Source organism: Phodopus roborovskii, unplaced genomic scaffold, assembly GCF_943737965.1.
Source record: "Phodopus roborovskii unplaced genomic scaffold, PHOROB, whole genome shotgun sequence".
Lineage (NCBI taxonomy): Eukaryota > Metazoa > Chordata > Mammalia > Rodentia > Cricetidae > Phodopus > Phodopus roborovskii.
This window is the reverse complement of record NW_026126619.1, coordinates 827,310-899,398: the sequence shown is the minus strand read 5'-3', so window position 1 is coordinate 899,398 and position 72,089 is coordinate 827,310. Positions and strand designations below refer to the sequence as shown.

The 72,089-nt window shown below is 34.5% G+C and overlaps 1 protein-coding gene across 1 annotated transcript; it reads right to left on the bottom strand.

The window, feature by feature from the left end:
- Window positions 1-36,575: 36,575 nt before the first annotated feature.
- On the bottom strand, window positions 36,576-69,393 carry Mgat4c (MGAT4 family member C). Its single transcript, XM_051206419.1, has 4 exons — window positions 69,341-69,393; window positions 46,820-46,972; window positions 40,126-40,273; window positions 36,576-37,747 (listed from the first exon to the last, which is right to left on the bottom strand). Exons 2-4 carry the CDS (start codon window positions 46,964-46,966, stop codon window positions 36,606-36,608), a joined length of 1,437 nt encoding a protein of 478 aa, XP_051062376.1. The 5' UTR covers window positions 46,967-46,972; window positions 69,341-69,393; the 3' UTR covers window positions 36,576-36,605.
- Window positions 69,394-72,089: the final 2,696 nt, after the last annotated feature.

Here is a 72,089-nt window from a genome sequence, read left to right as displayed (position 1 = left end):
AGAGTCAGCACTTCGATATAGAAAAACTGCATAGTGAATAGCATGTATTAAAGCCTTAAAGGTAAGATCCGAAGCAATGAAAACTCTTGAAGAGGCAGGGCGTTATGTTACACGGTAAGGTATTTTGGACAACATTGTGAAGCACTGCAATAAAACTTCCGCGCAGAATAATGGGATTGCATTAGCCTAGAGCTCCTACACCTGAATGGAAACAATCAGCAGAGTGAACAGACAAAATAGAAAGTAAAAAGAAAAACGATAACAATTACAAACTATGGACCTAAGAACAACTTAATGTCCAGAATGTCCGAAGAGCCAAATAAAGAGGGCGACAATACAAGCAAAACAAAAAGCTAAACATTCCAGTTAAAAACGGGTCAGCAGGTCTGGTGGTCTCAACCAGAGTGATCACTTCCAGTTTCATTAACTTTCTTGAACACTTTATATTCCACTTATCTTTACAGGTGAGTGAAATTCCATTGTGTGGGCTGCTGAGATTGCTCAGCATTTAGCTCTTCCAGAGGTTTTGAATCAGTTCCCAGAATCCACACTGTTCACTGTTAGGAGTTGTTTTCCCGACAACCTGTTCCCAGAGTTGCACTAACCCCAAATAACACACAGAGATGCCATATTAGATATAAAGCTGTTGGCCTGTTACTAGTGTTTCTTACTGGCTAGCTCTGTCTTAAATATTAACCCATTTCTATCAATCTAAGTGTTTCCACGTGGTCTTATCTTACGGGAGAGAGGGTCCGGAGTTCTGCTCTCTTGGTGCTACATTTTGAATCTCCTCCTACCTCTTCCTAAATCCCCCTTGTTCCTAATCCCACCTATCTTGCTTTCCTATTGGCCAGCAGTGTTGGGCTCCATTTGGTTACGAGTTGTTTTCTTGCCAGCCTGGTCCCACAGTTCACTCTTATTCTTCTGTAACTGCAACTCCAGGGAATCTGATTTCTCTAGCCTCTACAAGAACCTGCTCTCCGCTACTGTCCTAGCACATTCCTGGAATGATTATGAAACTTTAAGCCATCCTCCATAAAACAGCTTCTTCATCAAACTGGCGTTGGGCATGATGTCACTTTACAGCAATAAAACAGAAACTAAGACACAAGGTCAGGAAATTAGTAGGGGGATATAGAAAGGGGAACTTCAAGGATGAGAGATAGATGTAGTGGAGGAAAGAAATAATAGGCATGGAAGAGTGATGTAGAGGAGGGTCTATGGAGAGCTTTGAAAATGTTTTATGAATATTTACTATTGTAGAAGCATGCTGAAACACACAAACACACATAAGAGTATTATGTAATGGCACTACTCTATAACATAGGCTAACCTCTCAGATAAGATGTTACAAGTAAAAAGCCCATAATTACATCTGTGCCCAAAAAAGGCTGACGGAGCAAGGAACGCTGGTTGCTTTTTTCTATTTGAACACAGTCAAGGACCGCTGAGCATGAAGTGTGCCGCCCGTATTCCATGCAGATCTTTATATTTCAGTTAACTTGGTTTACAAAACGCCTCACAGACATCCGAAGCGATGCAAGGTGATTCTAGATGCTATAAAATAGACACTGAACATAAGCCATATCAAACACAGTTTTCTACCTTTTTAATATTTATACCTGTGAATATGCTTTTTTTGTGTTAGGATAGTTCATTTTACTTTAGAAACTGTAGAACAGTAAGGAAAGACGGGGTATGCTCATGGGGAAACAAAATTAACCTGAGCAGGCCTAAGTCATTTACAATGAAGAAAATGAAATGCTGCATTAATATTTGTGAACACTAGGTGGTAGTCCTAATACATAGATATGCAATGAGACACTTGTTTCCAAATAAAATTACTTATTATTTCTGGATGAATTTTTAATGTAAAATTTAAACTCGTGAGTTTCTGACTCAAAAAATGTCTTGATACTGAATGCCTACATGATATATTTTATTCACATTTTAATAATACTGGAATATAAAAGATTATATAAAATATTTACTCATGGCTTATTTTTTAAATACATTTTCTGTTTAAAAGAACCGTACAGCTAATATGAACTTATTGCTGGATGTGTATATTATTCCTCTAAATATTACAACTAGCACTATATTACAACATTATCACGGTTTTAAAGAATAATTCTTACATGTTCAGATGTTAACACAATCGGATCTATATAGTTTTGTACAGTATCTATTTGTTTTGCTGTCTGTCATGCCAGCTTTAAGTCTCAAGTTGTAAACCACAAAACACATTTCTACGATAATGCAGAACCATTAAATCGACACAGAACCATTACATATGTATATACATGTGTTACTTATCCAAGGTCTCTATGTAAATGAGAGGACATTAATTATCACAAGTTTACATGGTCCCTCGAGGCATTTATTTAATTATTCTTTATCAATAAAAGAGTAGGAATCGATTTTGGGTAAGAACCTGAAAGAGCAGAGAAGCAGAGGAGAAGCCAACAGTTGCCTCCTATCTCTTCTGTTCCTTTCCCCAAAGGGCTGAGATCTTCCTTCAGCCCCACCTTACTATTTCCTGTCTCCTATCCGTCTTCAGTCCTCCAAACCTCTATGGTTAATTTTGGTCAGCTAGTGGCTAGCTCTGCCCTCTGACTCTAAGCAAGCTTTATTTGTCAGAACACAATCAAAACCTCACACAACAGCCCATTTTTCAGTTCCTGTATCCAGGTCCCTGCCTGGAACTCCCGTTACACCTTTTCTGGAAAACAGTAGATTATAACCTATAAAGCGAAACAACCTGGTTACTATGCAAGTTGAGACTTTGGCAAGTGTTTTGCCGAAGCAGAAGAGAAAAAATTAGAACAGGAAGTTGTTGATGTCAGTAAAGACATACATTAGAGCAGAGGACAAAAAAATCCTCAGAAAATTTGTCCAGCAACGTTCCTGATTCATTTTGATCATTCAATGATAATGGGATGTTCCTAATTAACCTGAGACAAACTAGATGATTATGATTAGAAACAAGCCCAAGTAAAAACCGAATATAGAGATGAGCTAATATTTGAGCACACAGAACAATCATCCTCCTGCTCCCCAAATAAGTCTTTGGACCCCTTTTACCTCTACCCAGCTGATTTCACATCTTTTAAAAGTTGATTTTCTTGACATTAGTTCCAGTTACTGATTAATATGTCAATGCAATGTTCCAGGTATCTGTTACTTACCCTTCAAGTCTACATATTGAAAGATAAAGAGAATTGAGGATTACTAGATATTTTAGGGCTTATACTTCAATGTTGCAACATCTTAATTTCTCATACGTCTAAGCAAATAAAAGCTTGGGTATAGTATGTGCACTTTCAGAATAAATACAATTATGAAGTGTAGTTAGGAAGACAACATCATCCCAGGGCACAGGGTATCTCTGAAGTTCATTTTGGGGGATGGGGACGAAGTCTCCTATATCTCAGACCAACCACCTCATTATCCAGGAAAGAAGAGTGCGATCTTCCACCCCCTGACCGTACCACTTCCACTTGGTGGGCTGTGGGTGTACAATTGCACCATCTCAAGTTTTATACGCTGCTAGGAAACAAACTCAGGACTCCGTGAATGCTAAACAGATACACTATCCAGTCCTCTGGATTTGTAAAAAGCGTAATGACTACCATAAATCATCTAGGGGGAAATGTAAGGGGGACTGCAATGAGAAGCACAGACAGCAAACCACAGCCCTCAGCAGACTCAGATAATGCAGCTGTTATAGCAACTTAAAAATAAATGTGCTGAACGCATTGGGGGAACATAACAGCACCGTCTGAGAATTTCAGCTCAGGTCAGTAACATTATAATGAAAACCTAAAAGGTTTGCACTTAGTAAATAAAACCCAGAATACAAATCAATGAAATAGTGTGGTGGCGATTTTAAAAGTAGGCTAGCAACAACTTCGGGCAATATTATCACCACGCAGTGATAGGGCTAGAAAGACATTTAAGTGCACGTACTGAGAAACACAGGAACAAAAACACGTTGGTGAAATGGAGCACCTGGTAAAGTCACCAACAGCCAAACCCAACAACCTGTGTTTGTTCCCTTTGGGCAAAACTGGTGGAAAAACAGAGCTGGCTTCTGCATGTTTTGGTTTATCTCCATACATGTGCATTGGCATACGTGATAACAAATTAAAACAAACGAAAATACATGTGGTATCTTAAAATATTTCTGCTTTTATGAGAGAGGATAGGTAGGGAGGTAGATGAGAGAGGACAGAGAAATGAGACGAGGTTCGCTTTATCTGGGTCATGAAGAGGAAATGGAAAGAGTTAGCAGACGGGAAAGACTTATGAAGATCTATTTATATATTTTATTCTATATTTATAAATTTTCATAAAGAAAAAGAACAAAAGAAGCAGAAAACATACTCATTGGTAGGGAACTACCCATACATAGGGAACTAAAAAAACCTCTTCTATGTGCTTCATATGTGTGTGGGTACATCTGTGTATGTGCATATTTGTGTACGCATGTGTATGAATTCATTTAAGAATTTAATTCGCGATATCCTTGGCAGGAGATAATGCTATTCCCAGAAGCTATGATTTATTTAAGAACAAAAAACAAAAATCGAAACCTGTGTGTCAAATGGATGATACTTCTCCTTAAGTTGTTAGTCAAGGATATTCCAGAGTATCACAAACAATTTAGGCCATCACTCTTGCTTTTGGTTGACAATCATAACTTAATGATAAGATTCTATTCCTGAAGACACCACAATATGGTCATTATAGAGAGAAGTCAGTTGGTACTGTCCAGAGAACTTCTTCTATGTTGTACTAGAAGGTGTTGTGTGTGTTTCTAGAGGGAATATCAGAAATCAATATCCTAACTGAACTGTGAATTCTGTAAGCTTCCATAATAACCAATCTGGCAAGATAGACCCATACCATAGAGCTGTGGTGATAGGTGATATATTGCTTATGATCTAAAAATCTTGCCTGAAGGTCAGAATGCAAAGCTAGCTACAGCCATAGAGGCCAGGCAATGGTGTACACCTTTAATCCCAGCATTAGAGAGCTATATAAGACAGGAACTTGGGGATGGAAATGTCATTGGGTTCTCAGAATTGATGGTTTGTTCTGGTGGGAGCCTGGAAGACAAGATTTCTGAAAGAAACATTGTATACTGCAAAGTTGCAGCTTGTGAGGTTTCAGAGGAGACCAAAGGTTCTATGGAAATGGGCCAGTCTAGGATTATGATGGAAAAACCCATGTGTTGCATGACTCATTTGATCCTGTGGAGACACATGGTAGAAGTGAAGAGAAATGATTGCACAAAGTTGTTGTCTGTGCTTTTTGAGATGTTCCACATGTTCAAACACACACACACACACACACACACACACACACACACACACACACACACACACATTAAATAATTTAAAAGCATGAATGAGTGAATGAATGAATGAATGAATGTATAAAAAAAATTAGTGAGATGGAACAGAGTTGAAGAGCACATGCCGAAGTTAGAGAGGACTAGAGTTCATCACCCACATCCAGTGACTCATAGCCACCTATGAGTCCAGCACAGGGGATCCAATGCTCTCTCCTGTTCTCTGTGAGAACCTTAACCCACTTGTTCACCTGTACATGTACACACACACACACACACACACACACACACACACACACACACACACACACTAATTCTTACAGTATTGAACAATTCAGTACCTGTAAAATTTATGAACTTAAATTATGACTTAAGTGTGATATTTGAATACACGAATGGCACTTGATGTCTCAAGGAAACACACAAGGAACTTTTGTAGCAAGAATTTTAAGTGTTTACTGTGGAAAATTGCAACTGAGTTATGCAGCACACCAACAAAAGTCATGAAATGAATGAGTTTGAAGCGGAGAATAGTTTAATAAAATTTGGGTTATGACTATGTCTTGTAGGTAAGAGTTCTATGTGCCAGCCTTAACTTGGGGGTGGGGATAAGGACTAGCAAAGATGTGAGCTCTACATCCTTTGCAGGCCTTTTATAATGTATAATGTTTAAATGCCTCTCTTATAATTCTCGGTTTAGTTTGCATGTATCATATGATTCTCATTCAAACTCTTTGCTTTTCTCTGCTCAACTTGAATTTCCAAATTTAATACCTTGTCTACAAGTGATTAATCTAGATGGTTATTTATTTGGTTATTTACTAAGTTAATTCTATAGGTGTATGTGCTGAAATTATAAAACAGAATTCTGAATTCTATTTACTCACAATTATACTTCACTAATTAATTTTAATAAATACAGCTTGATGAGTTTCAGTTTTTAAATGTAATGAGTACGTTTTATGGAAATTATCACTTAATAGAAAAATACTAAGAATCTTATTACTATAATACGGGCTTAGTTATTTAACATGATGATAATGAAAGTGAATTTAGTAAGTTTTCTTTGTAGGGAACGAGAACATTTGAATATGCTCTTTACTTGATGCAAAAATAATGGAATATGGTGTATAATTTACATGTCATTTCCTCTTGTAATGAATTTTTCTTTTGTTTAAAATTGCAAAGGAGTTTTTGAGAGAGGGTAAAATGGAAACAGTAGTAATCATTCAAATAAAAATGCATTTCAGATTCAATTATCTACATTTTCCTGGAAAATATAAATGGAAGGACTCTTTAATTTCATGTGAAACTGAATGTTACAATCTCTCAAAGGATTATGGACTGTTACACAGGGGTAAACTATGGTGCTCATATTCAAAGGGTATCATTTTTTTCCCTATATCAGAATCACACCCCAAAATTCCCTTTGATGACTGTCTTCCTGCTATGGTCAGGGAAAAGTTAGTTAGGTTTATCTCTTATTGTCAGCCTACTGATAATTGAAGTGAATGACCTACTATTTTTAAAAGTTTTGTTCTGCTTTGTTATTAGAAATATTTATATTGAAATACATTTATTTATTTAATTGTATGTGTTTATGTGTGTTTTGGAATGTGTGTATATTTATCACATGTAGGCGGGAGCACATGAAGTTCAGAAGAAGTCAGATACCCATAACTGAAGTTCCAATTGTGATCTACCATGTGGATGCTGGCAGCCAACCAGGTCCTCTGCAAGAGGAGAACATGCTCTTAACCACTGAGACCTCTCTCCATCCCTGTTATTAATAACTTTATTAATGCAATCCTAAGTCAATAAGGACAAGGTTCCAGGAACTTTCCTGGCACCGAGTAAAATGAACAAATCCAATATCATGTGTAATTCTACAAGAAGCAATACTCAACTTCACACATGCATACAACGTTACCAGATTTAGTAGATTATTCAGGCATGGATTTAGTGGATGGGAAAAACATTTTAATCTGTATGTACATTTCTGATGTGTTTTCATATAAAAAGGGGACTTACACTTATATACTAGAAATATTTTTACACTAAATTTTCCATCAAAATGTTTGAAAACAGCTTTAGTTTGATGGTAGGAATCAATCTAATTAAGTCTTGATATTTAAGACATCATACACACACGTATATATACTAAAAGCTTTTGTACGGCAAAGGACATCATCATTTGGATGATGAAGTGGCAGGCTACATAAAGGGAAAATACACATCCAGTAGACAAAGGAATATATATATATATATATATATATATATATATATATAGTGTGTGTGTGTGTGTGTGTGTGTGTGTGTGTGTGTAAATTTTGGAGGAGATACATGTGAGGGATTTGAGTTACCAGAAAAAGTGGGAGGGTGATGTAGATAACAGAGATCATATACAAATTTCTCAATGTTTTATTTTATTGAGATTATGATATATTTACACCATCTAACCCTTTCATTTCCTCCATCTAAACCATTCTGTATAGTTATATACCCCATATACTTGTGTGTGTGTGTGTGTGTGTTTCACAGAAACTTGAATATGTTGAAAACTTAGATTGTGTAAATTACCACTGTATTAATCTATTTAGGCTGTCTAAAGTCAGTGTGTTCAATACACCAATTATGACACAGGACAGTGAAGCATTTGGAGCAACTGGTTATTCAAATTGAAGACCCTTTTTCTTCATTATTGCATAATAATTGCCTCTGAGATCGAAACATTCCATTCTGCAGGAAGGTAAAGAACACAAAATATGCTTCAGGAAGTTCCTGAAACTGACCAGATTTAATAGACCCCTTTCTTCCATAGTAAGCAACAGGAACAGAGCTGCCAAGAAGACTCAGGAGAACATGAGCTGCAAAGAAGACTCTCATAGGAGAAACGTTTCAAAGGAGATTCTGATACCAAACCAAGTGTGCTGCCCAGAAAGAGGTACAGACCAGAGGCATCTGGGATGGACCCTCTCCAACCTGTTGAGTTACCTGTAGGCTGTGTAGAAAGGTTCAGATTCATAGCTTTTATGGGCTGTAACCTCTGCTGGGATGGGATTCAGTGATGCAGGTGCCTGGCATTCGTTTTTGCTACTCTAGGTAACCGCTCACCATCATCCTGCAAGTAACTCCAATAAAACTAATTGATTCTGCCAATCGGGATACTTTCCAGAGCTACATCACCGCTCTGGGGAAGCTTTCCCCCTCAGAGCTCCAACACCTGTATTGGGGAAGCTTTTCTTCTCTGAGTTTCTATACCTCCACTGAGGAAGCATTTTCCCTCAGAACTATGAAACTCACAGGAGGTCCACTAATTCTGGAGCCTTGGAAACTTTGTGTTAATTAACTCAGCTTGAATCATTATCTTTCCTGAGCTCCAAACCTGATTGTACAGTGCTTGTATTCTTGCAAGTGTCTTTGGAGTCAGCAAATTATAGTCATATTAAGTAGACTTATGGAAATATTATACCTTTGATTTGTGATGTAATATTATTTATGATTTAATAAAGCTTGCCTGAAGATAAGAATGCATGGCCAGCCACACTAGTTAGCCATAGAAGCTGGGCACACACTTTAATCAGGAGACAGATGAATCTCTGTGAGTTAAAGGCCACCCAGGGTGACATGAGAGTGAATCAGACCAAGAGTAACAGAGCCCATGCCTTTAATCCCAGCACTAGAGAAGTATATAAGGAAGAAGCAAAGGGTCTCATGGGAGATTCAGTTTCCCTTCACAGGGAAGACAGGATCTCCATTTCAGCGTTGGTAGAGGTAAGAGCTACTGGGTGGCTGCTTTGTTTCTCTGATCTCAATGGCTTTATTAGATCACAAACAATATATCACCACAATGATCCATCACTACTACTTTATTTAATGGCAACTCAAGAAGGATTTTCATGTTTGGAGAAATAATTCAGCTGTTAAGACCATGTATTGATATTGTAGAGGTCCTGAGTTTAATTACCAGCACCTGTGTTACAACATTCACAACAGCATAAACTCCAGCTTCAAGACATCCTGTGCACTCTTCTGTTTTCCTCAGGTACCTGCACATACATAGCAGACATCCCACCTCCACACATATATCATTAACGATATTTTTTCAAAATCTGAAAATAAATTTTCTTGCTCTAAGAATTGGTATAATACTTAAAATTATCTATAATTTTAATATAATACACATTTTATGCTATAGTGATAATAATTACAACACTTACATTTAAATTGCTTATTTTTCTTCTGATGGAGTGTCTAGAAAACAATAACCTGAGAGAGGGTAAGAGGGAAGGAGGGAGGGAGGAGGAACTGGGATTGACATGTAAAATAAATAAATAAATAATAAATAAATAAATAAATATATAAATTTATATTTAAAGGAAGATACATTTTCAAGCTTTTCCTTAACCTAACACCGATAAAGATATAACGAGAGGATGCTGACTATCAAATAACTGGGACAAATGTGATAAAAATATGGACAAAAAACAAAATTGAGACTGGAATAAGGAACAAATCCTTGTGCATAAAACACTGCTCTAAGCCTGTCGGTGTAGTTGGTCTATAGGATGTTTATTCTCTCCTGGTCCAGAAGTTTCTGTTTATTCACAGTCTTGTTCTCCTTACTTGGAGATGTGGCAGAAATACATTATACAAGTAGAAGATCTCTATTTTGGATATTTTCTTTATTTTTAAAATAGAATTTTAATCAAACTAATAATTCAATTGTGGTAAGTTTTACACATTTGAATATTATAGTTCATAAAAAATTTGTTTGCATGACTATCTTTATTTGAGAGTATTTGCATTGAGGATATTAAACATGTTTGGTGATAATATTTAAATATCAGATAAGTATGTGAGGACTCCAGTTTATATTTGCTTTTTAGTCACTTATTAAAAGAATATTAAATATAAAAAGAATAAGCATTGACATTTTGTCAAATATTTTTGTTATTTACTTAAATGCTTTCTACTTTCTAAGAATATATTTTCCAAAAAGCATATTTGTTGCTGGTATTTACCATGGCAAAAAAGTAGTTCTGATTTTTGACATTTGATTAATAGCATTTCTAACAATAAGTGTATGCTTCCTTGTAGTTCTTTGAGGTTGCCTAATTATTTAATCACAGATATAACATAAATTTTATTCTTTCTATTGGAAATATATGAGCAGAGAAACTAGTTTTAGTGCTTTGTAGACTTGTGAGCTGTCTGATTATCATTTTTCTTTAATCACTTGTGGAAATTGCATGCCATTAAATAAAAACATCTTTTTATTTCTATTTATTATTGATTTCTTTTTCACAGTCCTTCAGTTTCTTCTTTCTCTCTCTCTATCTCTCTCTGCTTTGTTTGGATTTCTAAAATATTACTATGTAATATTTTTTAAATTTTACATATCAATCCCATGCCTCACACTGCTCTGCCCCCATTCCATCTCCCATCTACTCTCCAGGGAGAGTGAGGCCATCCACAAGGGATCATCAAAATCTGTCAAGTCATTTGAGGTAGGGCCTAGGCCCTTCCTAGTGTCTCTAGGCTAAGGGAGTATTTCTCAAAGGGGAACACAGTCAACAAGACAAAACAGCCCACAGAAGGGGAAAAGATCTTCACCAACCCCACATCTGACAGAGTGCTGATATCCAAAATATACAAAGAATTCAAGAAACTAGTCACCAAAACACCAAAAAGTGGGGTACAGGACTAAATAGAGAATTCTCAGTAGAGGAATCTAAAATGGCCGAAAGACACTTAAGAAAGTACTCAACAACCTTAGCCATCAAGGAAATGAAAATCAAAACAACTCTGAGATGCCATCTTGGTCCTGTCACAATGGCTAAAATAAAAAACACCAATGATAGTTTATGCTGGAGAGATGTGGAGAATGGGGAACTCTCATCCACTGCTGGTGGGATGCAAACTTGTACAGCCACTTTTTAAATCAGTATGGCAGGGTTCCTCAGGACAATGGGAATCAGTCTACCCCAAGATCCAGCAATTACACTTTTAGGCACATTCATGCAATGCAGACATCTGTTCATCTATGTTCATAGCAGCATTATTTGTAATAGCCAGAACCTGGAAACAACCTAGATGCCCCTCAACTGAGAAAATATGGTAATTTAAACAATGGAGTACTACTCAGGAAAAAAGATAACAAAAAACAAACAAACAAAGTCAATGGAATCTTGAATTTGCAGGCAAATGGATGGAAATAAAAGAAACCATCCCGAGTGAGGTAACCCAGTCACAAAGATGTGCACACTTATATACGGACTTTAGACATAGAGCAAAAGATCGCCAGCCTATAATTCACACCGCCAGAGAAGCTTGGAAACAAGGAGGACATGGTTGCCCACAGAAAAGGAAAGGGACAAGATCTTCTGAGCAAATTGCGAGCAGGGGATAGAGGGAGAAGAAGTTTGGAGAATAAGAGGGGAGAGGAGAATATAAGGGATCGGGAAGACTGAGTCGGGGTAAGAATAGAGGAGAGCAAGAAAAGAGATAGCATCATAGAGGGAGCCTTTATAGGTTTAAACATAAATTTCCAAGACCTACAAGGATGACCTCAACTAACAATCTAAGCAATAGGGGAGAGGCTACCTTAAATGCCCTTCCCCAATAACGAGATTGATGACAACCTTATATGCCATCCTAGAGCTCTCACCCAGTAGCTATTGGAAGCAGAAGCAGACACCCACAGCTGAACACTGAGCTAAACTCCTGGAACCCAGTTGTAGAGTGGGAGGAGTGATGAGCAAAGGGGTAAAGACCAGGCTGGAGAAAACCACAGAAACAGCTGATCTGAATAAAGGGGGGCTCATGGATCCCAGACTGATAGCTGAGAAACCAGCATTGGAAAGACTCAGGCCCCCTGAAAGTCCTAGTTAGAATGCCTGAGCAGTTTATGGGGGCTTTGACAATGGAACCAGGATGTATCCCTAGTGCATGAACTGATTTTAGATTTTTTGTTTGTTTGTTTTGTTTTTTTAATGTGCCATGATGACACAGTCTCCTCTAGTTCCTTCCTCATTTCTACCCACATCTTTCCACATGGATGCCATGAGAAAGTTCTGGATGTTGTTAAACTTCTGAGTGAATGGAACTCATCCAGGAATGGCTTAAGTGTGCTCCAACCTTGCCTCCACTGTCTCCCATCTACTTGGTACGTCAATTTGGATTGTTTAACATTAGTTCATGTGTGTTGGAGAGAATTCTTCATTCAAAGTAGTTGTGAAAATTAGTAAGTCTTAAAATGATATGTGTTTTATTTCTCTCTAAAGAGTTTATACATCCCCACAGAAGCTATGAATAATAATTCATATTTTTCTTTTATTGAAAATAATCACAGAGGAGACAGAACACCAACTGTATATCTCTCATCAAAATAAATGATGTTTCAGTACTGGGAATAACATGGATATATGTGTTGTGTTTCTCTTACAATTTAGTATATACTTGTTCAGTTATATTTGCTATACTTCTGAGTTATTTTTCTTTACTAATACCTTTGTCCAGCAAAATGATAAAAATGGGGCAAAACCTTTTATGTAAGGTTATTAATCATGCCATTATTGACGTCTATACTTTTGCCTTTTCTTTGTAAGCAAATATTTTCCCAAATATATAATGTTGTTCCTAGAAAATGGTAAAAATTGAAGTGATAAACTGAAAGTAAATATTCAATTTGAAATAGCAAGGTATCCATGCCTGTGATAGTGGAGTCTGAACACTAGATGGCTCACCAAATCTAGTAATCTGCAACCCAGTAATCATTAAGAGGGCATCCGTTTCTGAGATGTTGAGTATTACTGTTTTGAGTCAACTTTTAATTTATTATAACTTTTATTTCAACAAGGCAACCATTTCTCACTAAGCACTTCCATTACTTTTACTCTGATACGGAATGGTTTGATGTATACAATGTTACACACTTTAAAGCACATACACGATCTACGTTCTTACAAGTTTTACATATGAACACCTTAGTAACAAGCTGAAATAGTCATCTCCCAGAAACATTACACTCTTAATACACAATAAACATTCTTGTTTGTTATGAAATCACATCTACAAGCAGCTGAAATAAAAGTTTCTATTTTTCAACTAGCATATCAGAAGTTATCTACTTACAAAACTAAATTAAAGATTAATTAAAATTTCCATTCAAAATCGTCCTCTACATGACAAAGGTTAGATATAAATAGGTGGTAGTTGTAATTAATTGTTTTTTTCTTGTATAAAGTTGAATATAAACTGTTTGTGGGGAAACAGTAAGAATTATAATATTTTCTCAAAAAATAACATTGATTACCCTTTGCTATGTAACCATGTAATCAACAAGTTTAAAATGAATTCAAATGCCTGCCGTTAGGAACACTGGCAGAAAGTTTGTTTGAAAAAAAAAAAACAGATCACAGAACATACTTGGATTTTTTATTTCTTATTCAAAAAGATTGGCTGTGGCAGGGTCATAGATAATACTAACTTGTTTTGATAACCTTCAATTCCTAACTTTTTGTGTAAAATTAAACCCAAACCACAGGCAAGAAACTACCAAGACACTACCAAGCAGGCACATAGGAGAGATTCAAAGAGCAAATAATTTGTGACATGAAGCAGAAATGATTCCCATCTACAGAATCATGTGTTTTACCTCATTGTAGACTGAACTATGTTTAGAATAGCCTTGTTGTGAAGACATGGTCAGTTGTCACAAATGCCACAGAAATATGGGAATAAGTTACATTCAGCTGAAGTAAGTTCTCAAGCTGCTCAGTGGTTGTCTTTCCATTATGAAAACTGACTCAGTGTCTGTGCCCTGAGCAAGCAAGCATCATTGTTTGTCAGTCTGGTACAATGAAGATGACAGAGAGATGAAAGCCTTTGCTGGGCCATAGCTGATAATGATACAATTGTTTCTCTGTCTGAGACAGGATCTCACACTGTAGCCCTATCTCGCTTCAAGCTCATGGTAATTCTTCTGCTTCAATATCATAATTCAGCCATTAACGAATATACTTGGCCTCTTAAGTTGTTATTTTGTTGTTCCTTGTATTTCCTCTATGCAGCTCTTCAAAAATAATTTTCAACCAGCATTCAATTTCCCCAGAAAACTATTTCACATTGAAATAATCTGTCTGATCTATATTCCTGTTAACTTTTAGTTTTTGTCTATGAATAAAGGCTGCCTGTTTGTACAAGAAGTGAAATGTCAAACAGATACCAGAGAAGAAAAATCTGTGTCTTGGGAGAAAAACAATGTTGAAGTAGGTGAAGGTCAGAGATCTTCTGTCTTCTTGTATAAGGAGGCCATTCCACTCCAATCATTATAAGAATCTCCATATACTTCTTAGATCTGCTTGAGGGCTTACAAAGGGGATATGTGCACAAAAGTATCTTCTAGCCTTCATCTCAACACTTTTATGATCTCAGTACACAGACAGAAAATAACATTTTGGAGGTTTGTACAACAGCTTTAGATGGTGTTTTACAATGTCAACTGGATATCAGTTGGCTTTGAAGTGAGTGGATGATAGACCTTGATTCTAGTATACCAATTCTTAAAATAGCTACAAATAGCTCTGTTTTATTGTAGGAAACCACGAAGCAAAGCAAACTCTGTAGCAGTGTGAAATGAATGAGTTCAGAAAAAAAGTCATGGTATAGACACCAAATGAAATCCTTTGTGGTTTATTGCTACAGTCAATGGCATCAATCAAGACTCACGAGAGAATTACATGATTAGGGAATGAAGTATGGGAGGAGCCACCATTGACTTGGGTTTCTAGAAACATTTTTATTAGACTCAAATTATTTCCCTTGGACTATGTGAATTTCAAAGAAGAGATTTCCATTGACCTATGACAAAATATGTAACTCACTATTCTTCTAAAACGATGATGAATTTTTTAACTTCTGAAATATATCTTTTACTCAATATGAGTAAAATTTCATATTTCAAATTCATATATAGTTATGTCTGAAGTTCATTTAATTATCTTTGGATCAGTCTTACCTCCTCAGGGATAGAATTTATAATATTACTTTTTATTTTGATTGTACATTTAATTGATTGTGTATCATGGAGAGCATAAACATATGAAAGAGAAGTGCTAGAAATTTTATGAAAAATGCCAACTAAAATAAATAAGGATAATTTTTTCTATTTATTCCATGATTTTTGGAAACTATAAATCGACCATTGGAAAATGCACGTAGAGCCAGAAATTTTGAATAGTCACAATATTAACTTGAACCTTAAAAGTTACTGATTATTTTATTCAATTATTATATATAACTAAAGGTTAAGAATGATACAGTAAATGGATTTTAAAGTCAACTAATCTCCATTAATGAATCAAAGTAACTATCAGGTTATTAGATAGTATTAATATATATATATATATATATAGTGTTAACAGCAAGAAAAAATAGATATTGAGGCAGAATTAATGTGATCTTCATCAAGGCCTTCAGTATTTGCTACCTGACACAAGACAAATGCCACACAATCATCTTCTTCCTCTCCAAATTCCACCTAAGCTCATGATGAATTAAAGATGAACTCCACTATAACTTTGCTTAATTATAATTACATGTTTCAAACCTAAGCAATGAAATAGCATTAAGTAAGTAGACATTTTAAAGCAGAGGGCAGACAATCTGGAAAAGTCTCCCGAGGACCACATCTCCATCTTAGAACATCACTTAAATTTTCTAGTAACTCTAGAAAGGGTATATGAAATCTAGAGTTTGGTGAATCCTATTTATTCATTTAATCTTCAAATCATTCTCTTTTCCCTCCTACCTTCTTCTCAGCTTTGACATTTCCTAAAGAGCTACGGAAATTTCAAGTACAGAAATTGCATTAGAGTTGAAGAAGATGCGGGGAGGGTTGGTAGAAGGCATGGGAAGATGGAAGGGAGAGGAAACTGGGATTGATATGGAAAATACGATTGTTTCTAAATGAAGTAAATAAAATATCTTAAAAATAAAATAAAATTTACTTTTCAACAACAACCAAAAAAGATTTGAGGAAGATAACCTTTTCTCTATAGTTTATTGTTTTACATAAAGAGAGGAAGTTAATTTTAAAAAGTATTGAAATCAGCTGTAAGTCTGCTACAGGTACTTGTATGTGTACTGTACCTTGCATCATAGAGACTTTGAGTGTCCTATGCCCCTCTCTCACTCACTCAGTCAGTTCAAGCATTTCTCATGGTTTTCCACTCCCTCCCCATTTTCTTCTTGGGAATTGTAGATCACTATATATCATTTTAATTTTCTTAGAGATAAAAGATTCAGTTTGCGTTTAGCTGTTTCATATACAACTTCTAAAGATAGTGCTGGTACCCTCTATTATTTAACCATATATTTTTCTTATCTAGAGGTAACATTATTATTACAATTCCTTTAAATCATGCCAACATTTCTACAACTAGTATCTACTCTTCTGTCGTAAAAGTGGGCAGTGATGTACAAATGTTTTACAAAATACAATTAATATCAAAGAAAATTATTGCATTGATTGTTCTGTTTAGTGTCCGGTATTAGTGTTTCCCACTTACTGTTCCTTGCTTATTCTGGTGGACACATTATGCTACTAGTTAATGTCTTGCTGACTTTTAGGGAACACCTAATTAGAGAAAACAAATTTGTTGCAGGGATAAATTTTATATAACATCCTTGTTCTATATTTCCATACCTCATCATGCACACTAGGGTAGTGATTACCTGAAAAAAGAAGAAGAAGAAGAAGAAGAAGAAGGAGGAGGAGGAGGAGGAGGAGGAGGAGGAGGAGGGGGAGGAGAAGGAGGAGGAGGAGGAGGAGGAGGAGGAGGGGGAGGAGAAGGAGGAGGAGGAGGAGGAGAAGGAGAAGAAGAAGAAGAAGAAGAAGAAGAAGAAGAAGAAGAAGAAGAAGAAGAAGAAGAAGAAGAAGAAGAAGAAGAAGAAGAAGAAAAAGAAATGAGCTCTTCATTGAACAACACTCCAAAATTTTCAAGAAAGTGGAATCAGAAATTGAACCCTTACTCCAGTATTAAATATTTTTCTCTTAAAGGCAAGATAAGACAAACAATACAGATCACATGTGCATGTGACTTGAAACTTAAGTTAGTTTCCACAATAAAGCCAGTGTAAGTTTGAGCTAAAAGATTATAATAAGATGTTGTGCAACTGGTGTATTGAGGGAATCCCAAACTCCAAGTCAAAAATCCTTATGCAACATTGTATCAGAGTAGTAAGATATAACCTACATCTTGTTTTATAACTCTTTTGTATTCTTGAAATGTACATTAAACTATCATTCAGACTGTTACTGAAGTTTAAAATATTTGTGTATGGAATATGTACAACTTTATTTTATAAAGCTATACTTAATATATTTTATACCTATTATTCTGGACTTTATGACTTGTTCAATAAGATAATATTCACTATTTAAAGGACAAAAGCATAGTCCCTTCAATTACTTTCTGGCGCAAAAGTATGAACACTCTTCTGGCTATCTTGTATGGGCCATCAGGGCCAGGATTGCAAATTGAGGAGCATGTAAGGAAATGGTTGTTGATTTTCATTAACATTCTAGTTCCGCTTTCATCAGATTTACTAAGTGTGATCAATAGCATCCAACTCCATCACTTAGTAATCATTGACACTGTCAACTGTGTGGGCATTGTTTAGCAGCCACGCTTTTTATAGTCTGATTACAGAGAAGAAAAAATTAGATGATCAAATAAGATTTTATGTGCTCTAGTGAAAATGCCCAGTATGAATATTGAGACATCTCCTCCTTTCCATATTATATTCATTTCAGGGAGTGTGCAGAATTAATAAGTAGAAAACAATGTTTTGGGATAAAACTCATGAACAGTAGGACTGTAGGATTTCAATTATAATCCTAATAATTAAATCTATAAATATTTTTGTTTATAATTCTAAGCATTGGTCTTTTTGCACCATTTAATTGTTCCCACATTTTCTATTTCCTAATGTATCCTATTATCTCTAAAGGATTTCATTTACTTGCCACTATACAAACCCAACCCTAAGGGAATGTCTACAACAAGTAACTTGTAACAAGGGAAGAATATATGCCCCAAACACTCTTATATTCTGGAATGTTTTATCTTATTTTATAATATATATATATATATATATATATATATATATATATATATATATATTTTGACCTGGCTGACTTGGAAATCCTACTTCCAAGTAAATTGATGCACACTATAATAATACTATAACTCATTCAGAAATCTTGCACTTGACAGCTTTTAGGTGATTTTTGATGACCCAGAATTGTATGAGGACTCCTAGGTTACCATGTAAGGATAGAGATTTGGGAGTCAGAACTGGATTTTATAAACAGTGTATTGTAGAGAAGTGCTGCCAAATTGGAAGATAGGGAGCTAGTTCAAGTCTGATTCGACCTTTTGTGACCTTGCATGAGGTATGGGAAATGAAATAACAATATGTACTTGAACTCTTCTTATATACTCTTAAATCTGTTACTTCTAATTATCATTTAATATATTAATATTAAAAGTTACTTAGGAAAGAGCTTTTCTCATCAATGAGCTTGGTACACAGTGGCCAGTAATTAGAAGAGAATGCATTCAATATAGTTATTCCAGTATGTAAACATGGAAACTTTTAGCTTGACTAGTGATAAAACCTAGTAGTATTACCATACAATTTCTCTTCTATTGAACAATATTATTGTGAGATTTGTAGAATAAACCCACTATCAACCATTTGACTCAAATATGTAATTATTAACTAGTGATAACTGAGGTGTTTTAAATAATAAAAACTGATTGCAATAATTGTAAAACTTCACCAGATAATTACATAATTATCATATTGATAACTGAACAAAATGACACTGATGTTTGATCTTCACAAATAGTAACATATATAGTTAATAAACCATCCTTGTCAGGAAGTTATGGCTAAATTAAATGATGACATGAATAAAAATTGAAGACAATAAACTGCAAATATAGATTCACTATAGAATAAATTCTCAATAGTTAATACAGCTAGTAATGAATAAATGCCATTTAAAATTTGTATATATAATGAAAATAAGGGAATAATAAATGGGTTCACCTCAAGATACTGTATTTAGATAATCCAGTAATATCCATCATAGATTCTTTTGTTCTTCCCAAGAGTGAAAAAAATATGGTCACACTATTGTACAATTAACTGATCAATTATGTTAATATTATTGTTTGTTAATTAAATTTATGTTCTTTAATTTCAAGGCATATTAGATCTACAGTCAAAATATTGATCCTTTTCAATACAATTGTACATAAGAATTTTATTAATACAAATTTGATACAAACATTAAAGCAGATGTTCATGTTAAACTAATGTTTAATATTGACAAAATGTCTTACATTCATCAAGGAATTATTATTTTTGTTATTTCTAATTGGAGGCTATTAGAAAATATTAATTTTAAATTTCAAATTTTAAGATTATTAAAGTATAAGAGTAAATTCATGATTCTTTGCAATTATTTTAGAAGTATTATCAGAATATTTCATGACTTTTACCTGTATCATAGATGCAGTTTTGTGGACATAATTTTGTAAAATAACTGGCATATGTCTGCTCAGAGAACTAAAATGTGTTGAAAGTAATGACAATCAGATGTAGGTTATCTAGAAATCCTACATAGCAAGACATAGAAATACCTCATTAGCTTAGAAGTTGTAAAGATATGCTGGAGAGTGTTTCACTGTATCGTGAGTCATGAACACCAAGTCAAAAGTTTTCTTTAAGTTTGTTTGTGCCTAAGAACACAGTTACTATAACTCCTGGCATGGTCTCAGAGTGCTCTGATCATTTAAACAGGGTCCACGTTGACAAAAATTTTATAAAACTGGGGTGGGAGACTCTTTGATGCATAAGTCAGATGGTAATGGAAGACCCAGATTTCACGTATGGATAGGGTGAATGATAGGAAGAATATACAAAGAAAATGGCCATTAAATCATGTGTAAGTCAAACTACATAAACAGCAAGCAGCAGAATAAATAAAATATTACAATGTGTAGTAAAGGGAAGAGAATCTGTTTTCAAGGTAGGCAAAGACAAGTTTGCTGGGTGAACCAAGGAGGCATTGCAAAGAACATGCTTCAAAGTATGTACATTTTCTTGTCAGCCAAATGGGACAGGAAAAGGCCAGAATTGTAGGGAAAACTAAATGTACTATAGAAAAATTGCTGCTGTTGCTATACAAGAAAACTATCACCTACATTCTATGATTACATACTTAAGAATTACTGACTGCAGAATCCCTTTCAACTCTTGTTCTATGGGCACAATTCTTCATCATAATTACTATGATTTTTATTCTTCTAATTTATAGTTGTGGTTTGATATGGATGCAATGGTCACTTTGGCTAGAGGGCACATAGAGTGGAGGTTTGCAGGTTAAGTTGGAGATTTTAAAAACCGAATGGACTAGTATATCAGAACCTTAACCAGCATCATTTAGAAGAGATGGCTTGACTGCTCTTTAAGCAGAATATAATCCACTTGAAGAAAATTGGAAGTTTTATAGCAAACACACTCTGCTGAAAAAAAGAACATAAATTATGAAGCTCATCCAGTTTGATTGTAAATATGGCCACAAAAAATACTGCTGGCTGAAAACAACTCCTTTCCCTCAACATTGTAATGTGGTTTGAGCTTCTACTCCCTGTTTCTTGTGTCATTTCTGATGACAAGGAAAAACATTTCCTGTTCCCACATGGTCTCATTATATGGATAGATGGACTTGAATTCCATTTGGTTAATACAGTTTGATACAAGTTTTCTATTCCCAAATAAATACTCAGTTTTTTTTGTTTGTTTAAGCTGGATGACTCAAATGCCCCCACCACACCCTTTTAGAAGGTCTAGAAATCCTTTAAAAAAGGTAAATAAGCTTTCCTTGAATTTCCTCTTGCTATTATTATACTTTGGAAGGATTCTTCTTCATCAAACACAGGGGCAAAGAAACCTGCATTTCACATAGTGTCAACGCTCATGCAGATATCTGTGCCTTTCAGTGACATCCTTTCTTGTAAGGCAATGCTAGGCAGAGATATGTCTAGGAAATGGTAGACACTAAATATCTGGCAAATCATCGGCTGACAAAATCTAGAAAATATTGTTAAAAAGTTTCACACAAAAAAGTTCAATTTACTGTTACAAAGGCGCATATGTATTTGTTAGGATGTGTGATTGTAGCTTAATTAATAGAATATACACTTGTAGAAAGGAAGGATAAAAATCGATAACAATAGGTAGAAAAGAACAGCCTGTTGTTTCATTGTTAATTAAAATACTGGACTGTAGTTAATTGGCAATATTCTCTTCTACCTATGTTGATTACTTTTACTTATTTTCTAACGTTATGGGTAAAATTGTACATAATCCTGAGAATACATGAGTAGAATTAATGTAGCAGCTTATTGGAGTTGTATGTGACTATAGATCAGATATGGACACATGGATTAGATCCAAGGCATATGATTTATACGTGAACATGAACATAATTTGCTTTCACTTCTTGTTATTATTATTATTATTATTAATTGAAGCAGTATTCTATGACGTCTGACATTTTATAGGTAAATTTTATAAGTAAATATAATTATTTTATTTCTGGGAATATAAATCAAGGGGTAAAGCAAGTTACTTCTAACCCTCTAAACAACCAGAACATACCAAAGTGTTTGTTCTGTGTCACAAGAATCTGAAATTTGAAAACTTGACAACTATAAAGGTTGTAGATACTGAACAAAAATAAATAAAAAAGGTTGGGGAATTTGGAGGTCATTGTCCAATTACACATGATGAATGAAAACATGAATCCTGACATTTTCTTCCATATCTTACATATTTTATAGACAAAATAATTCCCTCCAAAAATGTGGTTGTTTCTCTCCTTCCTTAATGAGTACACTTAAATTTATAGTGGAAGGCAGTAGGCAGTTTATAAAATACTGAGCTGAATAAATTGATATTTATTTTCTAGTACTGTTAACTAAAATTTGCAACTACAACTGTTGCAATGTTAGATTCAATCTGATAAAATATAAATTTACAGCATCATTAGTATAGTATGTAAATAAAACTCATATTTGTGCATGGAAATGTGACAATGAAATTCTAATCCAATAAAATCCATTCATTTTAAAAGTTGGAGAAGTAAGTGGAGACCCATATACATGTGAAGGGAATGTGGAAGGGTCGAAGAAAAAGGACTTGGGAGAGGCTGGAGGGATGAAAGGGAAGGGATAATTTAATTAAAAGACAGTGGCATCACTAAATGTGTTAAAAATTCTGAAAGGGTTGTACCCTGTTAACCCATAGCTTTTAACTTGGAAGGAGCTAAGTTTTGTCTTGGTATGACCTTTCTGAACCACACTTTGGTCCACAATTCTGAGCGAATATTATTGCTTCTTAATAGGGATTAAATATCTTCACGGCTGGAAACTTCAGGGATTACATATCTTCACGGCCGGAAACTTCAGATTTCTTATGACAAAGTCCCTGAATGTGGAGATCAGAACTGAGTGAAGTACTTCCACAGAGCATGCCCACTAGAGCTTAACAGATTGAAAAGATAGGGCAGAGGAAGGCAAAGTTCAAAAGAACCAGGCCTAGGATTTCATTAGTCAGAACTGGGTTTCAAATCATCCCAACTGTGCAATTCTTTAACTGCAACCCTGACATTCCTAATCTATTATTTGTGATGAAAGGCATTCCTCCTCAATGGGCTGCTGTATAGGCTTTGTATAACAGTTCTGAAAGGACTCCAATCATTAAGATATATCAAATATACTGAAAATACTAAAGTAAATTAAAATACCATGCCTTGGACACAGCTCTACATAGGAAATAACTGTAGTTCATAATATGCATTTTCAATAAATTTTACATGCAATTTCCGTATTTTATTGCCAGTAGATTGATATGTAGTTTCATTAGGAATTGTTCACATAGTGTTCTTTTTTGCAAAATGTGTTTCAAAGATCATTATTTTAATGGTTAAATAACTGAGAAATTAAAGAATGAAATGATTAAAGTAATACATTGGAAGAATATCAAGTATGTGCTAAGAACTCAGTAATGTAATGTTAGCTGATAAATTCCCCTTTAGAGTCCATTGATGTTTTCCAAATCTCCACATTAGCAGCTCAAAGTCAAGTATTCATTAGTGAATCAAAAAGTTCTTTATATTGCCAAAGCAGCACATTAACAGATTTGGAACTAGTGACTATCATATAGTAATTACATTACCATTTACAAATTTTGCAGTCTTGGGAGGGTCTGTATCCATGAATTGTTGTACTTTTATTTCTTGAATAGTTGAATTACAGAAAATGTGGAGCTAAATGAAATAAATTATGGAAACAGGTGTGTTAGATGGTCATGTTTTTGAATGAGAGAAATGATTCACTTCAATGAATTATTTAAATTTACTCAAGCTTTCTATATTACTTTAATATAGTTATATCTTCCAGAAAGTTTTATCATGGTCAGATAGATTTTAAATAAATTTGGATTCTTAGGAGGTGATTTATATAAAATACTAATCAGGGGCACTCATTTCAGCTTGAAAGGGAAACCCTCCTCTACCCATGATACATTATGTGATCATTGAAAAGTCACAGCACATTTTATGTTCTTTTTTGTATGTGTTCACATGTGTGTGTGTGTGTGTGTGTGTGTGCACGTGTATGTGTTTATGTTGGCACGGATGCCACTGCACACATTTGGAGAAAGCAGAAGTTGACTATTGATAGCTTATTGATTCTTTCCTTCAACCAGTGGGGTCCAAAACCTGAACTCTTGTGTTCAGGTCTGATGCCATTTCCTTCATCTGCTGAGCTGTGTCTGCTTCTATACCCATCTGTGTTCTTGGCTTTTGTCTTCTGTTTTGTTTTTGAGATACTGTGTAGTCCTGGATGACCTTTAACTCCTGGTCCTCCTACCATCACTACCTAGGTGCTAAGGATACAGACATACGTCATCATGCCCAATTCAGGCAGTGTTGGTGATCAAGTCCAGTGCTTTGTACAAGCTAGATTACATTTTGAACTGAGGTACATCCCTAGCCTTTTTCTAATGCTTTCCATACTTTGTCAAAAATCTGTGCTTCAGATGGTTGCTCCTTCTATTAAATAAGGCTTTTGAAATCTCTCATTTGGTCTCACAATTAATTGGTTATATAAATTTATTTGTTAAACATTATGTATTTGTTGTTCTTACTGAATTTGCAATGAATTGGTCTATAAATTACATGTTGGGTATATTTGTTTCTTGTTTGTTTCATTCACAGAACCCTTTTCTTTGAAACTAGATGAGTGAGTTTCACTCCATGGCTTTTGGCTTTAATTGAATATTCATTACTGATATCATGCTGTAATTATTCAATTTCTGAAGAAAAATATTAATTCATTAAGATTAAGTGACAGATGAAATCGAATGTCTTTCCTAGGCCACTCGAATTGATTAAACACAACTAAATAATTCAAGTAGCTTTATACACATAAGTAATATCTAATTTTATAATTTTAGGTCTGTCCCATTGATTGATAGGCATTTTCACTAAGACATGAAGCAAATGATAAATTTTGAATCATCTTATACATTAAATAATACTCAATCCATTACAAAGTGACAAAATTGGTGTTTTCTCCTTTAATTTTGGAATAAACCTGCATTTTCAGTTAAAGTTAGTAAACACTTTTAAAACTATTATGTATTACGGATATACATATATCACCTAAAAATCTTCCTTGATTAATTTAAAGCATGGTCTTATAGATTCTCTATATAATTTTAATTTACCTTGGAGAAACTACTTTTCATGTATGTAGTTATTCTAATAATTTGTTTCTGTTCTAAATACACCAAGAACAGTTATGAAGGGATTTCACTGTTCTTAGGCTGTACCAATATACAATTTAGACACATTGGCAGAGTTGGTTTACTGACCTACTGAAAACATGTTTTTGTAACAGCACAATATCTATCTCTACATTCTTGGTATACCACTATTTAAAAAAGCAAATATCACATATTCCTACAAATCTTTCATTTCAAATAAAATTTAAAATTAAGTACTGGCTTGAGGATTGCTACTTGTATAAAACAGCACCTTGTAAAATCTTCCATTTCTTTGCAGTTTTATTATTAATTGTACTGCTTCAAGTCAGAAGTACTTTGAAAATATGTATATCATTTGTAACCTTTACAACATAATACTCACATTAATGGTGATATACTAATTACAGTCATGTGAATAAAATCAGTATTATAAATATTGACATCTGGACACGACATGACTTTTGCACACTTGAACACCCTGCAGCTGTGTTAATCTGCACAAGATCAAGCCAGTGAAAGAAATGATAGACTAGGGAACACAGCACAGGGGCACACACCTTTAATTCCAGCACTCATAATCAGAGGCTGTTGGCTCTCTCATCACTATAGCCAGTTGCTAGCTAGCAAGAGTTATATAGACACTCTAGCCAAAACAAAATAAAACAACAAAAACAGTCCAACATGGAGGAAGGCAGAATTCAAGATCTCATCTCGGTCTAAGTGTTTGCAATTGGTGTCACTTGTGGCAGGAGAGTCATTTTTCTCTGAGGTGTAACCACATACTATGGACATATTGCTGAACTAACTTTATTGAGTGGAATATGCATATTTTAAGGTAGATTTGAAGCTAGGAGGGTCAGGACAAGGGGAGGTTGGAAAGAAGGGAGGAATGTGGATCTGGTCAAAATACATTGCATATACACATGTATGATGTTTTGAAAAATCATACTAAAAAGAAAATTAATCAGCCATCTGCAGCAGTTGGGAACAAATACAGAGACCTAGAGGCAAGCATTATGTAGAGAGTGAGACATTTGAATACCCAGACTTAAATGGGGTTCCTCTATCAAATCCCTCCCTTTATGGCTCAGGGTGGCCTGGAGAAGAGGAGGAGGAAGCAAGAGCCAGATGGATGGAGAAAAAAAGGGTCTCTAAGTCAATATGGAAAGCTCACATGAAATGACAAAGACTGAAGCAGTATTCACAGGGCCTGCATGATTCTGCATCAGATGGGACCTTAGAGCTGAGAGGAGAAGTTAATGCATGCCTATCCCAGAAAATTCCTCAATGGACAAACCGCTTGCCAACAAAAATTCAGTTTGTTCAAGGGAATTTCCCTGGGAGACCAAACTACTCTTAAGGGCAGCCTGCATGGCCAGCAACACACCACCAACAGAATGTAAATGCAATAGCATCTTTGGAGGAAAGTAGGACAATGACTTTCAGGGATGTTCCTGTCTCCATTCTCTCTCTGTACCCAGCTAGAACTGAGGTACAGAAGATGGTAGCTTTTTGCTTGGATTCTGGGTATCTGAACTCAAGTCCTCATCATTGAGAAACAGACACATTTCAGCCTTTAAGAATCTGATCTAATATTTCAGTGCACAGAATATATGCTTTGATTAAAATACAATCTCAAAAATCATCAAAAAGAAATAAAAGAGAGAGATTGGCTACTGTAAACCAGCAGAATGCTATATAGCAAATGTACTTGATTGATGGGTTTAATAGAACACATGCCCATTTATTGTGGACTAAATGCTTTGAAAAAAAACTTAAGCCTCAGAAATATTTTTCACAGTCATTCTTGATGAAATAATTGTTTTTTTCCCCTGGGTATTTTAAGAGGAATTTGTAGGAACAAGGCAATAGTGACTTAGTAGGCAAAGATGTGCTTGCTTTTTTCCCCTTTACATGTAGTTTTGAAGTTATGAAATGCTGAAAGTAAACAAATTTTGGGCACCAGTGGTATGACTCAGTAATTCAGTAGGAAGATTCCTAGGTTCAGTCCCAATGTCTGTGAGGAGAAGCAAGGGGAGGAGAGGAGGAAGAAAAAAGGGAAGAGGAAGGGAGGGGAGGGGTAAAAGGAGGAGAAATGAAAAACAGGCAAGGAAAGGAAAATGAAGTTTGCAATTCTTCACTTAGCTGAAACGGATGTTTCATTTGGATGAAATATTACATTCATTATATTATCAGAGATCATTTCTTTTTTCTAAATTACAAGTCAAGGCAATTGCGTTGAAGGGATGTGAGTCTTTTGTGCAGGCTATCACATTTTTAATTTGATATTAAATTACCGACAAGAGTTTTAAATCAAGAATATTTCCCACATGGTATAAAATAATGAAAGATATGAACCTTCAGGATATATCTATAATCTTGTTAAAATTTCACTGTCACTTTTTAATTTATTTCATAATGGTAGTGAATAATCTTTGATATCGTCTATAGTGAATGGAGGAATACAATGTAAGATGATGGGTATGACTCTCAGACAAGACTAAAGGGTGGATGATGATAAGGGAATTGAGAAAATCATTTAAATGAAAGAAAACATGTTTGACATAAGTAAGGTAAGAAAATACTTGAAACACTACGGATATATTGTTGAGAGTAATATGTCATGCCATATTGAGAAAATTTACTTGAATGGAGTTGCAGGGGAATATATTTAACAGGATGGTTTGTCATATATTATAAATGCTTGTCTTTTTTAAATTCTGATTTTGAGACAGGGTTTCTCTGTAGCTTTGGAACCTGTGTCCTGGAACTCAATATATAGACCAGTCTGGCCTCGAACTCACAGAGATCTGCCTGCCTCTGCCTCTTGAGTCCTGGGATTATAGGTGTGTGCCACCACCATTGTGTGGCAAAAGCTTTTATTTTTTTTAACCATCTCTATTGCTTCCCTTGCCACAGGACTTTTCCCCATTTGGAATTAGTTGTCTTGATTGTGGTGGAATTTTTGTACGTTTATGTTCATGTGTGTTTGCTTATACAAATTTATACTGATGCATATACAGGTTGACTCTTGCCAATAAACCAGAAATATCACACTATTTGTGGTTTTATAGAGTAAGTTTCAAAACTGTACATAGTCACTGTAAGTTTTACACAGAGATATCATTAAATAATGTGGAGATTACATTTAATGAGTGCACACCAAATGAACATTTCACCCTTTAAGGATACTAATGATCTTTGTAACTTTATCTTGTATATTTTGAAGACATGGCTACTTAGCTTAGGGTACATCATTTAATTCAAAATCTAATGGTAACTTGAATATGCTGTGATCTTAATGTGATTGTAATTATCTTGCAAGCCAGAAATTTAATCATCATATCCTTTTATAATGAACTTAACTTTGGGGAGATTATTCCAAATAAGTATCTTAAAGTGAATTGAGAGACTGATGTAATAAAATAAAGCCATTTTGATTCCAGTTATGCATGTTTTCCAGAAAAGATTCCAATCTAATTATCTAGAACACAGTCTGAAATGTGCATTTAAACATTAATGTTAAACATCAAATGCTAAAGAATTTTGGAGGGTTTCAAGTCTACTGAAGTGAGACCCATTATCAACTTATAATGACCATTGTAAAATATTAGTGAGGAAGGGACAATGTGACTTACAGTATTACTACATGTATATTTTATAAAAAGAACACCTGAACATCTTACAATTCATAGCTTTACCTATGAATGTTAAGACACATAAATAAAATGAATATAACCTTTACATTCTGATAATCCCATGCTCCTTTGTGAGATATGATTCTCAAATGATGCTAATAAAAACCAATCTTTGGAAGGATATAAAAATCCAAATATATTGCAAAAGAGGATACAATATGTCCATAGTTTTTTAAATAAATGTGGAATGTAAGGTATAGTAGCAACAATATAACTAGAGTTGAAAATGCAGACACCACACAAAGACAGTGTTCAAAGAAAGAAGAAAGTGTTACCCTTGTAAAATAATTAATGTTTAAATCTCTGTTATTTTCTCTATTTCTGTCTGCGTACACACACACACACACACACACACACACACACACACACACACACACACACACACCAAGGCTCAGAGGGCTTTTCAGGATAAGAGGCAGAGAGGATGTAACAGCTAGATCATGGAGAGGGTGCTATGCCATGCTAACAAGAACATTGGATCATGGATTGCCAATCTATGGTTATCTGATCAAGACCTATACAAGACCAAGCCAGCTGGAATCTGGCTGTAGATGAGATAGGTCACCTTCAGGACCCACTATAATACTGAAGAGTTATTGGCAGTAGGCTAGTTGCTGGAGGAGAGAGAATCATTATTTTTTAAATTTGGGTTCGCTTGTAGGCATTCCACCAGCTGGTCTCGAACTCATGCACATCTGAGCAACATAAACTGGATTATGTGTGTGATTGATGGAGAGAGGCACACACAGAGAAAGGGAGAGAGATGAATTCGGAAGATGGCATGCTAGGCTGAGCTGGATTATGAAAATAAGAAGGGCATGTGATCATATTCCATAGTATGCATGTATGAAATTCTCAAACACTAATACTAATGACATTAAAGGATATATAATCTTAGTGGGGCAAGTTGGCAAGTGCCTGTGATACCAGTATTTAGGAGGTAGAAGCAGGAGGCTCAAGACTGAGGTCGTCTTCAGCTTTATAAGAAGTTAGATCAGCTGCCTGAGACCCTGTTTCAAAATAAAGCAACAATCAACCAAAGATATGCAATCCTGAAGCACATGAAACAAACAAACAAAGTAAATAAACAGAAGCGAGCAATCCCAAAGCAAACAAAGGAAAGCCTCCCAGAGGTAGGAATCTTAACACCAAACCTCATGTAAACCACGGGATCTGCTGTTCTACAGGTCGCTCGCTCATCACAGCAATTAGCCAGGGCATCCAAAATGCACTCAGTGCTAGAAACGATACCGGGCAAAATCCAATCAAAATCATTTCTTAAAGTAAAATGATTCTGAAAGTTATGTGAATTCTCTACTAAACTTCACAAATTACATTTTTTAAAAATCTTTTTAATTTCAAAAATAAACATTTAGATTCCTTATAAAAAAGAAATGATCATTAACTTTTAAATGGAGAATTAGAGATAACTGATACTTTATAAAAGATCAGAATGTGGTAAATAGAATATACTTTGATTTTAGGAAGTTATTTGCAAGATTCTGCATGACCCTCTTTTGGACAAAATAGTGAAAGATAAGTGATGATACTTTTACTGGACAGTTATTTTTATAGTTTTCCAAATGTTTAGCAATTAAAATGAAAGCTTTTGGTAGTATATGGTAATGTCATATCTATTGTGTATGTATCACCAAGGAAAGGGATTTTTTTTTGTTTAAATCACAGCATTATTTCTAGCCTTACTGCAAACTATAAATAAAATTGCTACCTACAAATATCCGGCAAGATACAATTTTTCTACTTTAGCAGAAATACAAACTGAATTTCAGCAAGGTTACATAGTCTTTTTCATGTCTGGTGGCTAGCAACTGATGCGTTCGGTTTCAAAGTCACATAAGCATGGAACATTTGCAGTGTCTATATCTCCTAGGAAGAAAAAGGAGGGTCTACCAATATGTGGAGGATATGATAAAACACAGGGTCCAGATCTACAATGGATGTATGAGTCAGAGGACTCCTGAAATTAATATTGCCTTAAAAACTGCAAAGTAATAAAAAAATACTGAGTGGTAAAATATTAACAAATAAATAACATAGTTATAAAATTGAGGTTTTGGCATTATTCAACTGTATTAAAGTAAATTCAATGACTTTTAAATGAAAGGAAACAGTGGCAAAACAAAGATAAGAAATTATAGTTTTGGGGGCTGGTGAGATGGCTCAGAGGTTAAGAGCACTGCCTGCTCTTCCACAGGTCCCTAGTTCAATTCCCAGCAACCAAATGGTGGCTCCCAACCATCTATCATGAGATTTGGTGCCCTCCTCTGACCTGCATGAAGGCAGAATGTTGTATCCATAATAAATAAATAAATAAATAAATAAATAAATAAACAAACAAACCTTTAAAAAATTCCAGTTTTATTCATTAGAAGGTGGTAGAAACCATTTGTTACTCCTGGGAAACATGCTTTAAAGAAAGTATTTACTAAAGGACAAATTTTGAATGGAGGATGTAATGGGTATTTCTATAACAGTGAATGTTTTTTGTACTATGTAATTCATAAATTTGGCTCTATGTTTATTATTATTATATGGCATTTTTTCTATATTAACACACTATAAGCTGAACATAGGCCCAATAATTGGAGTGGACAAATCCTATAACTGTAACTGTATGAAAAGAAATAGATCTAAATGAAACACTGGTTTTGAAATTATATTTTCATACCTGGGCAGTATCTATTTTATAATTTATAAGACTGATTTGTAATGATAATGTAACTGTATTTTTTTTAATCAACACTTGTTATGGATGTTTTATACCCAACATTTTTATTGCTTCTAAAGTTTGTATTTTCTCAGAACTATATTTTCAACATTTGATTGTGCTCTATTTCATGCTAAAGAACTTTAGAGGTAAGTTGTGGGGAGTAGATGAAGCTCTGAGTGAATTGTGTATTGTTAACCTGACACGTGTATGGTCATGTCAAGGGTCTCAATGCCTCAGACCCATGCAAATGACAAAGCCTTTGCCAGAGGAATGCCAAAGCCCACCTTTTACCCAAGAACAGATGTTAAGAAGATTAACTTTTAGCTATAACCATTGTGTACAGAATCGATCAATCACAGCTGAAAGATTTCTCTAGATAACTGCAACCACAAAATGCTCTGCTACAGACATCTTCTACCAAGATTTTCTAACAACGTGTCTTTTCTTCTTCTAGCTCTCTCTCTCATAAATCTGCCTCCTTGATTCTATGAATGGAATAAGTGGTCTGAGTTTCTGTGCTGTTGGTATATTCCCACCAGAAGACATAAAGCAATGGATGCCAGATTTTGTGTATACGTGTCTGTGAAACTGTCCTTCCTTCATTCCCTGGCCACCTTGATCAAGTTTTTCAGGACACAGCCACAGCACTAGGCAAACATTTGCATACTGTAAGATTTCTATAAAATCTTAGGTGCTTTCAAATTTATGCTTGAAATCTTTTGTTACCTTGTTCTCATAACATTCAAAAATCAAACTATTCCTTTCTCATTTTGCTTCTTTTTAGTGGTTATTTAAGCAAAGGCAGTAATTTGTGTACGTGTGCATGTAAACTAAATATGTACACAGCGTACACACATGCACATACATATCACTATGAAGAAAAACAATCACATAAAGCTTAACAGATCAAGTATTGATAAACCTAGTGTCTGATTTTTGGAACTATGCCTTTTTATATTGTGTGGACTTTACCTATCACTTCCTAAAATAGAGAACACAGTTTTTAGTTGCATAGGGAAAGTTTGTGAGATTTTTCATTTCAAAAGAGAGTAGAAATTACTGTATATTCTGCTATGGAGAAACTTGCACATCATTGTTAATTGTTGTTTTAGTCATTATTATCCAGGAAATGGAAACCATCTGAATGATGAGAACCATATTATATATATGTATGTATGTATGTATGTATGTATGTATGTATGTATATATCAGAATAGAAATTTGATGAATAGTCTTAGCCATGTGTGAACACAGTGTACTATAATAGCAACCAGACAGGCAAGATGTGACTACCAGAGGATTAGTGACAAGAATGTCAGTTTATGACTGAATTGAAATCCTCTCTGCAGACTGAATTCATGCCTGATCTAGTAAACTCAATCAAAAGTCATGGCTGGCTTCACAGTCCAGCTTGACTGGACTCACATTGACTCTGATTATTTACACAAGACCTGTGCTAGAACAGGCCAATCAAAATCCTGGAGTGAGTAGAGCAAGGGCTCATGAAGTCTTACCCCTTGATGAGGAGTTACTGGCAACTGATGTGTGATGAGGAAGAGAGAGAGTTTTCTTTAGGAATTTAACCCAGGAGAGCATATTCTCATGTATATTGTCTTCACCACACTAATGCAGGCAGTAAACAGTGAACCTTCGTGTTTTTTTTTTAAGCACAAAAATCATGAAGGGAAAAATGTTAGCTGATGGGGCAAGAAAACAATGAAAATTAAATAAAAGATTTAAATGCATTTTAAAAACTGAAAAATATAATAAAGTAAATGTGGTTCTATATGCATCCTTTTCCTCCTTGCTGAAGCTTTCTTTGTCAAGGCTACATGGGAGGCTGCACACTCTCTGGGGAGTGGATAGGTTTGGGATGGGGGTGAGGGAAATGGGAGGACAAGGGAACTGGGATCAGTACATAAAATAAAATTGTTTTTTAACTTTTTTTTTTTTTAAAAAAAAGTTAACTGTGTTTTCACCCAACTCAGGTGTTGACCCCTTTGTCTCTTGTTGTGGTAGTCTAGCTGGTCTTATGTCCACTTGTTTACATACATAAGTGATAACTTAGCACATGCATACAGGAACAACTTCTGTCTGAGTCACTTTACCACATATTTTTTCCAACAACCCACGAGTAATTTTTTTGTGTTTGAAATTCCATTGTGTATAAATGCTACACAGGGTAGAAAAACAACTTACAAAGCATGAAAAGTTCCATAACTAATACTACTGCTTTACATGCTGAAAGAAAGTTAAAAATCAATGTTCAAGAAAAAAGGAAAGGAATTGGTAGGCTGGAAAGATGGTTCAGTGGGTAAGAGCACTGGATGCTCTTGTAGATGGTATGTGTAGCAATCAGCACACACATGAAGGCTCAGAAGCATCTGTTCCTCTAGTTCCAGGGAATCTGATTCCTTTTACTGAATTCCACAGACACTATGCACACACGAGTCCACAGTAGACATACATAGAGAGAAAAAACCCATACACATAAAATAATAATAATTAAAATACACGAATAGAATAAGAGCAAGAAAGACGGTAGGTTAACCCAGGAACAACTTGAAAAGAAAACATACAAATCTTGCTGGGTGGTGTAGCTTATTTGATGACGGTTTTAGTAATGAAAGGAACCTAAGATAAAATCTGATTTCTTTTGGTCACACTCACATTTATAATTTCTCAGCAGGCCTCAACCCCAACCTCTTAACTTCCTCAATCTATACTAAAGCATTTTCAGAAGTAGACTGTAGATGGTCTTTGAAATCTCTCTTGCAGGTCAATGTGTACTAGCGCAGAAAATAATCATTCCTGAATTTAATATTCTGTGGAATTAGAATAAAGATATGTACTTTTAATCACCAGAAATGCAGAGAAATGTCACAGTGAGTTCTGAGGTACACGTGGAATACTATATAGTCAGCTAGTAAAAAAAAAAAAAAATAGGAAAGAAGAATATTTTTAAGTATATGGCAACTTTCATTCAACCAAAAAGATGTTTTTGGCAGTGTTTGTTTTCTTACAAGTTTAAATTTAAACATGTCACAAATTATTCAAGAAAGGATAGCATCTTCTCTTACCTGTAGGAAATGTGGGCAACAAGGTGGATGTGTCAAGAAAACTACCAAATTTTCACTCAGTCTGGTTTTCTAATTTAACTGATCTTGACAGAACAAATAAAACAAAAACAACCCAATCTCTCTTAGACTATATACATGACAAGTATTGCATTTTAGGATAGAAATAATAGCAGACACAATTCTCCTTTTTTCTTTTTCTTTTTAGTATCATAAATATATCTTTAAACAACACACACATAGACACACATTATACACACATACACACACAGAGGGATCCATATACTGTGAATAAGATGTGTCCACTGAGTACATTCTGAAACACTAATGTATTTAGAACAAACTGTGATTTTTTTTTTGTGGCAAGATAGAGACAATCCACCACACAGCACGGTAATATGTTTTGTGGACCAGTTTTGTTATCTAATTCAAGGTAGCCTAGAAAATTACCTGAAACCTGAAGAAGACACAGAACAGATGGTGCTTGAGTGAAGGCTCAGTGGTTAAGAGCACTTACTACTGCTCTTGCAGAGGACACTGGTTTGGTTCCCAGAACCCACATAAGATACCTCACGAGTACCTGTAGCTTGAGTCTCTTGGCTTCTAATACCCTCTTCTGGCTTCTGCGGGCAGTGCACACAGATGGCATATATAAACAAGTAGGCATAAACAAATATACATAAATGCATATAGATATGAAAGAAGAAAGAAAGATAAAGAAAAAGAATGAAAGACAGGAGGGAGGGAGAGAAAGAGGGAGAGAGGGAGGGAAAGGAAGAAAGAAAGAAAACAGAAACCGTAAGTTCTTAGAGGAGAGATTTCCATAGTTTGTAGAGTATTGTATATCAATCAAAACAAACCAACTATTGAAGAAATAGCTCACTGACAATTGAACAGTAAAACAAAACTAGTTCTACAGGTTTTACCATTCTCCCACATAAGACAACTTTTTAATCTTTCCAAAATATGATAAATTACAACAATTTCAATCACATGAATTTTGATACAAAAAATATAAAATCAATTTCATTCTTTCTGCATACACTGAAATTGTTTGAACTAACGAACTAACTATAGGCCATCTCTCTTTGTTAATTACAGGTGTCCAATGTAACATTAAAATAGTGAGCGTAACTTTTTTGCCCAAAGGGTAGTTAGAAATGGACCCTTTCCACAGAAAATGTATTAATCAGTGCTCAATGAAGTGTTTTTAAACAATGAGCAGTGTTCCTTTTCATAGAAGTAACCAGAGGAATGATGATTTTTAACTCTGCTTTTCCATAGCCCTATTTACACAAAACAATCTGTTGTAAAGACACCACTTCTATGAGGAGGTATTAACTGTAGAAATATAGCAGTCAGTGAAAGCCTAAATTTTCAAGAGAAATATGCCAGTTTATGATTGCAACCAACTGCATATTCACAGAGATTCTTAAAGAATTGTCTGATCATACAATGAATTAACAATTCATGAATAAGTGTGTATAGCTGGAAAAGTGTGTTTTAATTATCATCCAATGAGAGATTTATCTCATTTTAAATCTTACATCACTTTCGGCTATTGGTTGAAATTGGGGAGCTATGAGCATTTAAATATATGAATGAAAGCAGCTTTAACTACAGAACGATATTCGACCTCTAAAGTGAAAATAAAAATACAAGGGTGTATTTCATTAAACTACAATCAAAACTGCTGAGACCATCAACCTTTTCTGTGACACATCACATCCATTGGTGCTTTCCAAAAGACAAAAGTAGCAAAAGAGGAAGATAGAAAGAATTGAAACAGGAAGGCCTGCTTCGGAGATTCAGTATACCGATTTAATTGGCTAGGAAGTCCAAATGCTAATACTCCGAATTATCAGCCATTCTTTTTGTGTTTTGGTAACACATATCCTTATGCAATGTATGTCAAATGGAATTTTTTGATTCACCTCTGACATTTCAAAGTTTCCATTTTTGAATTCCCCCAGTCTTAAGTAGGTAGCACACTGTCTTATTTGTTTGCTTAACGTAAGTTTTTTCCCAACATCTAAAGCTCCATGATGTAAAATGTCATTCTGTCGATCTTCTGTTCCCGTATTCACTTTAATTTTTTTAATTACAATTGGCTTTTCAAATACAATAACAAATGTATCTCCTATTGAAGGTGGCTTTCCCCAGAAGTACTCATCAACACTACTATAAGCTTTGCTTGCTTCATAGTTTTCAAAGACGTTCATGTTAGTGTAGAGACTTGCTGGGGGGTTATCCGGGATGTCAAATGACTCCTCTTCAAAGTCATCATCCTTCAATTTATTTTCAGTTCCTTTATAGGATGAATAATAGCCCATGTGCTGAAAGAGAGAAGGTTTAAATCTGATCACATTTTTCTGAGCCAGCAGACCTCGGAAATGAGTCAATAGCCAATCACAAGGCATTTCTTGATAAAACATTAATAAAAAATGGGCCAGACGTGGAAGATCATGTGAATGATACAGTTTTCCAATGTAGCCAAGCTTTGAGAATTCAAGAGTTACCCAGTATGTTCCTTCTAAGGATGCAATGACTTTCTTGATGGCAGTTAAGAAATTTTTGGAACACCGAACATCATCTTCAAGCATTACATAATAGTCTGAAGTATTGGCACAAAAATTAAGGAGAAAAGCATAGTCTACATTTTGCTTGGAGCGAAATCTGACTCTATCTTCTGGGTCATTGTAATTTCTTTTAAGTCCATCCAGAACTGGATAATATTCTTCAGGAGCATGTATAACCATTAATCTTCCTGCAATAATGTGATGGGCAAATTTCTGCGTGATATCTTGGACCATGACATCACGCCAAGATGAATTAAAGTCTGCTAGATGTACCACTACAGAAATTTCCTTTAGTTCTTCATAGCTGGACTGTTCAAAGATTGACTTTATTGTCTCAAGTAAATAGCTTCCCTTTTTCCGTTTCACTGATGAAAGTCCAATTGTGAGATACCCTGAGCAAAATAACACCACCAACAACAGCAAAAAAAAAAAAAAAAAAAAAAAAAAAAAAAGAAGAAGACTAATTAAATGTTAATAATGTAACAATAGGAGCTAAATAAACAAGATCTACATTCTTTAGGCCTGCAATTATAAGTTGTTATGATATACTATTTATGATTTCTTAAAGCTTGCCTGAGTATTCAGAAATCAAAATCAGCAGAAGCCTTAGATACCAGGCACACATCTTTAATCCCAGCAGCCACAAGTTAGGATGTGGTGGTACACAACTTTAATCTTATTACTCAGGTTCAAGAGGTAGATCTCAGTGAGTCTAAGACCATCCAGATATACACAAGTGTGAATCTGTCTAAAAGATAATTATTATAGCTCACATATTTAATCCCAACTTTAAGGAAGTATATAAGACAGAAGTAAAGTCTCAGAGGCATTCATTCTCCAGCCATGCTAAGGAGAGGCTATAGTGTGATGCTTGGTGAGAGCTTGTGAAGACAGGATCAGTGCATTTCTCTAGAGGTAGAAGGAAGAAGCAAGTGGCCAGCTGCTTTGCCTCCCAGATCTTCAGCTGGAACCCCAAGTCTGCCTCTGGATCATTTATTCTTTTCATGTTACAATAAGTAAATCTACAAAATGATTATGTATTGAACATTTTAATATTAGAGTATTATACCCATTACACAAGAGTTAAAATGTTTTGTGCACATTTGATGTCGTATAAGGAGAAGAAACTATGCCTCATGAGCAATCTCATATAGACCCTATATTAAGATCCTATATTAAAAATATTGTCTATAAACTATGAAAATAAAAGTATCCTAAAATATTTTATAACATAATATTCCTATATATTATCATTAGAAAAGGGAAGCAGAAGTTTAGATATAAATGCATCTACAAACAAATGAGGTCACCTAAGTCACATCTCTAGTCCTAGTACTTGGAGGGTTGAGCTGGAAGGTCTGTCATGAGCTTGAGGATAGTGTGGTATACACGTAGATTAAAAAACAAAAACAGGTAAAGGGAATTTATAATTGAGGCTGGCAACCTAGATTCAAGTAATGAGGAAATAAAAGGCTGAATGTTTATTTAATTCACCTTATAAAATTTCTAGAGAATGCATTGTATGTTTTAGTTTTCATTACCATATAACTATCTTTACTTAATGAATAGGTAGATTGCCCAGCCTTATATTGAAATTTGCCTGATATGTCTTATAGAAAATAAAGTTTTATAGAATGTATTAGAAAAAAAAATCTTATCATTGCTTAAATGCACGGTTCCATGAATTTTCTGTTTCATTTGTTCAGAAAGATATTTTGTACCAGTATTCTCTGGAGAAAATCTTAGATTTATGTAAAAAAAATGAACATTTCTAGGGAAAGGAATAACAGTAAATACATGCTATTTATGTCTGATAAGTATTATTTGACTTTCTAAAATATAATTTTTAATCATAAAGACTCAATGAAATTTCTTAATAACCATTGTGTTAAAGTGAATATATTTATATGGGTAAAGACCAGTAATTTCATATAGGCCTTTGTCTGTTACCATAGGTGTGTTAAGAAGCTTAGTGAAAGTTCTTCCTTTCTTCTGCATTTCTAGCTGGAATATATAATATAGCTCATTGACTACCAGTCAAAGACCTGTCATATTCTCGTCAGTTAATGCAGTGATAAGCATGTGGTGGATAGAAGTTCATTCTTTGGCTTTTAATTTTGCTCTTTGCAAACCTAGACCACAAAGAGCCACTTAAAGGAGCCACAAAATTTGAATGGCTATTATTTTTTCCAACCAGAAAATCTTCTTCAAATTGGCTTGAGTACACGTGGTCATCTTGCTGAATGCTCCTCAACTTGAATTTTAAGATGGTAAATCTTCTTTGGGACAATCATACTGATTATGAGAGTGCTGGTACTTAAATCTCAACTTTTGTCTACCAGAACCATGACACAAAAAATAAAATCTACTAGTTTTTGATAGTCTATGATAACAATTTATAAAATAATATACTATTATCAAGACCACATCCAATACTGGTTAGGAGTCATAAAAGCAAACTTTCAAAGATTGGAAATATAACAACATAATCTATTTTCAATTTAATTTTAAAGTCAATGGATAATTATTTATCTCTTTTGTGTCCCTCTAACAGATTTCTAAATGGTTTTTATTCAAATTTTCTATCTTAATAGTTGTTGGGTCAGAAAGTATTTGCAAAGTTTGAAGAATGTTGAATCCTTCTTAAACTATAGATATCAAGAATCTCTTAAGCTTGCATTGCTATACATACATAACCAGTTGCCATTCTTTTTCTACATATTTCTGTTTTTTTAAAGCATTTTTAATTAAAAAATTTAAGGATACTTACGTTTTCTCTGTAAAGGTGTGGCAGCTAAATATCGATAGGTGACATTTATGGTTCCTGAGAAGTTAGATAAATCCTTGAAGGTATGAACATAGCGTTCAGAATTAAGTTGATGTGTGGATGTTTCCCTTATGAGTTGCTTGTCACCTTCCTAAATGTGAAAATATATACATACAAAATTAATAAATAATAGGTGACCACAGATTAGGTGACTATCTCCTTACAAAATGTACATATAGGAGGTGTGTATATTTAGAAAGTTACAAAAATCTTAATTACTTGCCCGTAACCACAATGTCATTAACTTAGACCTTATTTTTTTCCTTTAGCTTCTGCTTTAAACTTTTTCACTTCTAATTTTTATTCTGTAACACATTTGCTTTTCTATAACATGCACTATTATTCCATTTTTCAGCAAACCAATCCTTACTTGAAACACATCAAAATTCTAAATTTCAAAACAAAACAGGTTTTACAGTTTTATGATGATCAATTTGCAGCTTTCATTTGAGGTTGTTTCCTTCCAGATTCCCTAAATATTGAGCCATATAAATCTACCTACTCTTCTACAAATGCTTGCAAATGAAAATAACAGTATTGATGATAACATTTAAAGAATGAGTAGGAAGTTTTAAATATTAAACAAAATATTTAGATTGGGAAAATGTTCTTCCAAAATTTATTGATTCATATAGATGACTTTATAAGGACATTGTGGTGGAATTGAATGAAAATAGCCCCCATATTCTCACAGTTATTGGTACTACTAGCAGGTATGGCCTTGTAGGAGTATGTGTGGCCTTACTGGACTAAGTGTGTCACTGGGGGTGGGCTTTGAGGCTTCAATTTTCTCAAGCCAGGCACACTGTCTCTCTCTCTGTGTCTGCTGCCTGCAGATGGGGAAATGGAACTCTTAGCTACTTCTAAAGCACCATACCAACCTTCATGCAACCATGCTTTCTGCCCTCATGGCAAGGGATTCAACCTTTGAGTCTGAAAGTCAGATCTAACTATTTTCCTTTACAAGAATTGCTGTGGTCATGTGTCTTTTCACAACAATAGAACATTGACAAAGACAGCCATATAATTTAAAATTGTTGAGTACAGTTAGCCATCATCCTTTTGAAAATGAAATTGCCTATGTAAAAATGTTCTTCATACCATTAATTAGAATCCATTGGTACCTAGTCAGTGGAATGTGTTGAAACTTTGTTGGCATCTCATCTTTCTTAGTGTAGCCTTTATCTCTGTGTGTAAAGATACATATGTAAAGATTTGTGTTTGTTTGATATTCTGGTGAAGATAATTGGGATCATTTATATTCATTACAATTTGGTTTTTTGTTTTTGGTGGTAAAATTTTGTGTCATTTTATCAACAGAAGCACTTACATTTAAGCAAATTTTCAAATTCAGGTTAAATATATCCTGGTAGCCATTATTTGCTTTTGTTTTCTGTGAGCATTGATTCAACTTCAATGGGAGATTTTGGTAATCTGATAAAGTTATTATTGGCCACACCTTATTTGATTATTTTTTGGTCATATATTTTAGGAGGACCTGCTTAGGAAATCATGTTTCTTTTTTGGTAAGTTATCCACTACCCTGTGGTTCTTAAGTAATATATTTCTAGTATTTGTGTTAGGAGCTTAAATGAGTCAAAAGCAAGCTACTAAGACTTAGAAAAAGTAAACTCTTTAAAAGAATTTTGCCTTGAGTACTTATCTGTGCTCAACTTTAATTAAATCTCTGTTCTAAAACATTGGGTAGGATTCCGACACTAGTTTTACCTTGATTAGAACACTGCATACTTAGTTACTGACTCAAAGAGGAAAAACATAATAAAACTTTTAAAGTCCATGAGCAGAGTTTTTCATAGGATTAAAAAAGCTAATACTTCAATTTAACAGGAGAGCTAAAAATCTTTAACTGTGGGCTACTCATTTAAATTAAGAAAATTCAATGCTACAATATTTTAAATTTTGAAGTATTCTCTTGAATTTTATTGTCTGTGTTAATATGTTTCTATGTTTTGTATCACTTTAGTAATTTGAACAAAAACATTTTAGTAAGTTTTATAAGATATCTGTCATGTTCCAAAACTATATACATCTGAAAACTATATACATATCGGCAATGAAAGATTAAATAAAATTTCTTATAAATATAGTCACTGGATATTAACTGAATTCTTATTATCCTCTCATATGTACCAATAGTTTAATTTATGTCTATGGAAAAAGTATACAAATACAATTAATAATTAAACAAAAATTTAAGATTGCAGACTAATTATGACATGGACTAGTTCAACAACTATGTAATAATATACAACATCAGCAGAAAACACGAAGACATTTCTATAAAATCCACAGTAGTCTCTATGTTGTTTACATTTTTATATTCTGTTATTGTATGGGGTTACATGCTAAAGAGACCATAGGATATTGAGTATTTTTTTTTAAGGATTCTTCCCTGAGCATGTTAAAGTCTAGACCATTTCTGTGATAAAATGGAATACATTCATTTTGGTTGAAGGACATAGGAGAATATAAAATGAAACAAAACTGTTATGAAAGTACTTAATTCAGTTCTCAAGAACAAGCTTCTTAATACTTTCAGCATCAATAAAAATGTAACTTTCACCTGAGCCTGTCTGGTTGGCTGCTTTCAGCAGCGACTGACTGAACATCTGACTCCCTGGATGCCTTCTTTTCTGCAGTAACTATGCTAAAGTGTGTGTCTCAGTAATAAGGCAAAGCTTTATGACAATCATTTTCTGGATAGTAATGCAATTCAATGGACTCACTACAGTCTAAATATATACCCCAGTGGCTACTTTGAAGTTCCTCACAGCTGAGAGGCTAAGTTGATTGGGCATGCGATGTCTCTGCCACTTAGCTGGCTTTGCAAAGTATTTGCCTCTTCCACTGAGTTCTGTTTCCCTTCCAACTGAAAGTCACTAACCTTTCTAAAACAAAAGCAAATATACCAAGACATTAATATGCCTACAGTTTCAAATGACAAATACATTTTCTACTCAAAAGATAATTGAAGTGTGGTATATAACTCCGGAGACTACTAATTCTGTTCATCTGATTTCTCAGAATTACAAGTTCTGTTTCAATAATACAAGACAAAGACATTTCAGTTTATGTTTCGAAAATTGTATGTACGAAGACATTATAGAATAATAAAGACAAAACCCAAGAGAGAGAAGCTTCTGAAAAGTAAAATGAAAGATGAAAGAGGAAAATTGTTAAGCAGAACTACATTGTATTTTATTACAAGAGCCAATTTTTAACAAAAATCCACATTTTTAAAAAATAAGATTTATTCATGTAGAAGTTATATAAGCTGGGTTCCACATCTCTGCATTTTGATTGGTTGTGGCTTTCTCTAATGATCTCTGTCTGTTGCAAAGGGAATTTTTCTTGATGAAGGGTGAGGACTTATTTCTGGATATAAAGACAAATATTTAGAATATAGTTGGGGATCATGCTAGTTTACTACAGTGGTGGTTCTCTTCCAAGATCCACAATTTCACTGGCCTCAGGCAGTTGGCTAGGTTTCCAGTACCAGGCATGAGTCCTTGTTGTCAAGTGGGTCCTGGAAGTCCAATTATAGAGCTGTTGTTTGCCACAAAGGTATGCATGACACTATTTTACAGTTTGGGTTTCTCTGCCATGCCTGTTGTTTCTGTGGTTCATATGCATCATAGCTGGGTAGGGACACAATTCCTGTACCCAAGTGTCAGGGATTTTTGTGGAAGAGGGGGTTGAAAGACTGTAAGATCCAGATGAACAATGAGTTTGCCATAATATTCCACCTTCTAGGAATATTACAAGATACATTTATAAAGTCTCCCCAACATGGTTGCCAAAACGTGTGCTGAGTAAGGACAATAACAATGTATATGCTAGGTCTCAATTATACGCATATAGACAACTAAGTAACACGTAAACCAGGAGAAACAGTTTTCTCTGGGAACACTTATTGGTTATCCATTACTAAATGGTGTGTGTGTGTGTGTGTGTGTGTGTGTGTGTGTGTGTGTGTGTAAGCATGTATAAAACAGTAATTAAAAAGAATACAGGACCATATTTTGAAAGAGAGCTAAAATGGTCATTTGGGAAGGCTTGGAGGAGGGGAAGGGAAAAAGCAATGATGTGACTATATGACCTGAAAGTTTCAAAACTTAAATGATTTTTTAATTTACTTTTAATGTATTTGTGTGTGCCTATGTAAAGTTATGTGAAATATGTGTGTGCAAATGGCATTGCAGTATAGCAGAGGACATTAAACAGGAGTTTGAGAGGTTTGTGAGCCACAGTGTGGGTGCTGGAAATGTACTTCTGCGTTCTCCAAATTATCATTAGGAATTCTTAAACACTGAGCCATGTTTTTAGTCTTCTAGAAATATAGTTTTAATGAATTAATATTATTGATCAAAAGAATATGGTAACTTCACATTAAAAATTATGGGCTGAAGTTCAGCAAGTAATACCTACAAACCTACTAAACATATACAAATTTAAATGAAAACACCACTAGTGAATTTAAAATAAACATGTATTTAACATTCTCTGTCATTTGCTCTTTTTATTTAAAGTAATTGTATTTTAACCCTAAGTAATACTTTTCTTGTCTGCCTAGACTGGTTTTCAAATTTGATTAGTGATGTATTTAATATTAAGAGAAATATTTTAACCAAACAATACTCTTTAGTAGAAAACTCTATAATTAAATCATACTTTTAAAATTATGAAGTTATGGCCAGTATATATAGAATTCAAAAAATTCTTAAATCAGTACACTGTCTTCAAATATTTCTTAAATGTACATACAGTACATTTAATTTAATTTAAATATCTTTTAATTTAATAACTTTTAATTTAAATGTAAAGATGTCTATTGCTTATGCTAGTTTTATGATTTGTTGTATATTAAAGATTAACATTTAATTTGATAATAACTATTAGGTAAAAATAACTTGTGGTTTATCATAACACTGAACCAATAACATTTGTTTGATTTATAAGATTTGATTTTCTTCTGCCAGATGACAGAGGTCAAAGAATGATATCTTTGTCACATGATTGAATTACTTGTATTACAATCTCTATTTCATCACATTTCTTTCCATCAAAGGAAACTACTGTTCATACTGTGAGGACCTTGTTCCTTTATCTGATATCATAAATACATAAATAAAGACCAAGTGAAAAATATTCCCAAATTCATACCAATAGTAATTCTGTGATTTGCTGTTTACCTAAATCATAGCCAAGTAAAGTCTGTTGATGTATGTCACATTCACTACTGTGATCTGATTTTTAGATGATACAATTATAGGTCTTTAAAATTAGTAATTACTTGGAGACAAAACCAAATTCAAGACCTATGATGCTAGCAAATTTTCTTTAAAGAGCAGAACTACAGAAAGCAAGCATGTCTCCAAAATATTTCCTAGGAGAATCTGTGGCAATTAAGATCCTAATGCTGACTCATAAGATATAGCAGCAAACAGTAGGAAACTCATATTCATATATAACAAAATATAACATTGAATTGGGAAACAATTCATGAGAAATGGGAAACATTGTCATAATCACTCATGGGAACAACATCCATACTCATCCTGTTGCTTGTGGGGAGACTTCTATTGTCTGTACAGCTATTAAAATATTTTAAATATACAAATAGTAATAATAATATGAAACTTGGGATGTGTCTTTGGCCTCTTTCAAATAAAATAAGGAGGACATCAAAATTGCATTTTTGTCATCATACATGAAGTAATGAAATAGTAATAAATGAATAGTAACTAATGCACTAATTCCTTTTAATTAGTCATACAATTTCACTTGTCATATGTATATATTTTGTATCTTATAATTATTTAATAATTTTTATTGTGGTTTTTGAATGTCTGCATAGTTCTATGGCATTATCTTTACCTCGTGATGTATTTCAATTAATAGTAATATATAATATCAAAATACACAGTGTATTACACATGGTGACAAGATAACCATGTATAATGCAACATAGTTAATTTGTATTAACTTAAGATTATCAATAATATTTTGAAAATTTATTTGCTTTTAAGAACTTTAAGTTGGGTATGTATGAGTAGAGAAAAGAGCTTGAAGGATTCTGTGAAGGGGAAGAATATCTTAAAATATGTTTACATGTAATATTTTTAAATATTAAGAAAAATAAGAAAAGAAAATTTCAGTACTAATGTAGAGAAGTGGCAAAGTACAGCGGTAACACTTTCAAGAAAAGTTCAACCATAACATGTAAAATAGGGAGGGTAGGAATACTGAATCAAGAAAAGTTTATTTAGTCTATATGTTTCACATTAAACAGCTAAGATCTTAATATTTTAATATATATATATGAAATCATATATTGAATGTATTGCATGATAAATATTATACTATTATATAATATTGAAATGTTTAAAATGGCTATATGTGTGTGTGTTAATCAGCCACCATATAGTATCTAAGAAATAAAAATAAACCAGAATATAACAAGTATAGTGTTGACAACATATGGCTAAAAGTATACATATAGGATATATGAATAAGTAATTCTGCTCAAATACTATACTGTTTCTTATATCAAGGTTGGTTAAACAACAACTAGACTGACACTAATTGAATTAAAAGTAATGTCTCCAAAGCTTACCAGAACATAGCTATCTTCAATGTACAAGTTCAAGAATAGAAGGAAAACGACAAGAACTCCCAAGAAAGACACTGTAGAACGTTTTCGCAAGCATCTCATTTTATCCAGTATTTGAAAAATATATTTCATTTTATAAAATTTAAACATCTTCTCCTGTGAAAAAGAAGTAAATAATTACTAACAATTAATTTGGAGTATGAATAGTATAATCTCTTAACTCATATGCATGAGATATAATTTCATTTAAAAGTTCATACATAATATTGGCATTTATCAATGTATCATATAGTTAGCTGAGAGTTAACTATAAAGGCAACAAGTAAATTAATCATAGAAAAAAGGAAACAATACAGTTCTGAATAATTTCTCTCTTTAAAGTAATAAAGTATAATATAATTTTTTCCAATCTAATTTAATCCTTAGGATTACAAGATCTCATTAAAATAGCAAAATGTGAGGGATGGAGGAAGATAGAGACATACAATCAAGGAAGGGATAAATCTAAAGCTCAAAGCTAAGGTAAAGGTTGGCCTTAAATCTCACCTTTAGAAGACATTTCCCGGCTTTTCTGTCTTCTAAATTGACATTTCTAGCCACTTTCTAAATAATTCTAAATAATTGAGAAATTAATTAAAACCAAAGTTATAAAGAAGTCCCTCTTTAATTCATAATATGAGAAGACAGAAATTGAAAAGTAGGTCTGTGGTTTTTGATTGTGTTATATTGTATGGTATTGCAATGCACTGCATAAATAAAAAGCCTAGGAGTGTCTAACAAAAAGTGTTAAATTCAAACAATTACTTAAAGACTGGTTGTTTTAGGGTGGAATTCTAATTCTGAAGCAGTGTTAAAATGAAAACATTGTTTGGAAATAAAACATGATCCAGGAACTTGGGAAGAAAGTTTGTAGGAACAATCCGATGACAATGGAAACATGAATTATAAAGTGAATATGTCTTATTGTTCTAGTTGTAACATCCCCACTCCCAACAGAAGCTGCTTTCTCGCCCTCACCATTAAGATAGGGAACTATGGCTTGGAAATAGTAGTAAAGGCTCATGGAAGGCAGTTACCAAATAGGATAGTATGCGAATCACCCTCAGAACCTGACCCTACAGATCAACATTTTTTTTTGCAAACCTGTAAGTATTCTCAAAATCAGGCACCCCCTAAAGACAATGTTCAAAGTGTGACTCAAGAAGAACATGGAATGCTTATAGAACTAATAGAACTAATTAGTTTTCCAGTTCATACAGGCAGAAATCTAATAACACACATATGAGAAAAAATTTAAAGGATGGAGGCAAATAATTGAAGAATGTAAAGTTGGGTCTAACAAAATTCTTACTATGGCCTACCAAGGCTCAAATATTAACTTAATTTTGCAGAACAAGGAGTTGGAAAGGGGGCTAAGACTTCTGATAATTGGTTGCTTGACTGAGAGACAGATCAAATGATGGGTCATCAAGAACGAGTTGGAAATACTGTATCTCCCTTTGTTAACATAAAAGGAAGGCACATGAGGCTTAGGAAAACTAGATTGCTAATGTAGATATATCATGTAAAATATACTCTGGAAGGTGTAGAAGATTCATTTTTCATTGGTTCTTTGAGAAATCTATTTGTAGATGATTGGATGACTGGGGAAAACGTCATCCATATTCTTTTTTTCTTTTCTTTTCTTTCTTTTTTTTTTTTATTGTTCTAAAGTTTCAGTGGTGACTTCAGCCATTCTTCAACAGCAATGAGAGTAATTGAAACTTGTGGCTTAAGTGAAGACAGTCATCAAAATACAGGTAAGGCTAATGTCTTAAAAGGCAGCCAAAGTTTGAGAAACAGTTTTAATGTTTGAGAAAATGTATATATCTCTTAGAAACTAATAAGGAGTCTTGATCTGACAAATGACTTCTCTATATCCATCTATAAGGAAATTATTCAGCCAATCAGTGTTGACTGGTCAGATCAGCACCACATCATTACTATCTAACATCTCCCAATATTTTCTGCAATATGTGATGAAGTGTATTCAGGAAAGCCAATCACTTTTACATCCCCAGGATATGACACTGCTAGTATCAGATTTACTGGCCATATGATTTCCTGACTTACACCTGATATCAGATTTGGAATAACTTATCTAAGCAAACAAATTATTCTTGTTATTGCTACACCCTAGAAATAACTTAAACCATTACTTTATTGTGATTAATGGCCTATTTCTCCATTTAGTTTTTCCATACATAGGAATTGTTAACTTATCAGGTTAAACCTAGAAGGAATCTCGTTGTGGAACCCTGAGCTTTCTTTATGTATGTCTCTTGGAAGTTAAGCTCTGGATGTGTCTTTCCTTTCTCTTGCAACAGCTGGTAAATTCTTTTCCACCTAGTTAGCTCAAGCAGTCCACACTTCCATCTTCTTTCCTTCAGTCATAGCTTAGAAACACTTGGTGGGAACCTAATAAAACAACTATCTTGTTCCCTTTTTATCACAGTTCATCACTCAAGTCTACTTGCTACCAATGACTGGAGCCATTGCTTCATGTAACACAAATAAATAAAAGTATTGGTGTTCAAGCTTCAAGCCAAATATCAGAAAAGCAAAGCATCCGGCCACTAGCTTCTCACTTCTACCTCAGGTTGAATGGGCTGGTTGGGTGCCCATGAGGTCTCACCAAGCCTCAGACTGTTTTCCTCTCCCCAGTGTGGCTGGAGAATGAATGCCTCTCTGAGACCTTGCTTCTGTCTTATATTCTTCCCCAATGTTGAGATTAAAGGTGTGAGCTATAATTCTCTTTTAGAATGATACATTCTTGTGTAGATCTGGGTGACCTTGGGCTTACAGAAATCCATCTATCTCTTAATCCTGAGTCCTAGAATGAAAGTTGTGTGTCACCATTCCTAGCTTCTGACTATTGGGATTTAAGATATGTGCCTGGTTTCTATAGATTGTAGCTGACTTTACTTTCTGAATACTCAGGCAAGCTTTAATAAATCATAAATAATATATTACTACAGCTTCATATATGATGATAGTCTAGTGTTTTGATTACTTTAGGAAATTAGGAATCTAGTGTTTACTTCTTACAGTAGTCAGAAGCAGCTTTCTGGTGAAGAGTCTGCAAAATTTCCTTGAAAAATACTGCTTTATTATTTTCTTTATTCAATTGCTTACCAAATTCAACCTGTTTTTCTTCCTACATAAATGAAATAGTAAGTAAATAAGAAAATAGACTTTTCACTTACAGGCTTGTTAAATATTTCTTTTTCTTTCCATTTGAACCAAACCTGTCTTAAAGTTATCTATTCTTAAACACCCAGGGATTAACTGGAAAGTTTATCAACAAAGAGACTCCAGTTGATCTCCCGTATTGGATTATAGGTTTAATTTTTAAACCAATTTGAGGAACATAGTATAATAGTTGTGTATGGAAGCTGTATGTTATTAAAATGCAAACATATAATCAATTAAAGTTGGGTTGTGTGGAGGAGGTTGGAGAAGTGTGTTAGGAGAGTTTCAGAACACTGTGATGGGCTACACTAGTGGTGGGTTTTTCCAGCCTGGTCTTGACCCCTTTGCTCATCACTCCTCCATCTCTGCAACTGAATTTCAAGCATTCAACTCTGGTTTAGCTGTAGGTGTCTGCTTCTTCTTCCATCAGCTACGGTCTGATAACCACCATAGGAAGGACACTGACCCCTTGAACGTGGATTAGTTATGAGGACTGGGCAGTCTATGGGGCCTCTGGTAGTAGATTAGTATTTATCCCTAGTATAGGAATGGACTTTAGGGGCTCATTCCACATAGAGGGATACTTTCTCTGCCTAGACACATGGGGGGAGGGCCTAGTTCCTGCTCCAAATGATATGACAGACTTTGAAAATCCCTGGGGAGCAGAAAAGAGATGGGAAAGGGGTTGGTGGGGGCAGAGGAGGAGGAAGGTAAAGGACCTGGGATTGACATGTAAATCAAACTTGTTTCTAATTTAAATTAAAAAAAAAAAGAAAGAGTCCCACACTGCCCATGCCTTCCATAAGCTTGTAATTATCCTATCTCCATCTCCTTCTAACTGAAATTACAGATTGGTGCCATCATGTCCAATTTAGAGTAGCATTCTTCAAACCTAATTTAGAGTAGCATTCTTCAAACCTCGACAAAGGACTTCTCCTTTTGTCTCAGACCTTCTGTGCCATATCCATGTTCTTTAAACACAAAAATGCTAATGGACTGATGAGCTTCATTTTTACCATTCACAAAGCATCCACAGACTTTCTTTCATGACTGATAATGTATTCATGTGAAAAGTGAGAACAACGCCAATAGTTAATTGCACGGTGAACTGAATTTTTTGTTTGTTTTTGTGTCTGTTTGTCGAAACAGGTTTTGTCTGTAACAGCTCTGGCTATCCTGGAACTCTCTTTGTAGATCAGGCTGGCTTCCAACTCACAGAGTTCTATCTGCTGCTGCCTCCCAGGTGCTGGGAATAAAGGCATGTGTCACCCTGCCTGTCTCAGGACTGAAATATTTTATAACTGCCCATTTTTAAGAATATTTAAGACTGAGTCTGGAAAATAGTGTTAAAATTTTGGGCAGTAAAAAGGCCAACAGCATAATCCCTTGTCCTTGGGAACTCCCACACAGGTTATTTGGTTTTTCAGTATCAAAATCCATATATTAAAGAAAGTTCTAGAAGACACACACATAAGGACAGATACTCCAAAATTTATTCTAGCTGCCTTCATTAATTCACATATATACATATTGACATACCCATTGTGTTACTAAAATACTATGTATCTATACTGTTTGCTTCAAATTATTTTTTCACAGAAGCAAATAAACTCTATGAAAAACTGTCAAAGTATTATTCCCATGAGAGGCTACCAGTATAGTAATTTATTTGCTTGTTTTCATCAATGCAGTGAAAATGCCCATTTACTAAAAAATTGATGCTGATAGAAAGTGACAGGTTAACTGGAACATTGCAAAGGTATTGGCTTCAACACAGATGCTTATGTTTGTAGTGACAACACCTTCATGTTTCTAGAATTGGGGCTACCTGCAGCAAACTGGTCATTTTTAATGAGTGCTATGCTCACTCTACATATGTTCATGGTAAACAGAAAAAAATTATGTATTTCTCACCCCTCTCCAGTAAAAACTGTTAAGGGCATTTGAGGATTTTGGAGAGAGAAAAACAAACAAGAAGAACAACAAAGTCATTACACATATAAATCAATGTTGCAGCAACTTATAACATTCTTTGTTTCATATGTGTTAAAACAAACAGAATCCCGAATTGAAATATATCTTTCAAATACAAGGATTTATATATCACATTTACTGTCACATCAATGAAAACATACAAAAAAAAATATAAGAGTCACAGTTCATCTCTCTGACATGTGGCACCCTGTGTATCGGACTTGCTTGGCTTGCATTTTTTAATGCTTGCCCAATTTGTTTTTCTCTTTTGGAAGGCTGAACATGCCCTCAGGGCACCAGTCAATACTTTCTGATGAATAGAAAGAACGTTGCTGACATAGCAAAAGCTTCAGAAAGCTTAAAAAGAAAAAAAAAAAAACACGATTATCATTATATTTGGTACAAAAGTCTCCAATATTGATAGCAGCAAACGTAATTGTTTTTCCCCCCTCAGAGTTTTTCTGTCCCCCCAAGTTGTGCCATTCATTCGTAGATGTAAGTAGCAATAAAGTGAAAAATGATGGCAGCAGGGCCATTCCTTAGAGTTCACAGCAATACCAAGCGAGATTTATTTTTTTGTGGCTCACATTAAATTACAACATAGACAGAAGTAGGAACACTGACAGGGTGGGGTATCCCTGTCACCTACTATAAAAACAGCAAATGTGAGGGTACTGTTGGGCAGACAAGGCAATCTTCTTCAGGATTAAAGTTAACTAAAGTTAACCATTCAGGATGGCATTTCCCCTGATGGTTTCTACTTCTTTATCAAGATTTGAAAGAAAAAATGTTTTCTGACTAGAAGAAAAGTCATAGTAGGAATGTAGAACTTTCTTAGCACACAACTTTGCTTGCTCTAAAGGTTATTATAACCATGAGATCTATTCTAAGTTGAGGTAGACACCAAAGCAACAATTTTTGTGGCAATCACAACTACCTCAGAGGGAGGCACCATGCTCATTGTTAAATCCTTGATAAATTAATATGGTATTATGCTGTTACACTATATTAGCATTATTTTATTTTCTCTTGAGTTAATGAAATACTCTAGGCTTTCTACTCTACAAAAACATTAAAGACAAATTTATTAAATTCAACAGAGACTGAAGGATTTAAAGTAAGCAATCATTCTATGCTTGGATGGAAATTAGGCAATCCTTCTCCGTTTGCATTTAATGAGATCCACCTGGTTCATGACATCACAAGTAGCTGTGTAGCAGGCAGAAAATGACTCAAGTGCCAGGCTTATTTATTTATTTAATCTATGTGGTTTTTTTTTAATCCATTCATGAGTACTTTGCCTGATCATATGTGTATGCATCATGTTTAGGTCTAGTACCCAGGCTACAGTACACTAAGGACTAGCTTCCAGAATATGACTCCTGTAACAGCAAACTGTATCTGAATAACAGAAACATTCATGCTTACTGTAACACACAAGTTCAGTTTCAGTTTTAAGAGGAGTATGCAAGAGAGTGAATATGCTGTAGGGGTAGGATAAGGAACTGGTTATAAACACAAGAATATTATCTACCATCATCTACAAAAGTAGCTTAATGGAGACACATAAAATCCTTGCTTCCAAAGGTAAAATTTGACTAAATCAGTAATACTGAATCAGACTAGTAATCCTACTTCTACCATGGAGGGCTAAAAGCTTGTATGTACACTTTCCAGAAGAGCACAAAATGAAATAATCTAGTTTGAAAAGATCTCCATGCTGAGGAACCACCATACTGATCTCCAAAATGGCTGTATGAGTTTGCACTCCCACCAGCAGTGGAGGAGTGTTCCCCTTTCTCCACATCCTTTCCAACATGAGTCATCACTGGTGTTTCTAATTTCAGCCATTCTGGCAGGGGTAAGATGGTATCTCAAAGTTGTTTTGATTTGCATTTCCCTGATAGCTAAGGATGTGGAGCATTTTCTTAAGTGTCTTTCAGCCTTTTTGATTTTCTCTATTGAGAATTCTTTCTTCAGTTCTGTACCCCATTTTTTAATAGGGTTATTTGGTGTTGTGTTGACTAGTTTCTTGAGTTCTTTGTATATTTTGGAGATCAGCCCTTTGTCGGATATAGGATTGGTGAAAATCTTTTCCCAGTCTGTGGGCTTGTCTACTGTTTCCTTTGCCTTACAGAAGAAGCTTCTAAGTTTGAAGAGGTCCCATTTATTAATTGTTTCTCTCAGTGTCTGTGCCCCTGGAGTTATGTTCAGGAAGCAGTATCCTATACCAAGGGTTGGTCAAGGGTACTTCCTACTTTCTCTTCTAAGAGGTTCAATGTGGCTGGATTGATGTTGAGGTCTTTGATCCATTTGAACTTGAGTTTTGTGCATGGTGACAGACATGGGTCTATCTGCAATCTTCTACACACCCTCATCCAATTGTGTCAGCACCATTTGTTGGAGATGCTGTCCTCACCCCATTGTATAATTTTAGCTGTTTTGTTGAAAAGCAGGTGTTCATAGGTGCGTGGATTAATATCAGGATTTTCAATTCGATTCCATTGGTCTACCTGTCTCTTTTTATGCCAATACCAGGCTGTTTTCAGAACTATAGCTCTGTAGTAGAGCTTAAAGTCAGGAATGGTGATTCCTCCTGAAGTTCTTTTATTGAATAGGCTATCCTGGGTCTTTTTTTTTTCCCATATATAGTTGATTATTATCCTTTCACGGTCGGTGAAGAATTGTGGTGGGATTTTAATGGGGATTGCATTGAATCTGTAGATTGCTTTTGGCAAGATTGCCATTTTTACTATGTTTATCCTACCTATCCAAGAGCATGGGAGATCTTTCCATTTTCTGGTATCTTCTTTAATTTCTTTCTTTAGAGCCACAAAGTTCTTATTATATAGGTCTTTTACTTGTTTGGTAAGTGTTACACCAAGATACTTTATGTTGCTTGTGGCTATTGTAAAGGGTGATGTTTCTCTGATTTCTTTCTCTGTCTCTTTGAATTAGTTTACCACAGGACCCGGCAATCCCACTCTTAGGCATATACCCAAAGGATTCACATCCATGCAACAAAGACATCTATTCAACTATGTTCATAGCAGCACTACTTGTAATAGCAAGTACCTGGAAGCAACCTAGATGCCCCTCAATTTAAGAATGGTTAATCAAGACGCACATCTACACAATGGAATACTACTCTGCAGAAAAAAATAATGGTATCTTGAAATTCGCAGGCAAGTGGATGGCACTTGAAGAAACCATCCTGAATGAGGTAACCCAGTCACAAAAAGAGGAACATAGTATGTACTCACTCATATATGGATTTTAGACCTAGAGCAAAGGATCACCAGCCTATAATTCACACCACCAGAGGAACTGGGATACACGGTGTATTCTAAGAGATTCATATAAAGTTTCTCACAGAACTGGTAGTGGACAAGTCCCCCAAAGCACAGGGGAAGTGGGGCAGGGAGTGAATGGAGACAGAAGTAGGAGAAAATGAGGGGGAGGAAAGGAAAACATGTGTGACTAGGAATATTTAGCCTGGTTAGGAATAGAAGACAGGAAAGAGAGAGAGAGAGAGAGAGAGAGAGAGAGAGAGAGAGAGAGAGAGAGAGAGAGAACATAAAATAGGGAGCCAATATTGGTTTGAAGATAAAAATTGAATACAAAGAAAGGTCTAGAGAATTACAAGACTGATGCCAACTAACAATTTGAGCTTCCATGGAAAGGCTATCATAAATGCCCTTCCTGGAGAGTGAGATCAACAACTAACTTATCCATGGAGCCCTCAACTAATGCCTGTTGGAAACAGAAGCAAACACCCATACATAAACACTGAGTCGAAGTAGAACTCAGATGCAGAGGGAGAGGACAAGACCATGCGGCAGAAACACATACAGACAGCTTACCTGAACGAGGAGGAGCTAACAGGCTACCAGACTGATAGCTGGGAAGCCAGCATGGGACTGATCAGGGCCCCCTTAATATGGGTCTCAGCCAGAAGGACTGAGCAGTCTAAAGGACCTCAGACAGTGGAGCCAGGATGTATCCCTGGGGCACAAAAGGACTTTGGAGCACATCCCCCATGGAGGGATAACTGCCTTAACCTAGAGACAGGAGAGAAGCCCTAGTCCCTAGTTCACATGACCTGTCAGATCTACATGATCCCAACTGGATGGCATTCCCCTACATATGGAATTGGGGTGGGGGGATGTGAGGGGAGGGAGGTTAGAGTGTATGTGAGAGGGCACAGAGGGTAAAAGGGAGGGAAGGAGGAAAAGAGGAAGGGAGGGAGTAAGGGAGGTTGGGAGGGAAGTAGGGAGAGGGAACTGGGATCAACATGTAAAATAATAAATTAATTAAAAAAATGCTTTGACTCCAAAATTTAAGTTCAAGGACAAGTTACTGGGGAAAAGGATTTCTATTTTTGTTTCTACAGAAAATGAAAAGATGTGGATTCCTTCCAGACTAATGTGGTTTGATCAAGCCAGACCACCTGAAACAGAGTACCAGGTGATCCTACATTCAAACAGCTGGACAAAGCAGCCTGACACACTACAGCCAGGATTTCTGAATCTTCTTCGAATCCCCCATGACAGCGCCCCTTACCAGCAGGAAGTAGTTAGGAAAGAACAATGCCCAAATTCCCAAATATTGTCTATAAATGTTTGTTTTCATTTAAATGGACTTGGTTATATAAAATAAAAAAAAAATGAAAAAAAAAAAGAAAAGAAAAGAAAAAAGAAAAGATCTCCATGCATACCTGCATTACCACTGACCAGGTAAATTAACTTAGAGTAGTACCACATAAAATCCACAAGTAGAAACAATGTGCTCAAATACATTTCTATGTTCAAATAATATACTTAGAGACTACTTTCTTTTAGGTAGGCATTGATTTTCTGAAGCTTTATTAAATTGTTACTAAATGCTAAATTAAATTCCAAATCTGTTATTTAATTCTAAAATCTAAGTCCACTAACATGTATTTGTATTTTTCCTTGAAATGAATACTGAGACTTAAATAGACACAACATATCTGTGGGTGGAACAGTGACTACAATCTCTTATCCAGAAAATAGAGCAACTGCAACAAAAAAAATCTGTGTTTTGGTCAGATATATTTGCTTTTTCCTATGTTCTTAATTTCTTACTGCTGTCCAACAGAGTACAAGTTAATATACTTCAGAAATCATGACAAAACAGATAACTAGTTTTGATTGTTTTATTATGCAATAATTTAATTTTCCATTTATTCTTTGTGTGTGTGTGTGTGTGTGTGTGTGTGTGTGTGTGTGTGTGTGTGTGTGCACAAATGTGTCTTGGTTCACATGTGGAGTTCCAAAACCTGGTTGCGGGAGTCAACTTTTACCTTCCATCATGTGTGTTCTAGAGATGTAATTCATGTCTTCTGGCTTGGATGCAAAGCACTTTTACCCACTGAAACATCTCACCAGATTAACTTTATAATCCTTGAGGTATCTAACAATATCATGATGATTCAGTGCATAGAGTACTTTGTCAGTCCTGATAACCTCAATTCAGATCCCCAGTATACACTATATGCTTGACACAATAATGTAACTTATGTAAGAGCTGAAGCAAGTTTTTTTTTAAATAAAAAAGTCAGTCATCCAAGGACCACAGCAAGGAGAGCAAGAAGTTAGATTGCTAATGCTGAGACAAGCCTTTTGCTGGACTTGCAAGGGACAATGAGGTGGACAGTCCGGCCTGACACCCACAATGTTCTTATGACATCCATACTCATGCCACAGCATACATGTACCCACAACACTCAAACACTCAACATGCACACACAAACACACACACACACATTTGTATGTATAGATACATACATACATATATACATACATATATATATCACCTCACATGGATGTCACACACATATACACACAACGAAATATCACGATTAATTAGTTTGGGATATTTGAAGACAAATGTGATTGTCCTATAAATGTAGTTCCAGGCCTGCCTTCTCATGTAGCAAATGCTAATTATCAATGGTTCCTCTTCTGTGTTCTTTCATATTGTATAAAGTTACCGCTCATCTATTTTATGGAACATATGCTTGCAAATGTAATTTAATATATGTAATTAAATATCTCAGGCTCCGTATAAACAAGCATATAAGAAATGGTATTAATTGACTTCAATTTGTTTTTTTAGTGAATTGAGATAGAAATTTCCATTCTTGATTAATTAGAAGCAAGATGATTGTGTAATTTAGAAATATTAGTAACAATACCTTATTTATATTTTAAGTCTTTTTAGGTTAGAATCCCCTTCTATTAAATTTGGAAACTATGTAAATTTTCTTATTCTTTTCTGTTAATAATGCTATGATCAAGATTAAGACCAACACAGTCTAAGGGACCTCTGAACCAGGATGTATCCCTAGTGCTCGAAAGGATGTTGCGAGCACATTCCTCATGGAGGGATACTCCCTTAGCCTGGGGAGGGCCCAGACCCAACATGAAATGACTTGACAAATTTTAATGATCCCTACTGGAAGACATCACCCTCCCTGTGGAGTGGGGGAGATGGGATGGGAGGGGGTCAGTGGACATAGGAGGGAGGAAGGGAGAGGGAACTGAAAACGATATGTAAAATAAGAAATTACATATATACATATTTAAAAAAAAAGATTAAGCCCAACTACAGTAATGGGTATACGACAGTTTTAACTCAATTTGTTTATCCTCAGACAGAAACAGAATCACGATTTCATCTTTTTCTCCTAATCATATTTTTTTAGAGGTGGTTTCAATGTAGAAAAATGAATTTTAACGTAGAAATATTAACATAGATATATTATCATTCCCATAAATGTAATTTCTATTTTGACTTTTCAGTCATTTTTTTCAATTCTCATGTTATGAACTGCTTTATTGATTACAAAGCTCCGGTCTGAGTGCATAATGAAAACCTGTAATCAAAAACTCAGTTTAGAAAAAAGTAATATTCTCAGCAGTGATAACCAATTTTTCTATATTCATCCTTTTAATTTATCTAGCACTATTTCCCAAGTGAAATCAAAACATCCCTGAATTATGACATTATGTAGCTAATCAATTAAATTGAAAGAATTGCATGAAATATATGTCTTGAAGACTAATCTCTAGAGGGTTCAAACTAAAATACTAATATTATTATTTGGATAATTAAATAGTTTTGTATCTCATCTTGAGAAATTCATAGAACAATATTTACAGGTGTTTGGAGACTCACATGTAAATTATGAGCAAAAGTACCTATTAAAGCTATAAAATCACCCATATATTTTAAAATTTATCTCATGAAAAGCCACTCCATTATAGGACTTCATAATGCATGGCCTTTTTTCATCTCCCTGGGACTCAGATAAGTTACAATGATATGTTTATTTCTATTAAGAAAGAAGAGCAATGGACTTAATTAAGAAGAAACCTTAATCAAGATATATAGGTGAAAAAACAAATTTATTTTCAATAACAAGGAAAACAAATGTAAATGGTACCAATTAACAAGCTGGACAACACTGAATAAAGATGTGAAAAACAAATAGTATCTACAGTAAATACTTCCAGGTTTTGAAGAAAATATAAGAAACACATTAACCATTATTAGGGAACTTTCAGGAAATCTGTTTCTGTTGTATAATTGACACTATATTTCATCCTAAATGAAATGAGGACATAGCCCAGCAATATGGGAGGAAAGAGCTAAGTGGGGATTTGTGGCACTCTATTTATGAATACTTTCCTGGGTAATGACTGTTTTCATTTCTTTCATATTAAAAAAACAGCTCATAATAGCTATATTGAATTATCTAATCATAAAACCATATTTAAAAAAATACCTTTCACATATATACGATATTCTTTATTTTTAGTTTATGATTGATTCAAAACCTGCTTTTTCATTCATGATTTGTTTTTATATTATGCTTAAGATTAAATAATTATCTATACAATTTAGGAAGAGTAGGAACAGGATATTAGACTCAGTCCTCAGGTGGGAATTCTTCACCTAACACTGGAAAAACTTTTGGAACTTCTAAGAAATAGTTTGTAATCACAATGCAACATTTTGTTTACTATGTAATATTTGCATTAATTTCGGTGTTTTTTTTTTTAATGTAGATTCCAGAAACTGTGAATAGGATATTTCTATTAAATCAAATGCATTAGGGAAAACAAATCACTTTATGATCAGAACGTATTTAAGTTAACTCATTTTAACATCTCATTTATCTACAAAATTCACACCAATGTGCCTTGAAAATTTGATACTTCTTAACTGGAACCCCAAGTACTGTATCGTTAATTTCCTAGTGGGCTGCACTATTGGAAATTGTGATGATCATGCGATTGACATTTGTGAATGACAATGAAATGTAAGTAAAGATGAGATGAAACTTATTAACAGACAATCATGTAGTTTCAGACAGACGTTTTCCCAGCCATACATTACCAATGCATATAGCTGTTCTGTGGTGTTTGCTTTGTGCAGGGAATTTCATGTTATAATGTGTCCAAACTTTATAACAAACTAGCTATCAGATTATTCCTAACATATCCATTTATACATGCAAACAAAGGTAATAACATTAAATAATCCCCTCCGATACACTCTCTCCTCCCCCTCTCTCTCTCTCTCTCTCTCTCTCTCTCTCTCTCTCTCTCTCTCTCTCTCAGCTCAGTTTATACACCAGGCTGTCTGTCCTCAGACTTGCAGGAATCTGCCTGCCTCTGACCCCCAAATTCTGAGGTTAAAGGTATGTGCCATCACCACATGTTCTATATTTATTTTATGTGTATATGTGTGTGCCCTTAGTGTACGTGTTTTCATGTTCAACTAGGAGCCTGTGGAGGCCAGAAGAGGGTTCACTTTCCCTTAAAGTAACCCATATGACTGTAGGATCAGAATCATCTTCCGCTCTGGAGTAGTATGCCCACAGTATTAATAAAGCATCTCCCAAAATGTCCAGAATGTGCATTTTATGTTTTTTAGCTTTTAAAGTAATAGGTTTCCTAATGACATTTTATAATTCTTTATTTTGGTGCATCTGTCTCCTCTGGTCCTTCTCCTTTTCAGATGAACAGATTTTATATGATAAGAATATGATTAAAACCCAGTTTGTCCAGAGTCTGGACACTGAATCACATCACAATCTTTATTCTTTCAATTTGAGATAACTTTAATCATCATCACCATCATATTCTGTTGCTTTTAATTTAAAGGTATGGGCAAATCACTAAATAAAATACTAGCAGGGTGTTAGGGAATATAGTAACTATTTTTTTATTGAGCATACACTTTGGAAAAAATTCTGTGAGTAGGAAAATGAAAGACAGATGATTATTGGCTATTTAAGAATTTGGGGTTTTGTTCTATTAATAAACATGGATTTTAAAATGGGGAAAATTAATGTTCTAATATTAATTTGCAATTTGGAATATCTTCTAGGATTTAAAGGAATATTAATATCCTTTAAAGGATATTTTAATATCCATAGGTTTAGTACACATTTTGCTTTATATGAAAATTCTCTTTATAAGTACTCTCTCTATTATGCTATGATCACGTTAAAATCATTGTTCTCAGATTTTGTAATTTGACTTGAGAATATTCCTTGCTGTATACACAAGAAAATTTTAAACTGTAAGACCCTTCAGATATAATGTTACCAAAACAGATAGATTTTAATATTAGAAGTGACTCTGGAATCATAGATTAAGTGTTTTAATTCAGTGTAGATCTCATACACAACTGAAATAATTTGGCTTTGGTTTATAAATGTCATCATATTCATTTATTTTTCTTAATGAATTAATATACCTGCCATATTTTGGAGCCACATGTGTTCATGAATAATCAATAAAGAAACAAATATGAATATATTGGCTTCTGAAAATATAAAGTATCTTCTTTGTAAGCTTAGTCCAGTATAATAAAATGTCAAGTCATATTTTGCTGACAATGTTTAGCCCAAAAATTAGAAATTATGAACAATTAATGCCACTCAATGGAAATAATAACCCAACGTGTTAACCAAGCAACACAAGATTTATTTCTTATGTCTTTCTGTGAGTTGATGCAGTCCAATCAGAACATAAATCACTAATGGAGGGAATTTATTATAATTTTATTACAAGTCAGTTATAGATCACAGATATATTATGCAATATTCATGTTTGTTATTTTTTTTTTTTTTACAATAAAGTTGCTGAACCCATGTTCATTGTGTGTCACTCTTCTGAGTTGGACTTAGAGATATACAAAATTAGACAAGGTTGTTTTCCCAAACTGAATAAACCACTTATAGGTACCAATTTCCAGAGACCAGTGTTTCCATGTCGGTGGAATCTGCATGCTTTCACCCCAGTTACGCTCTGGTCATTTCTTCAGCTCTACTGGTGTTCTTCCCGCCTCCCTCTCTGTCTGTATCTCTCTCCTCTGTGTTTCTAACAGGCTCATATTTTTCTGGCTAATTATAATAGGACAATATCTTTGAAGTGCCACCTGACTTGCATATTTCAAGTGTGCCATTATGTTTAAGAAACACTATGATGACTTCTTTTTTTACTCTGTCACTTCAACTTGAGACACCCAGCATCTCACCCATCACAGGGCACTGTACCTCAGAAAAGTCCCTGACACTGTTCTGTTAATGTTTTCTATCAGACTCTTTTTTTCCTGAAATAAGTCCTGTAGGTGAAAAGTCTCCATCCTTTGCTTGGTCACTATAACAATAATATTTACTAAACACAAGGTTGAGTGTTTAGTAAATATTGCATATTTAGTTCTTAAAACAATCCAAGAGTATTTCATTAAGAATATGTTGATCAAAAGCAGAAGTCTATGTTCTTGATTAATGTTTTTATCAAAATGAACTATTGTGTCATCATTGCTATACCAGAGTTTTATTAATTGCCAGATCAAAATTCCAAATTCCTTTAGTGCATCCTTCATGCTGATGCCAGGGGTGTCTTTATAAAGCTCCCATTTGCTCTAGTTTTATTCCCTTATATGAAAGCATTTAGCAAGGAATATATACTTTATCTTTCCCTATAAGAAATGTTAGATGTTGACAGCTGCCTGAATTTTTGACTTTGTCAATAAAAGCCCCATTTCAGGAATCACTATTTAGCAAAAAGAGCCTCGTCCTTCCTTAAATGATGGCATGCATTTTATCAAGGGCATTTGTTTCGTTGTTTCCTATGATTCAAATTTCATCATCTTAAGTGGTAAATGAACTCTTATTTATGTTTCAGGGCAACTCCGCATATCACCTCATTTTGGCATAGAATATGGACTCCAGATAGATTGGAGAAGACTCCTCTGAACTTTCTTCTCTTTACTGGCTGTGTCATTTTAGGAAGAGCTTTCACACATAGATTCTTAACTTTGAATTCAGTATATCAATACTTGACTTCTAAAGTTTGTTTGTTTGCTTTTTGAATCATAATATTTCATTCTTTATTCTAGGTTAAAAATACATTGTTCACACTGCAGTTTATCAGTTACTCTGTTAACAGACATCTAGGCAGGCTGTGTATCCTGCAGTATTATAAACAGGGCATTGGAAAAGTTATTGCTTTATTGATTTTACATAACCTGTGCTTGGTAAATGGATAAGTGCACATCAGTTTAATTCTTAACTCTGGCTTAACGTGAATATAATTACACTGTGGAGTTCACATATCATTTTTAGAATTTATAGAACTTTTGGTTGTAAGATATCAAAATTTAGCCATGTGCCACACAATTGTTTGTGTAACACACAACTGTCAAATGAATTCATATAATCAAAAGTTTGGTGGTATATTATTTATTAAAGATTGCCCGAGGATTCATAAATCAATGTCATCCTCAAGATATAGAGATCAGGCAGTGGTGGTACACAACTTTAATCCTAGCACTCATGATTAGACAGGTCTCTGTGAGTCCAAGGTCACCCAGATCTACTCAAAATTGATCCAGCCCTAATGAGAAACAGCTCACATAAGGATGATCTGAACACCAGGGTCACATGCCAGTAATCCCAGTCCTAGAGGAGTATAAAATATAGGAGCAGGGTCTTCAGTAGTCAGTATCAGAAATTCATTCTCCAGCCACACTGAGGAGTGGCAGCTGTCTGAAGCTTGATGAGAATTGTGGAGACAAGACCAGCCCTTTCAAATTTAGGAAGCAGTAAGAGGAAGTGGCTGGCTGCTTTACTTCCCTGATCTTCAGCTTGAAGCTTAACCCCAGTATGAGTCTCTGGTTCTTTTATTTTTCATGTTACAAAAATAGCATGTATGACAGAATTAAAGCATGCTTTGTTGACACGAATACAAATTCTGTAGATTGTTTTGTTTATTATTTATAATTTTTAATAAAGTATAACTATGCTGTGTTTATAAGAGTATTGAGTACTTTCAATTGATTGGTATCACATAGTTTTATTGGTTTAGCTTTGGGTCAACGAATTAAGTAAAATGACTCTATGGAGAAAGTTTTCCAAGCTTATTAGAATTCAACCCACTTCAAGGCAAAAGTACATACCATCATCCATTCAAACCAGGAAGAGTTATAAAGCAGGCTGTGCCTTGGAAAATAAAAGTTAATATACAGGGCAGGCCTTAATCTGTTGTCATTGATAATTGTTAGCATGATTCCAACGGAAAGTTTGTAGATACAATGTTTATTTTAGTACATTTTAAACATAAACTCTTTTAATACATTCAAAATGCTTCCACCTAGATCTGCTGTAGTAAAATCTAGCAAAGCAAAAGCAAATTAACAAAACCCTCTTGACTATGTGAGAACTCAATATTTCTCCTTCATCTTTGGGTAATTAAAATTTCTCATTTTAAATCAGTAAGCAACCTAGATCCCTAAAGGAAATAGAGGATAGTGACTTCTTATATATTTAATGACTGTGAATTATTACTTTCTTCAGTTTTTCTTCTTCAGTGGATATGTATGATGTCAGAGATACTTTCTTTAGACCTAATGAAGGGCCTCTGAGGATAGACACACTGCAATTAGACTCTTGCCCAGAGTTGCCACTTTATATTATTAATTAATGTTTGTAGCATTATTTGACATCATAAAGGAAATGAAAGTACAGTTATTATATGAAATAGAGTATCGAGAGTTCAATTAAAATTACCTACATGTGCATTTAGACAGTATAAAACATTCATTAATGACAATCTGTAGCAAATTTCTTAGGTGCATGGAGCAACAGAATGTGCTTATTATGCTCATTAAGAAGAGCCCACTGAAAGTAAAGAATGTATTAAACTGTAAATGACCAGCTTAGTTTAAAGAAAGGAAGAAAAAAATAGCAATGAATGGTTTAATTCATGTACCATTTCAAACTAAGGATGCTCAGAGAGATAAATCACTGGCCCATCTCCACAACACTGTTAAATATATAAACTTGTCCCTAGGATTTTGAATCTTAGAATTTCATGGTGGTGGTGAAAAGGAAAATAGATTGTGAAAAACTTGTGTAATGTCTATGATACTGACCTTGAAAGCAGCTTGGGAAATGAAAAATGTTACTGTGCCAGAATTTGTTTACACTCAACTAAGGGACGATGTTCATAATACTGAGTTCAGGAGGTTGTTATATCTTACCATCTTACTATACAGAATAAAGCATAGCAAATGACAAAACTGACTGGACCAAAATCAACCATGAATATAAATAAAAACTTCCTCTGGTTTCAAGAGCTTACTGAGAATCCATTTAGACAACACATTGCATTGAAACATTAAAAAAGTGATATGAGCTGGTCGTGCAGCCCAGGAGGTAGAGTTTCTGCCTATCACATACAAGGCACAGCTTAAACCTTCAGTGCCATAAAAGATTTTTTTTTAACTAAAAGAGGCTAAGGATGGAAGAACTTGATTAAGATACAACAACACATTTATATTGTTTCTCAGCATAATATTAATTATACTGTGATAGAGACCAATATCTTTGACTAAGTGGTTAGTGAATTGACAGCAAAATATCTGGATCTCACTGTTTAGGCAGTGTAGCCCAGTAGATTCCAACCTGTCAGTCATGACCCCTTTGGGGGTTGCATATCAGATATCCTGCACATCAGACATTTGCATTATTATTCACAGCAATAGCAAGAAAAAGCAATACAATAATTTTAAGGTTTATCTATTTGGGGGTTACCACAACTCCAACAACTATATTCAATTTTTGAAGCATTCGGAAGGTGGAGAGCCAGTGGTAGAGCCTAATTGGTGAGATTTAAGATGGTAAGAGAACCCGTTATAAAGTGGGTTGATAGATACTCTGAGAAATGAAGCTTGAGGTTGATCTCTGGTCTACACACACTGGGAGACAAATGTGTTAGTGTATCTGTACACATATGTGCTCTCACACATGTTTTCCTCTGTCTTCCCTGTGTGTGTGTGTGTGTGTGTGTGTGTGTGTGAAGGCAAACGTGTTCCTTGTACACTCTGTCGTGCACACATGCACACAAATACACAACACACAAAGGGAAGTTAAGGGCTATGTGAACGTCCTGAGAATTGCAGGTCTCCCCATTCTGCAGCATTTCATTTGTTAAGTAGCAAGATGGTTCTCACAAACTTGTTTGCTTGTCTGTTGTGCAGACTTTTCGTGCAGAGCATGAAGGAGTGCCCAATGTCTGGGAACCCGAAGCCATCCATGGTGTGTGCTCCGCATGCTTAAGGAAGTTTTCTGTCATTTTCAAACCTACTATTTTTTAACTAAAAATAGGGGTTATGTAACTTCCAAAACATTGGTTGGTATTTATTTCTTCAGTCTGTGAGCCGAATTTATTTCATACAAAGCAACCGTTTCCTTGAAACAGAAATGCAGAAGCTGAGAATTTGAGCACAATCTGTTCAAGGCTGAAGTTGAAAGCAGAAAAAAGCTTGATGTGATTGAGCTAATAATGCACCTGGGGAGATTAAAATACTCATACAATTTGACATACTTAAGCCAAAACGCAAACATTTTGAACTCGACTTTTATCACTACCCCAAAAACAGTGCTATGCGGAATTAAGATTTCCCATGGGCTCATATTGAATACTGAAATGCCAATAGCTTATATATGTATATATATATATATATATATATATATATATATATATATATATTCTTCTACCAAGCTAAGAAATCCAATTCAATGCAGACAGTTTTTTTGTTGTTGTTGTTGTTTTCGCTATTAACCTCTTTAGTAGTGCAAAGGCAAGAAACATGGCATATAATCACAGATCTCTGCTCGATGATATAATAAGAAGAAAGATGAACCCTATTTACTTTAAATATTTGGGAATGATCATATGTACTGGATACTATTGGGAAATGATATAATTTTAAAATAATATAGGTTGTGAAAATGAACTCAGTACTTATGGGTTAACTCTTAACCACATAAAGATTTATGTTGTCATATTATATATTTTTGTAAAAAAACAAACAAACAAACAAAAACAAACAAAAAACCCACAAAACCCTGACATACATTAAGTAGCAGTTTAATGCAAAACTGGACTTTCTATTAAATTTGTCATTTGCAATAAAGTATAGAACCACGAAAATGGCATTTTCTTAACGAGAATGAGGCTGTTTTAAATCATTGTGATGGTTTTAATTTTTTCCAACAGTTTTTATTTTAAATGTTTATACCATGGGGTGACAATGACAGCTGCTTTATTTTATACCTAATGAACCTGAGTGTATTAATTACTTTTTTGTCACTATGAAAAAATATTCTGACAAGAAATAATTTAGGGAAGAAAAGGTGAATTTTAGATGACAGTTACAGAAGAGTAGAATGCATCATAGATGGAGAAGGCATGGTAACAGAGGAAAGAAAAGAGATCACATTTTACACACACACAGAAAGAGGAATGTGCTTATGAACCCTCACAGACCACTTCTTATGGTGATTTATTGCTCATTAAAAAAAAAAAAACAGTAGACAACTGGGTGACATTATTTATAAAAGCTCTAAAACATTTAGACACTAGTACATATTGGTACAAGGAGAATAAACATACTTTTCAAGATACATTGTTTATGATCTAACAAAGCTTGCCTGGAGATAAGAACGCAAAGCTAGCCACAGCCATAAAGGCCAAGCAGTGATGGTACTCACCTTTAATCCCAGCAGCCACACTAGTTAGCCATAGAGGTTGGGCAGGCTGGAAAGTGCATGCGTTTAATCCTAGCATTAGAGAGGCATACACGCTAAGAGCTCAGGGGATTCAGAATTCAGGATTCGACATTCAATCACCAGCCTTGCTAGTAATAAGAACTCTAGTGGTTGGCTGCTTTGCTTTTCTGATGTTCAGCTTGAACCCCAACGTTTGTCTCTTGGTTTTTATTATTTGTGCTACAATCTCTAATGGTGTACTTCCTCCAACAAGACTTCTCATATACTTAAAATAGGTGCTTCACATGGTTTTGTAGATAAGCAGTAGCAATAATGATAATTACACAAATCTTAAAGCATTACAAGTCATATTATTCGAGTACAAAAAATTAGAAGAAAAACACCAATTACTTTGTTTTCTTCAAATTGCTCACACAAAGTTCATACCCATTTTCTCTGTTGACAAGACTTAATAGTTTGCTGAGATTAATGGATTAAAAATTCCTTGCTTTAGGGAAGGAAAAGAAATCATAAAAGCATAACAGAATTATAGAAAGAAAAGATTGAAAATTTGTAGAAGTCATAAATTAGTTTGAAATAAAGGGTTAGCAGGGGTTAGTTATTGAATTTAAGTCAAAAAAGAAAAATATTTCCATTTACACTTATCTGAAAAACATGACCCTTCAAGTGTTTGCAACGTTTTAATCAAAATCCATTGCTTTTCTAATGTGGCCAGGCTTTTGGGTATGGATAACCAACCACTGACTAACAAAGCAGACAGAGCAAAAGTACCCGTGAAATTAGCTGAAGAGGTTAGAGGTTCAAGAAGATTGATAGTCCAATGTGTTTATAGTTTTAGGAGGATTTAAAATATTAACATATCTGTGAAAGGCTCACGAGATAGCTTACTTATGTTAGTATATTTTATTACTTGTCTTACAATATTATACTTTTTACCCCATTACTCTATTTTAATGGTTAACATATTTCTGTTTTAATTAAAACACCAAGCCCCATATATTCTACTCAGATGCTGTCTTAGGAACATCCTTAGAATTATTGTGTAAGTGATTCAGTTGAACAAAAGTATTACGGTCATAAAACTAATGATAAGACCCCTAAATCAAAGCAAAATATAGGCACTACCAGCAAATTTATGGAATATTTTGTTAAAAAAAAATGTATAGTTCCGCAGAACACAACTTTGTAAACCATCTTACCTTAAGAAAGAAGTTGTCATAATCTGTCCTATATAAAAAGTACTGTCACCCTGGAATAAAGAAAATTCAATATTACTATTGTCGTTCAATAACTCATCACTAATAAAACAATGAACAAAAGTCAGAGGTAGCCCCTTCTCTCATTGTTAAGAGTCCCACAAGAAGGCCAAGCTACACAACTGTCAGATATATTCAGAAGACCTAGGTCAGTCCCATGCTATTTCTGATACTGTTACTGGCTTTTGGGACCATATTCCTCATACTGGGTTGCAGTGCTCAGCCTCAATAAAAGGCAATATGATTAGTTTTACTACAACTTCATATACCTTGTTTTGTTGATATACCTGTCTTCTTCTGAACAGAAAGAGTGAGGACTGGATGTTGGTAGGGGGTAGAAGGGACATGGGGGGATGTCAGGAAGGAGAGGAGGAGGGGAAAACTGCAGTCAGGATGTTAAATAAATAATAATTAAAAGATTAAAAATATAAAATTTGCTATTTTCATGACACTGAAATATCCTTATATTTAATATTTTATAAATAGACATAAAATAAGAATACATTTAGCATGATTTATTATGAATGTCATAAGATATTTTGTTGAATTTAACTATGCATTGAAAGTAATCAAATAAAAATTTAAATGGTAAGTAATATAACATACAGAAAAGTAACATAATTCTTTCAACATAATTGATTTTATACTAATCAATGAAACAAACAGTTCAATAATTCACTTATGTTCTTGGCTATTTTCTCTATGAAACTAATTTTAGTCTACTGAGTTTCTCTTCACCTAAAAAAACATAGGGTAGTTTGCTACAAATTTATCCATGTTATTGATTTTTCCATCATCTATAAGGGTTTACAACATTCACTAGATTGTTCCTGCTACAACATTATAAATTCATTGCCTGGAACACAGTTTGCTATTGAATGTCTGCCAGACTATGTTAACAAGGTTATTCTACAGGAAAACCAAAGTTGTAATATACACAATGAAAATGTGAAACAAATTCGGTAAAGATTGCTTCCTTTAAAGGCATTTACATTTACCGTACCAAAGGAAGAGCAAGAAATAAGAATCTTATTACTTATCACTAATACTTTCTTATGTACATAAAAGTGCCTTTTATATCACTAAAAATTCACTACTACTGTGATGCTACCCTGGATTACTAATGTATTTCTGAGGAGGAGCAATGATGCTGTTTTCTTGAATACAGTAAAATTTATTTCTTATGTTCACAGTCATTTGTAGAAATCTACAAGTTATTAGCTCAAATATCTTGAATGGCTAAATTATTACTACAGAGACTGTCATAATTTAGTAAGAATATTAATAATTTTAACATCTTTAGTTTTCTTGATTTTTGAAATTTAGAAATGTTTTGACTATTTAAATTTTTTTCTTTCATTTGGGCAAAAGTGCACATGTGTGTAGAGTTGTGTGTACATGATTGTGGATATCTATGGAAATGATTTTACATGCATTTATGAGCTGTCTAACCACATGCTGGGAACTGCACTTGAATCCTTCATATGAGAAGTAATTATTCATAACCACTGAGCCATCTCTATGACTATTGAGTGATTGTCTGGATGTCATGTGTTTTTGGGTATTAATAAATAGCAGTTTTTGTGTAGGTGACATTTTTCTTTCCTGCCATGTCCTGTCACCCATGAGTACCTCTAGCAAAATTTTGGAACTTATATAATTTAGCATGTAAAGCCTTTTTTAACATTTTAATCAATTACTACATGGATTAATTTGGGTAGTGTGATAGCTCAACATGTGCCTGCAATACATAATGACTAGATTAGGAAACATAAAACAGGCATGTCAAATATGTTCATGTTTTATGTGTAGTTGGCATTTAAGACCTAATTTCAATTCCTGATGTTTTTATTTTCAGTTGGTTTGCTATGAATATATAGTTTCATTTCTTGTTTTTATATCTTTTTTTATTAGTTTACCTGTCCATTTGTATGCAGTACTGTGATGAATATGTAATTATAGACATGTGCGATAGATAGGAATTCTACCTTTGATCTTAGGGCTCAGGAAGAAGCAGAAGAATCTAAGACACCACCACTCTCACTGTTCGGAGACCCACAGAAACAGTGACTTACGGTTGATGATGGTGACCATTCACTGCCTGTTAAATTTAATCTCAGGGATGAATTTTTGTGACTTTGGTAAATGTTTCTTTCTTGGGTTCTCATCCGTTACTTCATTACTAGCATGTAGAAGCAGCACTCATTTTGATGTGTTGTTTTTTTTTAAAACCTAACTTAATTTGTTTACCAACTTTAAAAGCATGCTTAGTTGCAGGTGCCTTTACCTCCTGATGCATCTTCTTGACCCTAATTGACCAACTTTTAAAAGATGGTTATAGATATGCTTTCCATGGAATCACCTGCAAAAGAATGTACTGAGTGTACCAGGATTTTTTATTTTGGCTAACAACCAGCTCCCAATCAATGCTTGGTCTTAGTTTATCTCTTATTTTAATGTTTCCCTTTATCTACATTTTTCTTGGGAACTGTTTACTCTCCTTCCTTCCTTTGTTTATTTCTTTCTTGTGTCTGACTTTTTCTGCTTCTTGTGTCTGGCTGGCAGCTGCCTGGCTAGTTCTGGGTGTCACCCTTTTTTCTCCCTCATTCTCTTCCCCCTTCATTGTAGCTTAGATTTCTCCTTTCATTCATTATTTCCACCAGCCAGTCCTGCCTAGCCCTCTCCTGCCTAG

Coding starts and splice junctions, on each gene's coding strand:
- Mgat4c (XM_051206419.1), bottom strand. CDS start 46,966: ATGTTTAAATTTTATAAAATGAAATATATTTTTCAAATACTGGATAAA. Junction 40,274..46,819: donor TTGAAGATAGCTATGTTCTG/GTAAGCTTTGGA, acceptor TTTCACATTTAG/GAAGGTGACAAGCAACTCAT. Junction 37,748..40,125: donor CACACCTTTACAGAGAAAAC/GTAAGTATCCTT, acceptor TATTTTGCTCAG/GGTATCTCACAATTGGACTT.